The 60948-nt window shown below is 41.1% G+C and overlaps 1 protein-coding gene across 1 annotated transcript; it reads right to left on the reverse strand.

Moving 5' to 3' along the window:
- Positions 1 to 3004: 3004 nt before the first annotated feature.
- Positions 3005 to 48947, reverse strand: P2RX1 (purinergic receptor P2X 1). The gene is made up of 13 exons (XM_087717258.1): positions 48667 to 48947; positions 32840 to 32987; positions 29038 to 29109; positions 25810 to 25879; positions 18557 to 18653; positions 18343 to 18423; positions 17304 to 17445; positions 13211 to 13341; positions 10506 to 10596; positions 9646 to 9711; positions 6291 to 6392; positions 4989 to 5049; positions 3005 to 3868 (listed from the first exon to the last, which is right to left on the reverse strand). Exons 1-12 carry the CDS (start codon positions 48801 to 48803, stop codon positions 4993 to 4995), a joined length of 1194 nt encoding a protein of 397 aa, XP_087573384.1. The 5' UTR covers positions 48804 to 48947; the 3' UTR covers positions 3005 to 3868; positions 4989 to 4992.
- Positions 48948 to 60948: the final 12001 nt, after the last annotated feature.

Here is a 60948-nt window from a genome sequence, read left to right on the forward strand (position 1 = left end):
GTTCAGGTGAACCGGTAGTTCCAATGAGCAGTAGGCCCGTCCATCTGCCCCTACTCTTCTCTATCCTATATTTGCCTGTTTTTTTTAGCTCAGCTGATTTGTGCAGCACAGCGGATTGACATTGGCCAGCTGTTTTACTCACCGGCGCTGACATAGAAAGTAGGTTTTTAAGTTTAAAATGGGCATTTTTTTTAACGCAGCGCGTGCACACCAAACCAGTTGTTAAACAGATTGCATCCCATCATGGCTTGTATACTATTATACAAGTCCCATACATCTTTGGGACTGTATGGGAAAAATTGTTATAAATGCATGTATGCGATTGAGTTAGCCCTTAGTGGGTTTTGATATTTTATATCTACTGAGAGATTTGGAAGCAGGAGGCTTGGAGGCATGGGAATTGGTATCTGGTGTCTTCAGAGCTCTGTTGTGTTTCCATAGCTTTTCAATATTTCCATGAAACTTCTAGAAAACTTTATGAGAAGATTTGGAGTTGTGTTCTATCAGTATGATGACACTCACATCTGAAACTTTTCCAGGTTGAAACGTTGTTCCCTCGAGTGTCTTCCTTCTGTTGGGAACGGGCTAGATCAGGTTTAATAAAATATAGCTTAGTTTTGAAAAGATGGAAATCCTTATATGATGATTTATGGGTTTGAAGATTTAAAAAGGTGAACTAAGTATGGGCCTGAAGAAAATGTTGTTCTTGTCCAGATTATTTTTCCGAACACAATATCCCCAGGATATCGTGTTCAGCTTAGCCTCAGGCCTTGAGACGACTGGTTTAGATTGTCCTTAGCTGTACGGCTATTGAAATATTTCCTCCAGTTTTTCTGACTTATCCAAGGGAGCCTGAAGCTGCATCCAACCAACGTTGCTTTGGACGCAAGCCAAGTGGCTGGTGGCAACTTGAAAGAAAGCAGGATAAAGATTGGCAATGGAAACAAAACTTTTCTTATAGTTTTCTGTCAACCAACCCCCCCGCCCCCCCCCCAAAAAACATAAGTATTTTTTATCAGCTTTGGCTGCTATTTTAACTTTTCGCCTTACTAGAAGAAAATGACCTTAAAATTATTTCTGGTTGGAAGTCAAAGTTCTGGTAAAGCTCCACATAGCTGGAGAGCATGAGGTCTTTCCTACTGGATCATCCTACTTACTGATTAAGTTCTCCTACAATTTCCTTGGACTTGTTTTTTGAGGACATTCCCCAATGTCATTCCAGGCACCTTATGAAACCTGGCTTTTAATATTTTATTTTAATTATTTGAAATGCACCAGGTGTTTTGACTTTACATACTATTGCAAACTGTTGAAAGTGATCTTGATTGACATACTAATGTGTAAGAATGAGAAACACGTAAATAATATGTTGTAACTGTTTTGATTCAGCAGCATAGAGACCCAACTACATTGGGTCTTTACCTAACCTGTTGCTATTTATGTCAAAGCTTTGTATCGCTCTGAACATTGGTTAAAATAAGAAGGAAATCTTCACATTGCCATATTGCAGGTTTTTTGAGATCTAGATACAAATCTATCTATATTTTCATTTTTGTCCACATTATTCCCAGATAGATTGCAGGCAGGGAGGGAGAGAGGGAGGGAGAGGGAGAGGGAGAGGGAGAGGGAGAGGGAGAGGGAGAGGGAGAGGGAGGGAGGGAGGGAGGGAGGGAGGGAGAGAGAGAGAGAGAGAGAGAGAGAGAGAGAGAGAGAGAGAGAGAGAGAGAGAGAGAGAGAGAGAGAGAGAGCTTGCAGACGTTTGAGACAATATGTACACAATCATAAAGGGAATCACGGAGCATAACAAGTCAAGGTAGTATCAAAACTAGTTTTATTGCTCTCTTTCTGTCATTTCCTCTATTTTCAACAAAATACAACATTTCTTTCAAAATAAATCTCTGCAGCTCTATTTTCCCAATTCATGGAATATGAACAGGAGTTGATGCCACTGATTGCAAAGAATGGAGGGAGGGGAGGTTGTGTGTGGAGAAACAGAGTGTATACATGTGTGTGTGCATAATACAGGCCTTCAGTGGTGCCATTAAGCTCACAAGCTATCTTTTAAAATTTAGAATAACAGAGTTGGCGGGGACCTTGGAGGTCTTCTAGTCCAACCCCCTGCTTAGACAGGAAACCCTATACCGTTCCAGACAAATGGCTATCCAACATCTTCTTAAAGACTTCCAGTGTTGGGGCATTCACAACTTCTGGAGGGAAGTTGTTCCACTGATTAATTGTTCTAACTGTCAGGAAATTTCTCCTCAGTTGTAAGTTGCTTCTCTCCTTGATTAGTTTCATTAAACTAGACATACCCAGTTTCTGAAACCGTTCTTCATATGTTTTAGTCTCCAGTCCCCTAATCATCTTTGCTGCTCTTCTCTGCACTCTTTCTAGAGTCTCCACATTTTTTCTACATCATGGCGACCAAAACTGAATGCAGTATTTCAAGTGTGGCCTTACCAAGGCATTATAAAATGGTATTAACACTTCACGTGATCTTGATTCTATCCCTCTGTTTATGCAGCCTAGAACTGTGTTGGCTTTTTTGGCAGCTGCTGCACACGGCTGGCTCATATTTAAATGGTTGTCCACTAGGACTCCAAGATCCCTCTCACAGTTACTACTATTGAGAGAGGTACCACCTATGCTGTGTATTTTGTTTTTCTTGCCTAAATGTAGAGCCTTACTTTTTTCACCATTGAACTTCATTTTGTTAAATAGTGCCCAACGTTGAAGTCTGTCAAGATCCTTCTATATCTTGAGCCTATCTTCTGGAGTGTTGGCTATAGCAGTAGACTTATATACCGCTTCATAGGCCTTTCAGGCCTCTCTAAGCGGTTTACAGAGAGTCAGCATATTGCCCCCAACAATCTGGGTCCTCATTTTACCCACCTCGGAAGGATGGAAGGCTGAGTCAACCCTGAGCCGGTGAGATTTGAACCGCTGACCTGCTGATCTAGCAGTAGCCTGCAGTGCTGCATTTTACCACTGCGCCACCTTGGCTATTCCTGCCAGCTTGGCATCATCTGCAAATTTGATGAGTTCCCCATCTATCCCCTTGTCCAGATGATTGATGAAGATGTTGAAGAGTACTTCAACATCTTCATCTTAGTACTGGGTCTTAGTACTGGGTCTAAGACAGAGCCTTGGGGTACCCCACTGCATACTTCCCTCCATGTAGATGCAGTTGCATTGAGGACTACACGTTGAGTGCGGTTGGTCAGTCAGTTATGAATCCATCTGGTGATGATGCTGTCTAACCCACATTTTTCTACTTTATCTAGTAGTTTGATCCTGCCAGCCAAAGTATGTAGAAATGGCCATGTGGCAAGATTCTTCTATTGTAGCTCTCTGGGAAATTCTGGGAATTGTAGTCCTGGTGAATGTGAAGGGAAATTAGCATTTTCATCTGAGAAAACTCCACACAGCCCTTCTAAATGGCTGCCTAGTTTCAAGTAACCACACAGCCTAGTAGCCTCTGGCAGGTGTGAGGCAGCTCACAGATACCTGATAAAAACCTGGCTTTCCTGGTTCCAATTAACATCCCTAACAAAAGAAGACTTCGAGGTTTGCTTCCAGGCCTGACACTGGCATTATAATTTGTTTTGATCTACAAGATAACAAACCATTATATACAGCTTCTGTTTCCTGCACCCTTGGAGTCCTACAAAGTGGCACATATGCAACACCTTCCACCTTGTGGTAAAAACATAACTGAAGTGTAAAGTGTTCCAGACGGAGTGACTTTAAATCCATATTCCTGGTGGGGGTCCAGTGTTTCTGTGCTGAAAGCATTGAACGATTCTTTAAAACAGGATCTCAGGAAGTAAGTCCAGGGTGTAAGGGAACAAGGTTGATCAAATCCCACCTTTGGCACAAATCAGAAAGAAAGGAAGATGACACAAAGTTGGAACTCTTGACAATCAGACAATATAATTTTCGGTTCCACCACAAAACCGTGTTCGACTAAAGCGCGCTCGACGAAACTGCGTACCTGACGTCATCACAGCGCGACGAAAAAAGCACGCTGTGAACGCTAAAGCTAAAATTAACCCCTAAACCTAAACCTAACCCCCCCTAAACCTAACCCTAAACCTAACCCTAAACCTAACCCTTAACCTAACCCTAAACCTAACCCTAACCCTTAACCGAACCCTAAACCTAACCCTAACCCTTAACCTAACCCTAAACCTAACCCTAACCCTTAACCTAACCCTAACCCTAACCCTAACCCTAACCCTAACCCTAACCCTAACCCTAACCCTAACCCTAACCCTAAACCTAAACCTAAACCTAACCCTTACCTTAACTTGAATCGGCTTGCTTTCAAAGCGCTTTTTAAAGCACCCTTTTTTCTCTGCAGTCGCTGTTGTCGCGCTGCTGATGACGTCAGCGACGCGGTTTAATCGGGTGCGCTTTAGTGGAGCACAGTTTTGTCGTGCCACGATAATTTTCAAGTTTTAAAAAAAACCACCATGTAAAAACGTGCTATTTGGATAAAATTGTATGGGAGAATCAATGGGAACATCTTGGCTTTTACTAGGCATGGATAAAGGCAGGGCGTGGAATTTGATGGCAATGATGTTCAATCTTTTATTAGATTCTGCTTTCTGTATCTCGGAGAAACTATGTCCGTGATGACAAACCTATGGGGTGCATGCTGGAGGTAGCATGCAGGCAGAGCCACCTGGTCTTCGTGCGCACATGCATGCCAGAAACTGGAAGAGCAGCCGCCCGGTGCACATGCTGTAAACTGGAAGAGCAGCTACCCAGCACATGTATGTGTGCCGGGCAGTTGCTCTTTGAGTTTCTGGCACATGTACATGCACGCTCCCGTTTCAGCACTTGGTGCCGAAAACGTTTACCAACACTAAGCTACATCTTTCCTGAGATTTGGAAGCAAGAGGGAAGATACATTTAATTATGCAAACAGCATGATGGGGATTAGATTATTTCTCCTATGAACATTATTTTCCATTTTCACTTACAATTTCATAGAGAACTCTTTTCCTTCCCTTGTGAGTTGCTCATGTCGATGTCTTCTTTATCCTAAGAATATTATTGTACAAGATTATAAGATATAAATGTTATTCAATAAAACGAGAGGCATATTTCTTTATCTAACATTACATGATTGATGCAAAAGGCTAAAATGTTTTTGGGGTTTAGATCTGAATGAAAGGTGCATAATACAGGAACTTTGTCATCTGGATGCAAAGATTCCATCCCACAGAACATCCTTTTATCCAAATATCCCAATTTGTTGGAAGCTAAGCCGATCTGGATCTGATTGATGTCTAGATGGGACACTACCTTGTATTCTGCATTGAATCTGAGGCAGGCATGACTTCAATAAAGATTCTTGTTCTAATTAGCCCTTACATTAGCATCATAGTCTTCCTCCACTCTGCTGACTTCTCTATGCTTTGATTGGTCTTTTATTTTGCCTTCTGGTATACAGGTAGTCCTCAACTTACTATCATTCATTTAGTGACCATTCAAAGTTACAACAGCACTGAAAATGATGACCATTTTTCACACTTATGACCATTGCAGCATCTCCATGGTCATGTGATCAAAATCAAGACCCTTGCAACTGACTCATATTAACGACGATTGCAGTGTTCGGAAGTCATATGATTCCCTTTTGCAATCTTCTGACAAGCAAAGTCAAAGGGGAAGCCAGATTCACTTAACAACTGGGTTACTTACGTAATTGCAGTGATTCACTTAGCAACTGTGGCAAGAAAAGTTGTAAAATGGGGCAAAACTCACTTAACTGTCTTGCTTAGCAGCCAAAGGTTTGGGCTCCATTATGGTCATATATTGAGGCATATCTATACTTGATTACTCCAGGATAAATGTCTACCTTGCCATGGACAAAACCTTTTGGGCAGAATTGTTGAAATTGTATGTCTGGAGAGATAAATGGTGTTTACTATTGAGTTTTCTAGAAGGAGTCAAAGGCCCAGGATTTGTGTATTGATAGGGAATCAAATCTAAAAGTTCAAACCAGAAAGGCAGGGCAGAAGAAGAATGTATGGAAATATACCAGAATCATAAAAATTACTGGCACTCAGTAAACATGTTATCCCACAAAAGACAGTTTCTACAACAGTTCCTTCCCCTGAGGATTCAATGGTCAATCTGATTAGGCAGAAGAAATCCAGAACATGAGAAAGGATGTCACTGGAGTTCTGATTTCCATTTAAAAATGTGCTTAGCATCCTTTTCAAAAAGAAAAGGACAATATTTCAGTGCATAGCTGAATAAGATGGATCTCTACTCACAGAATTGATAGAATGCCGCTCCACATACTTGAACTTCTTCTGCTTATAGTAGTCCCGATTAGATAGGAAATTTAACAGAAGCAGATCACAAAGTACAGAGGCCTACCAGAAACAAAACATATTGGAAACCTGCAAACCAATATAGTTAACATATATTGAAATAGCCTAAAAGATATGGTGAGGTAGAACTGGACAACCACCACCAACATTTTCATAGAGATCTCTAATGGTTGGTTGGCTGACAGGTATTATCCTTGCATTTAATACAATTGAGTATTGTATCATGGATCATGCATACCATGGATCATGGGCATCCATAATAATTTACAGAAGGAATAATCTTGTAAACTACTGCCCTGACTTTACTCATTTTTTTTTCTCTCTCTCTTGGAAATGTTATGTGACTACATTTTTATTTATCACATTTTGACTTCGATACCATTGGATCTAAATTGTAGAAACACCGACTCTTGGTCCCTTTAGACCACTGACCACTAGGAAATTAGGAACACAAAAAACAGTGAAGAGACGCCTGCTTTTTTCCTTTTTGGTCTGTTCCCCTCAATTACAAACATGATATTCTTAAAGTCTACTTCTCAATTTTAACAGATTTAACAGATTAACAGAGTTGGAAGGAACCTTGTAGATCATCTAGTCCAACTCCTCAAACCACCACCACCCCGCCCAAGCAGAAGACCCTATCTACACCATTTCTGACAAATGGCAGTCCAATCTCTTTTTGAAAGTCTCAAGTGACGAAGCCCCCACAACTTCCGAAGGCAACTTCTGTTCCATCGGTTGATTGTTCTCATTGTCAGAAAATTCCTCCTTATTTCTAGGTTGAATCTCTCCTTGATCACTTTCCATCCATTATTCCTTGTCTGGCCTTCAGGTCCCTTGGAAAATAGCTTGACCCCTTCCTCTCTGTGACAGCCCCTCAAATATTGGAAAACTGCTATCATGTCTCCCCTGGTCCTTCCCTTCACTAGACGAGGCATGCCCAGTTCCTGTAACTGTTCTTCATATGTTTTAGTCCCCTAATCATTCTGGTTGCTCTTCTCTGCACTCTTTATAGAATCTCAACATTTTTTTATAGCGTGGTGAGCAAACCTGGATGCAGTATTCTAGGTGTGGTCTTATTAAGGCTGTATAGAGTGATATTAGTACATCAACTTGATCTTGATTATATCCCTCTGTCAATGCAATTTAGGATTGCCTTGGCTTTTTTGGCTGCCTAACCTGATCCCTTTCTTTCTCTTTCTTCCACCATAAAGACAAAAAGCTCACAAATACATGATTTCTATTGGAGAATATAACTTCCCTAATAAACGCTGCTTGTCCTCACTTGCACGTCCACAATCAGTCGGTATCTAGGCAGCAGACTGAATACTGTAGTTAAAATCCTTTCAGCCAGTTTTCTCCATGATGCTTCCTCCTTTTTAAATTACAGTAATGTTTCTTAAATTTGTATTTCAATATTTCAGTTAATCAAGCACATTTCATGCTGTGTCTCCTTCTGCCAATGTAATGCATTATTTTGGCAATGTGTAGGTGACCACTGTGCGTGTTTGTACAAAAAAAAATCAGTGTGGGTTTCTCTCCTATTTCTCCTTTTGTGTTTTTAGAATTTGACGTTTTTAGAATGTTGTGCCAACTCTAAAGCACCAAATACAACTGTGCTACAAGTTCTCTGATATTAAAAGCCCCTGAAAACCATGTCTACAGGGATGTGGTGGCCCAGTGGCTAAGACGCTGAGCTTGTTGATCAGAAAGATCAGCAGTTGGCGGTTCGAATCCCTAGTGCCACTTAACGGAGTGAGCTCCCGTTACTTGTTCCAGCTTCTGCCAACCTAGCAGTTCAAAAGTACGTAAAAATACAAGTAGAAAAGTAGGAACCACCTTTGGTGGGAACTGGGAAGGTAACAGCATTCCACGTGCCTTTGACACTTAGTCAAGCCGGCTACATTACCACACTGACGATTTCGGACAACGCTGGCTCTTCAGCTTTGAAACGGAGATGAGCATTGCTCCCTAGAGTCGGGAATGCCTAGCACATATGTGCGAAAGGAACCTTTACCTTTTTAACCATGTCAATATTTGAAGGATAAAGATAATGAAGGGGGAGTGATGGTGAAATGATCGTGTGATTTTACAGAAATATCCCAAAGGTGTTTTTTCAGGAGGCAACTGGACTTTCTTGGTTTTTTTTTTTCTTTTGAAGATGTTTCACTTCTCCTCCAAGAAGCTTCTTCAGCTCTGACAGGATAGTGGAGAAATGGAAGGATTTGTACTCCTTGCAGACAGCTGGTCATTTGCATCCTATTAGAGGGTTGATGAATCCCTTGGAGGTTTATTTGTATCCTCAGGGTCACCTGAGTAGTGCTCCTGGTCCCTGTAGTCTGCAATTTTCCCTCTGGAAATCCATTCCTACTCCAACACCATTTGAAGGGTGTTCATCCCAAATTGTATAACTAAAAGACTGCAGAGATTCTCAGTCATCCAGGTCATGGTTGTCCCAAAGGTGCTTCTTTTTTCTTCGAAGGCGTTTCTTGGATGAGAAATGAAATGTCTTCAAAAAAAACAACAACAAGGAAGTCCAGTTGCCTCCTAAAAAAGCACCTTTGGGACAACCATGACCTGGATGACTGAGAATTTCTACAGACTTACAGAAACAGATCTTAGGATCCACCAGTAGAAGCCGGAACAGAATTCATATTAGACAGGAGCAGCCAAAGTACAGGTAGTTCTCGACTTACAAACTTTCATTTAGGGACACTCTGAAGTTACAACGGCGCTGAAAAAAGTGGCTTGTGACCTGTTGCAGGTCCAATGTTTTCCAAGGCACCTGAAGGCCAGATAAGGAATAATGGATAGAAAGTGATCAAGGAGAGATTCAATCTAGAAATAAGGAGGAATTTTCTGACAATGAGAACAATCAACCGATGGAACAGAAGTTGCCTTCGGAAGTTGTGGGGGCTTCATCACTTGAGGCTTTCAAGAAGAGATTGGACTGCCATCTGTCAGAAATGGTGTAGATAGGGTCTCCTGCTTGGGCGGGGTGGTGGCATTTTACCAAATGGGCAGATTCTACTCAGAGCAGGCCATATTGGAGATACCTAGGTTTTAAAGCTGTGCTTGTCTCTTTAAAACTCCATAGGGTTAATTAGCAGGCAATGCAGTTTCCATAGTAGCAATGTTACATGGGCATGCTAAGAATATCAGGAATCCTGCATGCTAAAGTTTCGAAGAGGACTTCTATGAGATTTGCAAAGGTTTTAGGGATCTTATGAACTGTAAGTAAAATCTTAAGATCTCAGAAAAATATAGAAACAGAAAAAAAAACCTAGGCACTTACCACTCCAAAGATACCAATCCCAGAACCTATAGTAGTCATTGTTGGAATAATATCAAATTTTCCTGCCTGGATAAAGAGAGGAAAAAGAAAGTTCAAAGATGCTGGGAAAAGATGTGAATACAGTAGCTATTATTGGGGCTGTCACCAATTAAAGACCTCAATTGAGCTTTCCTTGACTAATTAAGCACAGTCAGTAGCAATTAGTCTAGCTATTCCTCTAGTAATAAAGTAAACAGTGACTGAGAGTCAATCACTGTGTTGTCTTAGTTATCTTAGCTTGTGGTCATGTTAAAACAGGACAGAGAGAGAGACTATTTATGCCACCTTGAACTTTGAGGAAAGGTAGCCTACTTAACGTGATAGATTGGATGAAGACCTGTCACAGTTCATGGCATATAAAGTAATCTGAGATTACAAGACAACATAATGCCTGTTTCAGAGGTGGTATTCAGCCAGTTCTGGTGAACCGGTACCAGAAATTTTGAGTAGTTCAGAGAACCAGCAAATACCACCTCTCGCTGACTCCACCCAATCTATTCACTGCTTCCCGAGTCCCAGCTGATCAGCTGAGACTTCTTCTGTTGCCCTGCACAGGAGAACGGAGCTGGAAAGCAGCTGAGTGGGGTAGGGAGGGAATGGGGATTTTACAATATCCTTGCCCTGGAGTGGGATGGAAATGTAGATTATACAGTATCCTTCCCTTGCCACGCCCACCAAGCCAGGGCATGCCCACAGAACCGGTAGTAAAAAAAAAAATTGAATCCCACCACTGGCCTGTTTGTGAGAAGGACAGTTTTATTAGACATAAGCCAGGGGACTAAGACAATGGAAGGAATAATTTTTACAAAAACAAGCACTACCTTCCCATTCACCAAAATATCAAATCGGATGCCAAACACCTTGTACAGAATCCTCATGTCTCTCCCATTTTCTCTGTAATATCTGCCATACCTTCCAAAAACAAAGGAGAGAAAGCAAGAGATGGGCTGGAACAAAGGATTGTTATTATCAATGAGGTACTGATTAATTTAAAATATTTGTAAGCTATATTTCTAGACAGCATTTACTCAAAGCAGGTACTAAAAGGTTCGATAAACGCTTTTTAAAAAAAGCTAGACCTGTCTTACAATCCTTGGGCGAGTGTTCTATGCAAATAAAGTCTCTACAAAAAAGTAAATGCTTGTATTGCTAAGCTATAAAGATCAGCTAAGGATCAGAAAAGGATCCTAAGGATCAGAAAAGGATTAGAAAAGGTGGCTCAATGGCTAAGACGCTGAGCTTGTCAATCAGAACGGTCGGCATTTGGCGGTTCAAATCCCTAGCGCCGCGTAACGGAGTGAGCTCCTGTTACTTGTCCCAACTTCTGCCAACTTAGCAATTTGAAAGTATGTAAAAATGCAAGTAGAAAAATAGGGACCACCTTTGGTGGGAAGGTAACAGCATTCTGTGCTCCTTTGGCATTAAGTCTTGCCGGCCACATGACCATGGATACGTCTTCAGACAACACTGGCTCTTCGGCTTTTAAATGGAGATGAGCACTGTTCCCTAGAGTTGGGAATGACTAGCACATATGTGCGAGGAGAACCTTTACCTTTACTTTAAGGATCAGGCTGTGCTGCTGATCTTCAAAAGAATGGCCAGGCTCATTTGGCTATTCTTATAAACTGGTCCTAAACATCTTAGGCCAGGGGTCTCCAACCTTGGCAACTTTAAGCCTGGAGGACTTCAACTCCCAGAATTCCCCAGCCAGCAAAGCTTAAATACTGTCACCTGGCCTTGAATTATTGGACATGTATGCAACAGATGATTACACTTAGCAATAGAGCTTTATAGACTATATATCACAAGGGTAAGTATGAAGACATGGAACCAAGTAATAAAATCACACCAAAAAAAACCCCAGATAGTTTTGGAATCCTTTGATTCTCACATTAAGAGCTGCCTGAATATTAGAGTTAGGGTTATGGTCCCTTCTTTCAGCCACTGGAGATTAGATAGAACAATAGCAATAGCACTTAGAATTATATACCGTTTCATAGTGCTTTTACAGCCCTCTCTAGGCAGTTTACAGAGTCAGCCTATTGCCCTCAACAACCTGGGTCCTCATTTTACCCACCTCAGAAGGATGGAAGGCTGAGTCAACCTTGAGCCTGGTGAGATTTGAACTGCCAAACTGCAGCTAGCAGTCAGCTGATGTAACCTGCAGTACTGGACTCTAACCACTGCACCACTTTGGCTCATGTTTGATCCATAGATTGATCCTGCCATAACCTTCTGGAGGCTGGATAGACCAGTCCCACCATTGACTGGCAGAGAGTGGTCAACCATAGTCAAGCAGATAGGAAGTTGGGAAATTATTCTGCTCCCACTGCTTTTTTTGACTTGGCCATTCTGTTGCTTTATTTAGGTGAATAAAACATCATCCAACCAATCGTGGGTTGTCTAGCTGTCAATATTATTGTGGCGGGAGGTTTGCCCTTTAACCATCCCATTTATATTTTGGGGTGAGGGGAGATGGAAACTAGAGCAATCTTTTTATAATCAAAATCAAAATTTTGACAACAACAAAGCGAAAAGATATACTATCTTAGTGATTCTCAAACATTTCAGTCTCAGAACTTCTTTACATTTTTAAAAATGATTAGGAATAGGGGTGAAATTCAGCAGCTTCTGACAGGTTCTGGAGAACCAGCAGCAAAAATGTTGAGTAGTTTGGAGAACTGGCAAATACCACCTCTGGCTGGCGCAAGAAGGGGGATTTTGCAATATCCTTTCTCTGAAATTGGGGAGGGGATGGAGAGTTTGTAGTATCCTTCCTCTGCCATGCCCACCAAGCCACACCCACAGAACGGGTAGTAAAAAAAATTGAATTTCACCACTGATTAGGGACCTTAAAAAGCTGTGGTTATCTGGGTTTTTCCATTCATATTTATTATATTACTAAGTAAAACTGAGTAATTTTGAAACTATTTAATTCTGCAAGGTCCTGAAAGGGTCTTAAGGATCCCCAACACATTGAGAATCACTGGATTTTTTTGACATGTGTAGCAAATGCAATGTAACCAAATGTGCATGCAGTGTTCTCAGCAAGCCACAGGATGGTGCAGGTCTACTGTAATTGAGCTGGAGCAGAATTTCCACTTCCAAACCTAACTAGCAAGTATCATTCTAAAGTATGGAGAATATAGGCTGACATATATTACAATTACTTATTTTTTAAAGCAAATGTCCAGAGACTGCAAATAGAGATTATGTTGAGGGAGGCCTTATGCAAATAATCCATTCCTTTGTGTGCTGTTTTCTTCATGCTTACTAGTTTGGGTTTTCTACACAATGGCATATCCTTATGCTCTCAAAAAGTCACTCAATTCACCTAGGATGAAATAGCAAAGCGTCCAGGTTAAATCCTAAATTTCCATTGGACTTCCTGGCTTCTGGCTTTTGACTTTAATTCCCTGATATTTATTTCCTCGTTCATTTTCCCCTGATATCTCTTTCCTTGTTCATTTCATACTAGCTGAAATGTGGTATGCTAAATGAAACAACCACAAAAATCAATACATACCTGAAATTATAGCCTGGCGAGACGTTACTGTCTTCATCGTAAAGCCTATGGAACTTGTAAACAGGTACACAGTATTTCAGAGACCAGTCAAGGTCACAGTCCCAATTTATGGTGATTCCAACAACGCCACCCTGTCCAAACAGAAGCAGCACTTTTTGTAAGGACCACAATAGCTTTTGTTCATGAGTTGCTTAGAATATTTGAGGCTACTTAGAGAAAAAGGCATCTAATAGAAGGTGAAGTTGAAATTTCATTTAGGGTGAACTCATCTCCTTAACGCCTAAATTCCTGGTGATTTTCTGGATTTGTCCATGAAGTTTTCTTGGCAATTTTCAGAACATTTCTTTCAACTTCTCAATCCAACTTTAAGGCCTGTTATTTTCTGGCAGTCTATTCCAAATACTAATCAAGTATAATCCCACTTAGTTTTAAACTGTGATTTATTTGTGTACTCCATCTGAGCACAAAACGGGAAAGAGGTTCATTCATTCATTTATGGCATATCATGCATAGACTAGCAACATATAATTGACATTTCACCTAGATTAATAAACCACAACAAAATGTAAATGCTAAAAATATCTATGTTCAAATACCAATGTCTAGGCCATTTTCTAGACCTTTTCGGGCCCAAATGACAAGAGAGATTGGGAATATTATTTGAATCTGCCAAATCAATGTCAAGGATCTCAACACACTCAAGAGCCAATCCCAAAGGTGCTTTTTCAGGAGGCAACTGGACTTTCTTGTTTTTTCTTTGAAGACGTTTCACTTCTCATCCAAGAAGCTTCTTTAACTCTGGCAGGATGGTGTGGAATGGAAGGATTTATATTCCTTGCAGACAGCTGGTCATTTGCATCCTTTTAGAGGATAAACTTTAGATAAACTTGGAGGTTTAGCTGTGTCCTCAGGGTCACCTGAGTAGTGCTTCTGGTTCCTGTAGTCTGCAATTGTATAGATTTTTAGCTGTACAATTTGGGATGAACAACCTTTGAATGGTGTGGGAGTAGGAATGGATTTCCAGAGGGGAAAAATTGCAGAGTACAGGAGCTAAGAGCACTACTCAGGGGACCCTGAGGACACAGATAAATCTCCAAGTGCTTCAATGACCCCCTAAAAAGATGCAAATGACCAACTGCCTGCAAGGAATATAAATCCTTCTATTCCCCACTATCCTGTCAGAGTTGAAGAAACCTCTTGGATGAAAAGCAAAGTGTCTTCAAAAGAAAAAACAAGAAAGTCCAGTTGCCTCCTGAAAAAGCACCTTTGGGACAACCATGACCTGGATGACTGAGAATCTCTATAGACTCTAGAGCCAATATGTCTATGGACAATAACATAGACATGGCCATCCTTCAAGAAATGTATATAGAAAACAAAGAACACCAACACAGAAGAAGCAAGATTCATGGCTACGACCTGTTGGGAGCCACCTACCACTGCAGCTAAGGTGTGGCTATGTTAAAAAGAATATAAAAGGAAAATGTATGCAAGAATCATACACTAAAATGGACATCCTTTAAGTCTACAAATAAATTCTGTACAGCGCAGCATGATACTGCAAAAGTGCACAGCTGTTTTCTCCTCTCATAATATGAGGTCATACAATAAAAGCTAGATAGCGGGAAATTCAGCCAGCAGCAGAGTGGTGGTGAGATATTTTTCACTTGACACTGTGTTAACCTGTGGAATTTATCAGTATAGGATATAGAGATGGCCTCTGACTTTCTGGAATGAGGTGCTGAGAAAATACTGTTTGACACCTCAGCTGGGTGCTTCAAACATGTAGGAAGATTTATAGGGATAGGAGGAGAGCTTAGAGCTATTCCCCAGACCTGAGTTAAAGTGTTGTTTGCACTTTACTCTGGCGTAAAATTTGATGACCCTTCTGGTGATCCCTGACTTGCCATGGGGCATGATACTAACAAGTAGCATTTGTCTTATTTTCATTGCACAGAGAACATTAAGACGGAGATTAGTGGATTCCTCAGATATGTTGGCCCATGAAGCAACTAATCAGTGTAAAAATATCCAATCATTCTCCAGGAATGGGCTACAGCAATGTTGGCTAACCTTTTCTGGACTGACTGCCCAAAGCGCGTGCACACGTGAGCAAATGCGTTTGCACCCGAACCCCAGTGGTGAGTTTCAAAATTTTTTGGAACCTCTTCTGTAGGTGTGGCCTGCTTTCCGGGTCCACTGGTGGAACCTCTTCTAACCGTTTCAGTAGATTTGAGGAACCGGTTCTACCGAATAGGTGCAAAATGATAGGAACCCACCTCTGCCGAAGCCCCTAAATGCAATGTGTGTGCAGTCCCGCACATTCAGCCCATGTCCCACACATGCATAGCAGAGATCTGAAGACCGGCTGGCTGGTAGGAGGCGAGCGCACATGCGCAGCAGAGCTAAACTGGGGTGACGGCTCGTGTGCCATCAGAGAGGGTGCTGTGCAGTGGTGGGATTCAGCCAGTTCGCACCTATTTGGGAGAACCGGTTGTTAACTTTTTAAGCAGTTCGGAGAACCGGTTGTTGGAAAAAAATCTCCTTTTGTTTCTTTCCACTTTACAGGGCTAATCCTGTAAGAAAGGCAGGAAGGAAACATTCTGGTGTTGTTTCTAGCCTAATCTTTATTGCCCTGCTTACAGAAACTGCCTCTCCCGTTAACCCTTATTACATTGTAACTGCTAAGGTGAAGCGCCCATTGACGTGAGTGATGTTGAAATGGCCACGCCGACCCAGTCACATGACCACTGAGCCACGCCCACCATTAGGGCAGAGAACTGGTTGTTAAATCATTTGAATCCCACCACTGGTGCTGCGTATTACCTCTGGCACATGCGCCATCGGTTCGCCATCACGGCACTAAGGCCTTTTGCTTTTGTTTTAAGTAAACACAGAACCTCAATTACACTCTTTTGTTCCTGAAATTCATCTTCATTTATGGGTGACAATTGTCTCATGAATCATATGATGGAGAAAAGTTATGCAGCAGGATTCAATTTGAGTCGGTCACCAAGACCAAATGTTTAGTCTTCCAAGCTTTCAGATTTACGCTGGAGCCCATCCTCAGGGAAGTTCTCTCTCACCAGAATGTGAGAGGCAGACACATTCTGGTGAGAGAGAAGGTCCCTCAGGATGGGCTCCAGCACGAGCTCAAAAGCTCTGGTCCCAGTGACCGACCCAGATGGGATCCTACGACATTATCCTGGGACATGTATATTTGCCTTCATTTGCGAAAGTTATGCAAATCAGATGGCCTCTGCAGCAGGAGGTTGCAAAGAAAAAAGTGACGTCATTATGTACATTATGTCATTGTGTTGTAGGAAGTTATCACCCAGCCCTCTCCCAGAAAAAGGAAATATCCTAGGAAATATTGAAAAGGCAGAATATTTCTCTGGATGTGAAAAGAAAGAAACGTGTTTTAAAAGACAGAATAGCTGCCTGTAGCTTCCTGCCCATCCCCACTTTGTTAATGGGCCATTAAGAATAAGGTGACCAGATTTTAACATGGGTAAAGAGGGACACCATTGACCGGGGAGGGGGGGGCAAGCTAGTCCCTTTACATAATAAAGACCTCCACTTCAGCTCTGGGGGGATGGGATTAAAGCATGATAATATTGGCCTTTTACCCAACTCACCACATGGCATCTGAGAACTCAACCAAACCTGGATTCGAAACACAGCCTAGAGAGTTGCCCCTGCATAGCCCCATGGGAGTCTGCCAACCAATCAGAATACAAGCTCAAGATCAAAGGCCAGAGAGGGCATAAAAAAAGGACTCAGCATCTCAGTCTTTCCTTCTCTTTTCTCCACCAACATTGAAGCATGTGATCACCTTTTCTGTTCAGGGCTCAAGCCATATGGTCCTGTCCAATAATAAACCATCTTTCCAAGCAGCCTCCATGTCTCCAGTGTCTTTTTCCCTACTTGGAGCTGAACCCAGAAGGACATTTCTTTCATCAGTGTAAATAACATAATCTATGCCATTTGCTCTCTGATGTGTGTGGTATTGTTGTGGCTTCTGTTGGATGCCCGTGGCTCGGCTTATGGACTGTCAACTTTTTGTGCCTCTGATCATTCAGAATATTCTCACCTTAAAAGCAACTTGAGAAAAATTCTGTCCAGAGTCTTCCACCATATGTCCAAGTTTAAACACAGGGCACAGAGGGTCCTTGTCTTTGTGATAAACACATTTTTTCAGGTAGCGTTCACTAACTTGCTCAACAAGATTGCGTCTGTGTTAGAAGAAAGCAAAGCATCATCTCAGTTTGTTTCATTGTTCTTAGATCACAGAATAACTGCTTTCAAATTATGTTAAATTCTCTTAAGCATCGCAATACAAACCAGACAGGAAAAAAATATAAAGATCTGAATATTGATTGTAATAATACCGGTAGGTGTATTAAAATATGATAAGCAGGGAGGTAAGCCATCTCAACTCTTCAGGAAGACAAACTTTTAAAGATATACAACACTCTAAAAGTCTGTTTAACCAACCTTGGAGGTGAATGGTGGGTTGACAATACTCTGCCTTTTTAACTTTCTCATTTGTTCTTTTTAAATTTTGTTTTAATTCCATTTTTTACTTTTTTTATCTATGGCTTTTATATGATTTTATGGTTCTATTTGTAAACCATCCAGAGTCATGCAGGTGTGATGAACAGTACAGAAATTTAATCTATCTATATATAAATGGTTGTATGTATGTGTATGTATGTTCCAGCATAACTCTGGAAATTGTTGTGGTAAGACACCCCTAAAACCCCTCAGGGTGTGTGTTCGGTTAAGATACAGCCTGTTGAGCCTTAAAATGGCTTCTACTGTACTGCCGTAAAATTACTTCTACTGTACAGCGCAATGGAGTTGCCATGTAACAGTTTCATAGTACTCCACAAGTGGGCTCCCTCTGGTAAGGGGGAAAATTTGAAATTACGTTTGGCCCGGACATTCCCCCCTCTATAAATAAATACCCGGGCAATGCCAGGTTATTAGCCAGTAAATAAATAAAGGACACCTGCAAATGTCTTGGATGGATGGATGGATGGATGGATGGATGGATGGATTACCAAATATTATAAAATCCACCCCCACAAAACGGCTATAATTTATAGTCACAAGAATCTTTGGCTTACCTGGAAACTCCAAACCTGGGGAAAGTAATGCTGTTTTTTATAAACAAGGTAAATTTTGCAGCGTCCAGAAGCAATGGTGGACTGTAAGACATAAATATTGATGCGTAGGTGTGAAAATACATGGAAATACTGGTATCCATAGAAGGTTGATTATTCTTTCCTGAGATTTAGCATCATTGTGAACAGATACCCTCTCCCCACCCCCATTTCTTACTTGGGAATGTTGTCATCAATTTCAACCGGGCACCAGCCAAATATCTCACAGGTCTTCTGTGTACGGCTAAAATTCACGCACTTCCCAGTCATGATTCCTATGGAAAGTATAGTCAAAAAGTGAATGAAGATCACATTAGACCCCAGTGTGAACCAAGCAGAGCCTATGTTACTCCTCTCTCTGTGTTATTGCTTCTCAAATTCAGGATGCAATCAAATGGATAAGCCAAAGCTAACAATTGTGTAGTTTGTGGTTCAGGGCATAATTGTTCTTTTCTACTTTGCCCTGATTGGACACTATCTGGGAAGATGTGTCCAGTTCTCAAGACCGTGTTCAAAAATAAAATTACAGCAAGAAACTGGAGTGAGTTCAGAGGATGGCTGAAAATCCAAATCCCATAAGGAATCGATAAAGGATTTGGCTATACTTAATTTCAGATTACTGAGGGAAGATAAACAGCAATCTCTTCAAATATCTAAAGGGCTATCATGGAGAAGAGGGAAGCAGAGGGCCAGATCAGAAGCAAGGAATTAAAACTACAAGGAAAGAAGTTCAGGCTGGAGATGACAGGAAGAACTTCATAACCATATTACTGAAGATCTTCAGAGGCTGGATGAAAATTCAGTGAAAAGACGCTGCAGTAGAACCTCCACTAAGCAGGACACTCAATAGCTAACATCCAAGGTCCCATCGAACTCCCTGATTCTGTGTTATGGAAATCATTTTTTTTCTTTTTTTGGTTCGGTTACTGCATTTTATGGGAACACATAACGGTTTAGAGTTTAGGGTTTAGAATGTTTTTTTTTTAATAATTAAATGTTTTATTCATTTTCATTTTCAATTTTGTACATTCACTTATATACTGGATATTTGCAATAATAATAATATAATCGTAAGAAAAAAAAAAAAAAACCCAACCTAAACACAACTCATAAACCCAACCTATCACTTTCACACACCCCTTCTTCTCCCCCTCCAACTTTCCTTTCTCCCTCCAACGATCACCCCTCCTACTTCCCTTTCCCCTCCTATCTTCCTTTCTCGCCTTCCTCACCCTCCTTCCCCTCTCATCCTCCTTACATTCCCCTCTTCCTCCCGCCTTACTTCTCCCTCTTCTTTTCCTCTACTTCTCACTATGGTGCATTTCTCTATTCCTTACACCCAAAAAAAAAAAGGAAAGAAAAAAGCAATAAGAAAAAAAAAGAGAAAAATAAAAAGAAAAGATAAGGAACAACAGTATACAAGTGTATTCTTCTTGTTCTATATATTGAAACTATATCTCCACCCACCCACCCACCCCCAATGAACCCCCTTCCCTAACCCCCTCCGACTTCCCAGGTCACACACCCGGCACAGTTCAGTACCATTCACCTTCAAAATATCTTATTAACAATAATAATGAAAATAAAAATAAAAAGAACACTCCGAAAAAGAAAACAAAAACAAAAAAGTAAATAAAAAAAATTGAAAACTCTTTTGCATTATGCTCAGCCTCCCATCATTCTTAAAATTTAAACAGTGTAAATCATTCCATTTATATTTTGTCCTCGTCCCTTACTTCTTTGATATTTACCCCCATCTTCCTGTAGAATCTCCAGATAGCCTTTCTTAACCTTATATTCAAATATTAGTTTATACAAAAATCAATTTATCTTCATACTTTCGCTACTCATCTTCCTATCCTTCGTTTCACGTCTCCATTCCTCCCAAGCCCAAATTGCATAAGATTAGGATCTCGCTCTTCACTTTAAAATCCTGAGCTTTTTATATTATACTTCAAACATGTAAATTCGTAAAATATATGCCCAAAATTCATACCAGTTCGTTCAATCCCAAGATCCCTTCATCAATATCCCGCTCCACCTTCCTTTCTGCCCCACACTCCATTCATCCCAAACCGCAATTCAAATAAATCTTAGTCCCCGCTTTCCTCACAGAAAACACTTCATGCGCAGTTTGGATTGAAATTCAAATAAGTCTTGTAAAAGTCCCGTATCAGTACACAACTTTACCATTTCATACCAAACAGAAATCCTAAAGTTTTAATCAGTCCAAAAGCTTAGAAAGTATTTTAAAGACGTCGCTGGGTCTATATTCTTTACTCTTCTGTCCTTCCGGAAAGAAAAGGCAACCCTCTGCCTTATAACCACGTGTCCCGCTGCTTTGAAAATATAACTGAATCCTCAGTTTCCACTCTTCTGCCTCTCCAGTAGGGGGAGAACAACTCCCTCCTTCTTGTAGCCAAGTGACTTGCTGCTTGTCTTTCCTTCACCTTGTCCTTCCGCGTTTCCGAGTGAGTCAAGAAGCCCCGCCTTCAGAGTTTTATAATAAAAGTCCCGAGCTTCCGAAACAGAATTAATACGAAATCTTTGATTTTCAAATGTAACTGTGATTCCAACTGGAGCTTCCCATTTATACTTTATTTGACGATTTCTAAGTTCTTGGGTTAAAAAAGTATAACTTCTCCTTGCTTGCAGCATCTGAAGCGGGATATCTTTAAAGACGAACAAATCGTGGCCATCGATTCGAAGCCTGCTATTATAAAGCTTTTGTGAGATCGCATTTCTGGATTCTCTTGTGAAAAAATATATAATTATGTCTCTTGGAAGCTGTCGTTGCTCTGCTACATGCGAATTTTGGCGATAGATTTTTCGAATATTCCAATCAAAATTAAGTCCTGGGCCTCCCACCACTTGGCTGAAAGCTTCTACAAAAGTCTGTTTCAAATTTTCTCCTTTCTTTTCAGGCAGTCCTCTGACTCTTATTGCAAACACCTTTGTATTATAATTTATCATTGTAAGTTGTGTTTGATTATTAATAATCTCTTGTTGTAAAGCTTGAATATTAGAAGTCAAATTAAAATTAGCCCTCTCCAAAGTTTCCAATTTCGTCTCCATTTCTTCAACATAATCTGTTAAAGTAGACGTGACTTCAAACATATTCACATTTATCTGGGCAATTTTGGTATGTATTTTATCGCATAAATCCAACACAAATTCTTGAATTTCTTTTCTAAAGTCATTAATTATTTGAAAGAGAAGCTCCTGTGTCAAGAAATCTCCAGTAGATGGCGTAGGAGACAAAGGCAGCGATTTGGTAGCAAGTTCTTTAAGCACGAGGGGGGAGGATTTTTTTGCCTGTTTAGACCTGGGAGACATTATAGATAAAATCTGAGAATAGACAGATAAACAGTGTCTTCAGCTGGCCAGTTCTCAATAAATTATTTGTAGATTTTGCTCATTAATGAGTAGCGGTCTCCGGGGAAATAAAGCCAGTTAATTACGTCATCAATCACCAACACAGTAAAAACGCCATTTTGTATCCCAATTGCGCAGAGAAGTTCAAAGGAAAAACAAGGCTGGTGTTTAGATAATTAAAAAAAAAAAAACACATCACAGAAGTGCGACCCGCTCGTATTATCTTAAAAACAATTTATCATTGTCCTGAGTGCGGGAGTCGGCTGTCTAGGGCTGCAAAAAGGCAGCTGCGAAGAACTGGCTGGAGATAAGAGCTCAGTTACGTTGGATCCATTCTCTGTTCGCAGCCCAAAAAAAAAGAAGAGGGCTGTGAACTACGAATAAATCCTAACACCTGAGCTTTAGAATGTTGTATGAGCCTAGCTGATTTGCAGTTGATGATTAATACCAGATTATAAACAGTTTCTAATTTATGTCATTTTGGCCCTTTTACATTTTTTTTTAAAAAAAATCACATTTAATAAAACTTTTTCCTAGGGAGATTAATATTCATATTTTCATTTTTGGCAATAAGTTGGTGCCCTAATCAGTTTAAAAATGAAAACTTAATTCTTTTGGAATGTTAACATTATTGCTTGTCCTCATGCAGAATTTGGGAACTTATTAATTTAATTTATCATCATCCAATGCTTTCTCTATGTGTCCTCATAATTATATTCTTATATAGGTAGTCCTCAAGTTACAACCCTAGCTGAGCTCCGCAATTCATAAATTGTGGTGGTTGTAAGTGAGTTATGATGTAAAATGGGACTCAGTTTTATGACCATTTTGGAGAGCAGTGGTAAAGGAAATGCCTGAGTCGTTTAGAAAAAGCCATGGTTATTGCAAACTCATGATTTGCTCTCCGGTGGTTTTGTTGCAAACAGGAAGTAAATACCAGTTTCTAGCAGAATGTTGTAAATTGTGGTCATGTGACCAGGGGCACTGCAAATAGCTATAAGTGGAGACTGGTTGCCGAGTAACCAAAATCCACTCATGTGACTGTAGTGCAGGTGAGAGTCTGTAGGAAATTAGCACCCACCATCTCCTAGAAAAATGAAATATTTTAGGAAATATTCAAAGGACAGAATATTTCCCCTAAAAGGGAGACAGAAACGCAGCCCCCCACCCACCCACTTTTCTCAATGGGCCTTTAAGGCCTGTGTAAAGGATAGAAGGATAGAAGAGGCCTGAGGCAGCTGAGGTGAGTTGAACAGCAATTTATTGTAAACGCAACGAATAACTATGTACAGACAGGATTCAGCACCTCGCCCTGCTTGACAGCTATTTATACAGGAGCTGTCAAGCAGGGCGGCCAATGGGAGTGCTTCTGGCAGCCCGCGCTCAGCCAGCCGCGCCTTAGCCAATCAGGCGCGGCTAGGCTGTTGCTGGCTGCCAGTCGTAAGTCAAGGACTTGTAGCCGGTCGTAAGTCAAGGACTTGAGGACCGATCGCAAGTCGAGGACTTAGTAGCCTGGGCCAGTCTGTTCTACATAACAAAGATCTACCTCCTTCAGGCAGAGCCACAATAGGAATCCCAAAGCCTTTCATTACATCATCACCCAGCAAGGCTCAACCAAGCTAGGGACTCAAGACAGCCTACAGAGTTGCCCCTGCATGGCCCCATGGAAGTCTGACAACCAATCAGAATACAAGCTCAAATTCAAAAGCCAGAGAGGATATAAATCTCAGGCACTCTCAGCATCTCTTCCCTTTTTTTTCTCTTCGCCCAACGTCTTCAAGGCATGTGGTCCTGTCCACCATTAAAACCTTCTTTCCAAGCAACTTCCATGAATCCAGTGTCTTTTTCCCCACTTGGAACTGAACCCAGATGGACATTTCTTCCAACAGGCCGATGTTTGAACTTTAAATTTATACCACAAGTCTCTTTTTTGGAGACTTAAGTGACTGGTTGTAAACCTGTATTGCTAATTTTTCTTACCCCTCTATGTCAGTTTTTTTTTTCAAATTTTTCAATCTTAAACTGTTGTGGACATGCTGGCTGGGGAATTCTGGGAGTTGAAGTCCACACACCTTAAAATGGCCAAGATTGAGAAACACTGCTCTATTGCATTTATATCAACTGTAACAAGCAATGCCTATGGAGAGTCTTAGTCCTCCAGGTCATGGTTGCCCCAAAGGTGTTTTTCAAGAGGCAACTGGACATTGTTGTTTTTCTTTGAATATGTTTTGCTTCTTGGATGAGAAGCGAAAGATCTTTGAAGAAAAACAAGACTTTTGAGAGTAACACACAATGAAACAATAATGGAGCAAAAGCCTCAAAATGCTGCAATATAAATGCTTCTGTTCAAAACCTTAGCCCCTATTTCCTTCCTCTCCCCAACTCCTGGAAAACAATTAGTCAACATCTCAAGGCCATTGATTATTATCTGTCCTCATTTCCCCCTCTCTTAGTCTCTCTTTTTGTACACCTCTTAAATGTCAAATGCTCTGTAATTTAGGATTTTTGAATCAATATACAAATGGAAATCTTAGTATATTCAAAATTCACTGGCAATGCAGCGTGTCAACATTTTAAAAAATGGAATTAGGGAATATGTATGTATGTATGTATGTATGTATGTATGTATGTATGTATGTATATATAAGAGCCAAGGTGGCGCAGTGGTTAAATGCAGCACTGCAGGCTACTGCTAGATCAGCAGGTCAGCGGTTCAAATCTCACCGGCTCAGGGTTGACTCAGCCTTCCATCCTTCCGAGGTGGGTAAAATGAGGACCCAGATTGTTGGGGGCAATATGCTGACTCTCTGTAAACCGCTTAGAGAGGCCTGAAGGCCTATGAAGCGGTATATAAGTCTACTGCTATTGCTATTGCTATATGTATGTATGTATGTATGTAAGCATATCCTCATGAAAAATATGTTGCATTAAAGAAATTGCAAAACTTTGTCTATAAAACTAATCTTAAAGCTTTCTTCACAAAATGAAACAGGGAAAGAGCCAAAACAGGCATGTTTTCAGAAATGAGAACTGAAAGAAAAAAAGCTCATGGCATTTCATCCTCAATTTATAGTTGCGTGTGGGCTTCCCATTAAATCTAGTCGGTCATTATGGAAAACAGGATATTGGACTATAAACATTCTGGGAAAATTCTTTTAAACTTTTTTTTAAAGCATGTCTAATAAATCACATGACAAGTAATATAAACAAGGCAGTAACTTTCTTTATCGAACATATACAGTGTAATAGCATTGTTTGTGTTCACAATAATACATTGATTTATAAACTAGTACTATCATATGAGTTCATTTGACACATTAAGTCAGGGGTCACCAAACTTTCAGACCTCAGGGACCACTAAACTCGTAATTTTAAATCCTGCAGACCATTAATATGAATTTCTAAAAAAGATACATGGTATTTAGTGCAAAAGAAAAAAATGCAAATAATTTTTTTGTTGAACCATCAAAATTATCTTAGCGACCACCAGTGGTCCATAGACCATTGGTTGATGACCACTGCATTGTCATAAAAACAATCAAACCAAGGTTAACACTAACCAGGCTTTTATCATGTGATGCAAAAGATAGCCCTCAACTTATAACCACAAATGGAGCCCAAAATTTCGGTTGCTAAATGAGACATTTGTTAAATGGGTTTTGCCTCATTTTACAACCTTTCTTGCCACAATTGTTAAGTGTATTACTGTAGATATTAAGTTAGTAACACGGTTGTTAAGTTAATTTGGCTTCCCTATTGACTCTGCTTGTCAGAAGATTGCAAAAGATGATCACATGACCTCGGGACACTGCAGTAAATATGAGACAGTTGCCAAGTGTCTTACTTTTCATCATGATGTGACCATGGGGATGCTGTAATCATTGTAAGTATGAAAAACAGTCATACGTCACTTTTTTTAGTGCTGTTGTAATTGAATGGTCACTAAATAGACTGTTGTAAATCGAGAACTACCTGTACTCAGATAGGAGACCATGAGAAAATCGTTGGGCTGTATTAGACCTGATTAAGCTTGCTGTGTACCAAGCTATTTCTCACCTTGACCTCGGCGAAGAAACTCTCCTTTATTACAAGTACTGTCATTGTTACACTTCTCAGACTCTGGATGCTAGGAAGAGGAGAAAAATTGAAGTAATTCAATAAGCAGTGCAGAGATATATTGCAAGTCTCCTGACCCTCTTGCTGGACGTCATGGCCCAGTAACATGACACTATTTTAAAATGTTCTCTTTTAAAAATATGTGACTATAGGAACTCAGTTGTGCAAATGGTAGAAAGCTGAACTTTTAAAATATGGCTGTTTGGGAGACGGTTGCCCATTCACAAAATGGCTGTCACGCAGAGGAGATATTCAGCAAGTTCTGACCAGTAGCGGAAATTTTGAGTAGTTTGGAGAACTGGTAAATACCACCTCTGACTGGCCCCACCCCCATCTATTCTCTGCCTCCCGAGTCCCAGCTGATGGGGAGGGAATGGGGATTTTGCAGTATCCTTCCCCTGGAGTGGGGAGGGAATGAAGATTTTACAGTATCCTTCCCCTGGAGTGGGGAGGGAATGAAGATTTTACAGTATCCTTCCCCTGGAGTGGGGAGGGAATGAAGATTTTACAGTATCCTTCCCCTGGAGTGGGGAGGGAATGGCGATTTTGCAGTATCCTTTCCCTGGAATGGGGAGGGAATGAAGATTTTACAGTATCCTTCCCCTGGAATGGGGAGGGAATGGGGATTTTGCAGTATCCTTCCCCTGGAGTGGGGAGGGAATAAAGATTTTACAGTATCCTTTCCCTGGATTGGGGAGGGAATGGCGATTTTGCAGTATCCTTTCCCTGGAGTGGGGAGGGAATGGCGATTTTGCAGTATCCTTTCCCTGGAATGGGGAGGGAATGAAGATTTTACAGTATCCTTCCCCTGGAATGGGGAGGGAATGGGGATTTTGCAGTATCCTTCCCCTGGAGTGGGGAGGGAATAAAGATTTTACAGTATCCTTTCCCTGGATTGGGGAGGGAATGGCGATTTTGCAGTATCCTTTCCCTGGAGTGGGGAGGGAATGGCGATTTTGCAGTATCCTTTCCCTGGAATGGGGAGGGAATGAAGATTTTACAGTATCCTTCCCCTGGAGTGGGGAGGGAATGGGGATTTTGCAGTATCCTTCCCCTGGAGTGGGGAGGGAATAAAGATTTTATAGTATCCTTCCCCTGGAGTGGGGAGGGAATGAAGATTTTACAGTATCCTTCCCCTGGATTGGGGAGGGAATGGAGATTTTACAGTATCCTTTCCCTGGAGTGGGGAGGGAATGGCAATTTTGCAGTATCCTTTCCCTGGAGTGGGGAGGGAATGGCGATTTTGCAGGATGCTATGGCATTCCGCTATTGTTGGCTTTGCGGGGTAAGCCAGATAAGATTAATAAGCAGTTGAACAAATGCTACTTTATTGTAAAGCTACATTGATAGAACCTTGCAAGTCTGAAAGTACAATTCTCCCTCCACTTTTATAGTCTGATAAACTAGGGAAGGTCTCTTCTGAGCTTCTTGCCTTGCCCACTATCCAGCTACAGGCTACGGTTCCCTTGGCAATGTCTCTGCCCTGTCTCCCACATACCATTACATTCATCCTTGTCCTTTTTCTGGATGGTCTTTGAAACAAACTGCTGGACAGTAGCTGTCATTGTTATTACTAAGCAAGTTTATGGAATTCATTGAGAGTTGGTGGGGGTGAAGGTCAGATGCATTTAGATACGATTTTGGAAATACAATGATATCGAAGGGAATATGTTTTGCTGCCTTCTGTTTTCAGAAAAAGAGTGAGATGATGGTGAATGAGGGATATCAAGAGGTTTTTATGAGCACATTGGCATTTTTCTTCCAGATGTCATGGTAGAGCCTTCAAGTTAAGGGTCTTTCTTTAGAAAAGTGGAAGGAATTCCCACAATATGATTACTTCGGCCATTCAGGGCAGCTAATATTTAACTAGATATCAACCAGAAATGTCAAAACATAGTAATATGTGAGAGACTATCCAAATAGATATAGAAAAAAGTAGGTTAGAACATGTGAAACTCTTCCATTCAATATTCATATCAACCAATCCCGTTTTTCAACAAATTACATTTTTCCTTCTATCCTTTTTCTTCTTCTTTTTCTTTCCAAGTATTTTGGGTGCACAAAACATGTGCAGTTCTCATTAAGCTTTGGGGGATATTATCCCAGTGGTGGGATTCAACATTTTATACTATCGGTTCTGTTGGCATGGCTTGGTGGGCTTGGGTTGCTGGGTGTGGCAGGGGAAGGATACGGCAAAATCTCCATTTCCTCCCCACTCCAGGGTAAAGTTACTGCAAAATCCCCATTTCCTCCCAATCAGCTGGGACTCAGGAGGCAGAGAATAGATGGGGCGGGGCCAGTCAGAGATGATTTTTACAAGTTCTCCAAACTACTCCAAATTTACGCTACTGGTTCTCCAGAACTGATCAGAACCTGCTCAATACCACCTGTGTATTATCCCCCACCTCCTATTTAAGTGTGTGTGTGTGTGTGTGTGTGTGTGTGTGTGTGTGTGTGTGTGTGTAGGTGTGGTATGAACAACAGACACAGAGAGAGACTCCTGAAAATCTTGGAGACTCTACAACTTGTATGAGAATAAATCTGAGGTTCTTGTCACTTCCATACTAGGATGGAGTTGGTTTAATTGCTGAAGGACTGTTCATCAGACAATTTCAATTGTTTATCAGCTTTCCCCATCCTGGTATCTCCTCAGATATTCTGCATCTGCAATTCTCAGATGTGTTTTTGGAGTGTTGCTACCATTTCCCCAGGGAGAACGTGCAGTAGAAAACTGCAGAGATGACGGAGAAATAATGCGAATATCATTGGCAAGTTATGAATTAAATCTGGGGAGACCGGATAGTGCAAGAACAAACTTAATGTGCTTGACTTTCATCGATGCAAGGGGGGGGGGGGAGGAGAAATGTCAAGATTGATGTCAACTCTTTAAGGTAGATGAGAAAACAGACTCTGCAAGGCATACTGAAACTCTACCATAAAGATATAGGCTACAGTAATAGAATCTTAAAAGCCTGATAACGTTTCCTTTCCATCTTTTTTATACTAACAAGAGTCAAGGCAGGGCAACCTTCGGTTTCTTCCTCACATTGTCTTCTCTGGCTTCATACATATTTGGCTAACTTTACATTCTTTTTCTGAGGTTATCTCTGTGATATTCTACTAATAAATAAACTAAACGATATACAGTGACAATACCAAACTACATACCCCTGGACATGTTTCCTGTTTCTGCCCACGGGTGATAATAAAGTTAGTCATCACCACAAAGGAACTGTCTCCCTGCAGAAGAAAACAAGATGAATATGAAACTACACATTTAATAGTTTAGCAGATTATCCTCTTTATTCCTGGCTAAACAGAAAAAGTTAAAAAAAAATCACATCAGGACTTGTACCTTTGGCTGTAGTGATTGCAGTTAGGTAAATCCAAGATCTGGAGTTCATACTTTTATACCCCCTCTCTTGCGGTAGAACCCAGCTGACATTGACTTATCTTGAAAAACATAAGCAACGCCTGACCTGGTTAATATTTGCATGGAAAACCATCAGAAAAATATCTGGGGTGTAGGCAAAAATGGAAAGATTTTTTTTAAAAATCGAAGAGGAAAGCAATAGATGATGCATCTCAATGTTCTTCTGTTCATAAGCTAAGGAATTAAGAAAAAGCTGGGGCTGCTATTATTATTATTATTATTATTATACAATTGTATCACAGCGGCCAGTTGTTTTGCCGGATTTGGCATTGGTTACTAGTTGGGCCCCACTCAGGGGCCTAGGATGTTGTAACGTATTTTCGTAATATGCGTGCAGATCCAAGCAGTGCAGCTTTTTGCATTTGACTGATGGTGATTTTGTCAATTTTTAACTGTTTTAAATGTAATTCCAGTGCTTTTGGAATAGCACCCAGTGTGCCAATTACCAGTGGAATTACCACTGCTGGTTTGTGCCATAATTGTTGAATTTCGATTTTTAAGTCCTATTATTTCACGATTTTTTCACATTCTTTCTCATCGACCCTGCTATCCCCTGGTATTGCAATGTCTATGATTGTAACCTCATTTTTCTCAACCAGTGTAATGTCTGGTGTATTATGCGTCAGTGTTTTGTCCGTTTGTATGCGAAAATCCCACAAGAGCTTGACCATCTGATTTTCGGTGACTTTTTCAGGCTGATGTTCCCACCAGTTTGTTGCTGTTTTAATATTATAATTTTTGCACAAATTCCAATGGATCAATTGTGCTACTGAATTGTGCCGCAATTTATAATCAGTCTGCACAATTTTTTACAGCAGTTGAGTATGTGATCAACAGTTTCATCAGCTTCTTTGCAAAGTCTGCATTTGGCATCATCAGAGGATTTTTCGATTTTGGCCTTAATGGCATTTGTGCGGATAGCTTGTTCTTGCGCAGGCAGGATTAGTGACTCTGTTTCTTTCTTTAATGTAACTGCTGTTAACCATAACCAAGCTTTTTCACTGTCGTCGTCATCATCATCATCATCATCATCATCATCATCATCATCATCATCATCATCATCATTATTATGTTAATCTTTGGTGAGATTCACAGCCTTTGGGGCTGGTTGGTAGCTCAACAGCTCGAGTCCTAACCAAGGACCTAGGAACTGTTAAGGTAACATCGGAGAATATAAGCTGTTCCAAGTAGGGTGGTTTTTTGTAGAATCAGAATGTTCAAGTCTGATAAATTTAAAATGTCCAAATAGTGAGGTAGCCCTTTAGGTATTGCTCCAAGGGCTCCAATTACAATCGGGACAACACACGATTTCTTTTTCCACAGTTGCTCAACTTCAATTTGCAAGTCCCGGTACTTTGGGATTTTTTCTAGCTGTTTATCATCAATTCGTGCATCTCCAGGTATTGCAATGTCAATGAACTATAGTTTTTTTCTTTTCAACTATTGTTATGACAGGTGTGTTGTGGGCCAAGTGCCTATGAGTCTGAATTCTGAAGTCCCAGTGGTTTTTGCTGTACTCAAATCCAAACTTTTGGCACAATTTCCAGTGAATGATCTTAGCAACACGGTCATGGTGTTGTAGGTAGTCAGTTTGTGAAATTTTGCTGCACCCACTGATCAAGTGGTTGACTGTCTCATCTTTCGCATTACAGAGGCAATATTTGCTGTTGGTGATAACATGTTGAATTTTTGCCTTCATGCAGTTTGTGGCTAAGGCTTGTTCTTGATAAAACCTTCTGTTTCTTTTTTCAGTGCTCCTGATCTTAACCAGTTCCAAGTCAGCTTTTGGTCAGCTTTGCCTTCAATACTTTTCAAGTATTGGCTATGCACAGCTTTGTTTTTTCAATTTTCACCTTGCTTCTCAATTACTTCTTTCTTGTATTCAGCTTTCAACTTAATTGTCTTCAAAAGGCCTCCTTTATTTACTTCCTTAATCATTCGTTCTTCACTTTTCTGAATGTAGTCATTCAAGCTGTGCCTTTCTTCTTCCACAGTCTGCTTTATTTGTAGGAGTCCTCGACCACCGTCTGCTTTTGGTAGACATAATCCATCAACATCACTTTTAGAGTGCAAGGCATGATTCATTGTCATAAGCTTCCTTGTTTTTCTGTCCAAATTGTCCAACTCCATCTGGGTCCAGTCAATTATTCCTGCAGACTGTCAAATCATAGATATAGCCCAGATATTTATTGCTTTTATAATGTTTCCTCCACTCAATTTGGACTTTAATATCTTGTGAATTCGTCGAATGTACTTGGCTGAAGTTGATTCCTTGACTTTATTATGCATTAAGTCAGAGGCCTCTAAAATCCCCAAGTACTTATAACCTTCTACTAGTTTTACTGCCTTTATCATTTCTTCATTCATTCTCTATTCCATCATCTTCTATGACCTTGCCTGCTTTGATTGCCATTGTTGCACATTTGTCAATTCCAAACTGCATGCCAATATCTTAGCAGTGTATCGTGGTGTTACAGTAGCCAAGAGACCACAATGCTAGTGCAGAGTAGTAGTTTGGCTGCCAAAGTACCACCTCTGTTATAGTACACACTTGTGCACTTCCTAAGGTGTGTCACAGGAGGGTAAGCTGGTTCGCACCAGATAGAAAGACAAGCAGCTCTTCCTACAGCATCACCCAAGGGCTCCTCCTTTCCCAGAGCTGCCTTGAAAACAGGGAGGTTCAGAGCCATCAGGAATCTGACTGCCTGCACAGAGCACCAGCTGTCTCCACACTAAAGTGATACCTATCTGTCTATTTGCATAAAGCATGCTTTCAAACTGTTGATGAATAGAAACTGAGGCGAGTGACAGGCGCTCATCTTGCCACGCAGTGCTAAGGTTCGAACCGTCAGAGCAGAGAACCATCCCCAGCATCACTCAGCCACTGAGTGCCTCTTAGAGTGCTGAATGACCAAGAGGCCTAAAGACAGAATGAGGACAAACCTCTCTTGCTATTCACAGCAGGGGCAGGAATAGGTGAGAAAAAAATGTAGACAATCTATTTGGAGCCTCCCAGGAGCTTCAAAATTAGAACTGAGCAGTTTCTAGTTCAACTGGGAAGATATTAAAATATTGATGTGATATTTAAAGTAACGTTAATCTGATTGATAAATATTCCTGCAAAATAGGAGAAAGTTGATCGCTTCCTTTGAATGTCATGTTTCTTTCAGGAAAATCCTGGAGTTCCATAATGTGTGTGTGCCCCCCCCACGTCCCCCTGCGCATGTGCGCTTGACACCCCCCTGCGCTTCCCCCGCATGTATGCATAACCCCTGCACTCTCCCCTGCCCTCCGTGCATACGCACACAACCCCCCTACATACACCCCTCCCCCTGCATATGTGCGACAGAGACCCAAAAACCAGCTGACTGGTGGGAGGCATGCACGCATGCACGGTGGAGCTGAGCTGGGGCAACGGCTCGCATGCCTGCAGAGGGGACTCTGTGTGCCACCTGTGGCATGCATGCCATACATTCACCATCATAGTTCTATGTTTATTCTCTGGAAATAATTCTTCTGTCATCCCTAAAGTCTTACCTGAGGAGGAAAAACATAGTCTGCCACATCCCATAAGTATGGACCCATGCCACTAATATTTGTAACTGCGATGCCTTTGAGCTTCACTGAGACAGAGTTTATGATGCCATCCTTAGACTGGTAGCCTTTCTCGTACAGGAATACCCACCTAAGAAAGACATTAAAAAAAAAAAGATAAGTAACAAGCTTAGAAATTAATAAGCAAAAAGAAAAATAATCTGACAAAGAAATCAATAGCATTTAGAACAACAAATATTTTTGCGAGATCGAATTTGGACTGGTCACTGGGACCAGAAATTTTCCTCCTCTGAGCTTTCAGACTCATACATACTGGAGCCCATCTTCAGGGAATTTCTCTCTACTGAAATAATCCATGCTTTGGCCTGTTCTGTGAGCTGTGTTTATGCAGTGCCTTCCTGACACTGACCGATTGTGTGTTGATGGCTGGCGATTGGCTATTGTTTCCTTGTGCTGCCAAGCCCAGAATTAAATTGGTGGTAATTCTGGGAATCCATATATTTGCCTTCATTCGGGACACATATTTTTGATTGAAGTGATATCAATCTGAATATTTTACATTTTTACTGCTTATAACCTAAGTTATAAGAAAGAAGCAATGGATAGAAAGTACTCAAGGTCAGAAGCCACCTAGTAGTAAGAAGACATTTTCTGACAGCGAGAAAATTCTCTTGGGCTTTCTTAGGCTTTTTCCTCCAACTTTTTTCAAATCAAAGGCTATTTGGCCATTCTCACAATAGCTGGATGATATATATGGTTTTCTTGAGTCTGGGAACCACTGGTTCTTGGCTTGGCAGGTTTATTCTAACACCACTTCCTTCTCTGTTTTTGTTTTCCCCTCCTCTGATTATGTGGTTGTAAGTAGCTGAAGAATATGGTTACCCATTTTCTGTTTCCATTTATTTCTCATCTGAAACCACAAAAGTCTCTTCATTGTAATACCTTAGACTTTCCCTAACTGGAACCAACAGGAAGTAGCATGAATTATGATGATTAGGGGACTGGACTGGAGGCTAAAACATGTAAAGAACGGTTGCAGGAATTTGGTATGTCTGGTGTAATGAAAAGAAGGGCTAGGCATGATAGCAGTCTTCCAATATCTCAGGGGATGCCACAAAGAAGAGGGGGTCAAACTATTCTCCAAAGCACCTGAGGGCAGGACAAGAAGCAATGGGGGGAAACTAATCAAGGAGAAAAGCAACCTAGAACTAAGGAGAAAATTCCTGAAAGTTAGAACAATTAATCAATGGAGCAACTTGCCTCCAGAAGTTGTGAATGCTCCAACACTGGACGTTTTTAAGAAGATGTTGGATAACAATTTGTCTGAAATAGTGTAGGGTTTCCTGCCTAAACAGGGGGTTGGACTAGAAGACCTCCAAGGTCCCTTCCAACTCTGTTATTCTATTCTATTCTATTCTATTCTATTTAGCTCAAGCTGTTGAGATTTTCTTATTTTCACACCTCTCTACTCCTCTCAACACCTGAAAGCATAAAATAGCACCAAACATTTCACCCCCCCCCACCAATTTCTTGTGAGAAGCTCTCCTTATTTCAGAAATTTCTCTTTTACATTGTATGGTGCAGATTTTGGCTTTCTCTTTTTTTAAAAAATATTTTTTTATTATACATTTTCCTTTGTTACACATCATGTTTCCATTTTGGCAATGACAGTGTACTGTCTGTATCAAATCTCTTTTGAATATACATAATATTATACATCAAAATTATAGCCATTATTCTCACAATATATATAATATAATCTTCACTTCTAGTCGCTCTATACAATGTAATCTGTAATCAAATATAGTCCAATGATAATATTGCTTATAATGTTATGCATATATATACACACACACACACCGCACGCACCGAACCGGTTGGAACGGGGCGAGAAACCCACCCCTGATACATACATACATACATACATACATACATACATACATACATACATATCAGTGGTGGGTTTCTGCTGGTTCACACCGGTTCAGGCAAACCGATTCGTGAAATCCAGCGAGCCGGTGAGAGGAGGTTCGACCAGTGGACCCTGAAGTAACTTCCCTAGCGAAAGCCGTGGGCTGGTGTACGCCACACGACCGAAAGCGGGTGGGCCGTGGTGACAGCCTAGCTTTCGCCAAAGCTGCGGGCTGGCGGCGGTGGTGGTGGCGGCCTAGCTTTCGTAAGGGAAGGACTTCAGGCCTTCCTTAGTGAAAGCCGCGGGCTGGCGTATGCCATGCGGCAGAAAGCGGGTGGGCGGTGATGGCGGTGGCCTAGCTTTCGCCAAAGCCACAGGCTGGCAGCTGCAGTGGCGGCGATGGCGGCGGCCTAGCTTTTGCAAGGGAAGGCCTTCAGGCCTTCCCTAATGAAAGCTGTGGGCTGGCGTACGCCTTCCCTAGTGAAAGCCATGGGCTGGCATACGCCACATGGCTGAAAGCTGGTGGGCGGCGGTGGCCTAAATTTCGCCAAAGCTGTGACCTTTGTGCAGCCCATTCATTGGAGTCAGTGATACTGAAGACTGGCAAGAACAGTCATCTTCCTTCTGTAAGTAGCTGTTTTATTGCTTTTGTACTTATTTTAATCTTATTGTAGTTCATCCATTGGGGCAAAGAATTCAGTGACATCATCTTGACCACTCCCACCCGGTCACATGGACGGCAAGCCACTCCCACAAAGGAGGCTACACCCACAGAGTAGGTTCCAAAAATTTTTGAAACCCACCACTGACATATATAGATAGATAGATAGATAGATAGATAGATAGATAGATAGATAGAGAGAGAGAGAGAGATAGATACACACACACACACACACAGACATACAGCAAACATAATTTCTAATGTTGGATTTTACCCCTTATCAGAGGGAGCCCCCTTGTGGAGTACTGTGAAGCTATTACCATGGCAACTCCACTGCGCTATACAGTAAAGGCCATTTAAAGGCACAACAGGCTGTATTTTAACAAAACACCCCACCCCTAGGGGTGTTAGGGATGTCTTACCCCCACAGTATTTGTTTCCAGAGAGTAAATCATATGTGAAATGCTTGTGAGAAGATTGCAGAATGACTCCAAGACATAGCAACCCTCCTAAATACATGTGTGATACCAAATGTGATCATTCGACCATGTGGATGCTGCAATCATCATTAAGTGTGAAAAATGGTAATAAGTAACTTTTTAAAGTACTGTTGTAATTTTGAATGGTCACTAAACAAACTGTTATAAGTCAAGGACTATGCGTAAAGAGGAATTTAAACATTTTTAAATTTTTATTTAAATAAAATTTATTTATTTCTACCATTGATTTTCAAGTTTTCCACATTTCAGAAATATAACTAAGACTGAGTGGTTGATTATATACTGTATTTTTCAGAGTATAAGATGCTCTGAAATATAAGACACACATATCTTTTGGGGAAGAAAACAAGGGAAAAAAACTGCCTCCCAGCAATTTGCCTCCTTGCAGCAAATAGCAAACAGCCTGTTTCAGTTTCAGTACAGCCTGATTAGCCTTCCAACGATCAACTGTTTCAGGCTGCAGGGATTGCCATAGCCTATTGCTGCCCTTCCACATCCTATTTTTGGCTTCTGAGTGCCCCATTTTCTGCCTGTTCTGGACGGTAGGGATCATAATGGGCAGAAAATGGGGCATGTGGAGGCTGAAAATAGGTGCGCAGAAGCCAAAAATAGGATGCGGGGGTCAAAAATGGGACACGCGGAGGCAGCAATAGGCAATGGCAAACCCTGCAGTCTGAAACAGCTGATGGTTGGGAGGCCGATCCAACAATCAGCTACTTGTGTAAATCAGACTGTGCTGAAGCTCAAACAGGCTGTTCACTGTTTGCTGCAAGGAGGCAAATTGCTGGGAGGCAGAGACCAAAGGGTAGGGGCTGGCAGGGGGGGATACATTTGATGTATAAGACACACCCAAATTTTCACCTCTTTTAGGAGGGAAAAAAGTGTGTCTTATACTCTGAAATTTATTATATAACAACCTTGATTATACAGTTAAACAATAATGTCAGAAACATTTGCCAATTTACTGTGTTTATGCAAAGATCTATCAGTAGTTATCAATCTATCTTCTGGCTGTCCGTCATAAAATAATGCAAACTAAGGGAATGCCTCTTGTTTGGAGAATATGGAAGAATAAAAACATAATCCTTAAGAACATTTTCTCAGAATACATCCCGCTGTATTCAGAAGTGGCTACTTCCTGATGCGTGTACATAAAATTGACTTTAGATGATGAGTCAGCCACTACACAGCTGGCCAAATGTTTGTTTTAGAACAATATTTATTTATGGACATGCTTGCTAATTTTGCTGAACTGTGATCTATGAAAGTTGCTGTCCTTAGCCATTACATCACCAAATCATTTTCTCATTTGTGTCTTTTATCTGAAGAGTAATAATACTTTGCAGGAATATTGTATGAGTTACTGCACAATGTTTGTAGAATACCATATTATAATTTAACGATGAATATTTCTCTGTCTGGGCATGTTGTGAGACTGGCTGATGGTCGGATTCTGAAAGATCTTCTGTATGGAGAATTAGTGCAGGGGAAGTTCCCCAGAGGGAGACCACAGCTGCAATATAAGGATATCTGTAAGGGAAGAGAGCTGACATCGCGACGGCACGACGTACAGTCTTGGTGCTCCAATATCGCAGTCAATTTTCTGCCGCTGGATGGTCCATTTGGACCTAAACAGTCCCGTAGAGACTGTTATTGAGAAGGGCACCTCTGCTGATCTCAGGGACACCGCAAAGTCCCTGAAAGATCCAGGAATAGCCTTTTTTTCCAGCGACAGACACGCAGCTAATGAAGCTGTTGAAGTTGGGACAGCTCCCGAATGGGAAGAAAGCGGAAAGAGAACGTGTGTCAAATTGGTGAGGAAATTTTATTATTAGAGGAAGAGACTACCCAAGAAAAGAAAATTAAATTAAGTTAAGATTGAAGACAGAAGACTGTAGGCGGAGAGATTGATCTGCATTGAACTTAGTGTGTTACCCAGTTTCTAATATATTTTTTCACGGATGGAACTTTTGCAGGGGGTTCCTATTTTTTAAATTGAATGGATTAATTCTTTCTTCTTCTTTTTTCACTTTTGCTTATACCTATGGATTAAAATTATCCTTTTTTATAATGCTTGATTTGATTGATTGGATTGTTTTTGATCTCCATTTAAGGGTTTTTTTTCTTTCTTAAGCTTGGAATATAAAGAAGATAATAAGAAGGATTATAAAGAGGGTTGTAACAACAGGAGGAAAAGCAGTTACACTGCCACTTAGAGGCTGGAGGCTGGACACATTGTTTTTTTCTCCTTTCTCTTTGATCACTTGAAATTCAAGGTTCTTTCAGTTTGTTTACTGATAGTGATAGTAGGAAGAGCACAAGTTGTTTACACAGGTGCTTTTTGGAAGTTCTACCACTAGCTATTGGAGAGAAGTTAACATTTTGACTTGAAAGATAATAAATGAACTTGTTTGAAGTTTATTAAAATACCCTTGAACCCTATAGTGGCAGTGTCTGTAAAATTGAAAGAATGGCTCAGCAGGAAAAAGAAACTGTAACATTGCAAATGATTATGTTTGAAATTCAAAATCTATTAGTTGTGACAGAAAGAATTGAAAAGAGATTGGAGAATATGGAATACAAAAGAGAAAAATCTGATGGAGAGACTGAGGATGTTTACCAAATGAAGAAAGTGGAGTTCAAAAGATGGAAGAAAAAAATGAGCAAAGAGATAAGAAAACTGTGGATACTGACAACAAAGTGAGCGTGGTTGGTAATGACAAGAACGGAATATGGAAAGGGGAGATAGATGGATTGGAACTCTACCCCAGAATTCAAAGCACAGAAGAAGAAAAGAGAGAGAAATTGACAGAGATAAGGAGAGAAATCTTGACAGAAGCACTAGTGATAACCAAATATAAGCTGATGGAAAGAACAAGTGTTGGGTTTCAAGCTTTTATGAGATACAAAAGGAACAACATGTTGCCAAGGGAAATTTATACAAGATTTATTAAGAAAGTAATTAGAACATTAATGCTACAAATGGCAAGAGATATAAGATCGTACTATTACTGGAAAGATACAGGTTGATGCAATGAAAATGTATAATAAAAATTAAGCTAAATTTGGTTTACTAAGTAGTATGTATAAAACGAAGCGACAATAGCTATAGTTAATTAATGATTAATAATTATAACAATACATATAGATATATTCATTTGATAATATGAAATTTTATATAAACAACACATGAAATTATGAGAGGAGGTTTAAAAGCTTTATCTAGAATATGTTATAAAGGTATTGTGATTGGATGATCTTAGGATGATTTAATGGAATGTTATTATACAATCCGATTTTAGATTTTGAATATTATATATAAAAGGATGTAAAAACAATTATAGTCAAACTAAGGTTGAGGTATAATAATCGTGATATACATGAATATAGGTGAATTTAAAATATGCAATTTGATATGAAAAGCAGGTGGTGACTATGGAAGAGATGCATGTAAATACTGTTACCAACTGACATACTTTCTACAATTTGTAATGGAAGATGGGGTTTTTATTTTTATTTTTATGTTTGTTTGTCCTTGTTTAAAAAACAAATAAAATTGTTTTTTTTAAAAAGGATATCTGCAAGAGGGATCTAAAGGCCTTGGGAATGGATATTAACGGCTGGAGAAACTTGACTTCTGATTGTTCAGCTTGTGGGCTAAAGACACAATTCGAAGAGACACTTGTTCAGCAGCCTGAGGGAAAGAGGCAGTCCCGGAACCAGCGAAATCTGGGGGTTGAGCAGGGGAAAGAATGTATCTGTCCCCAGTGTGGAAGAGATTTCCACTCCCGAATTGGCCTTTTTAGCTACACCAGATGCTGCTTTAGGACCTCTTTCCAGATACCATCGTCTTTTGAGACTGAAGGATGCCAATGATTTCTCTGTTGACAGAGTAATCTCTTTTAGGCCTCTGTAGGCCTTATATCATAAAGCAGCATTCTTCAACCTGTGTTCTACATATTATAGTCTTCAACTTATGACCACAAGTGAGCCCAAAATTTCTGTTGCTAACAAGACATTTGTTCAGTGAGTTTTGCCACATTTTACAACACTTCTTGCCACAGTTGTTAAGTGAGTCACTGCAGTTGATTTAGTGACACTGTTGTAAAGTGAATCTGGCTTCCCCACGGAAGGCATGCACATCACACACACACACACAGACACATCGCGCTTGCTGCAATGCAAGGCACATGTGTAAGGGGGACTGGATCAGCTGGGAGGCTGGCAAAAACGAAGCCTCTGTTTCTCCGCTGCTGCGGCTTACCAAGGAAGGAGGCAGGGATGATGGCTGGCGCATGCCCCCTTGCCACTTTTCTGGCCAGCCACCCAGCTAAGCAGGGCAGGAAGGGCTGCAGCTGGCGGGCTGCAGAGATGGGGTGGCGAGTGGTAAGTGAAGAGAGCACCGGCCAGCATCGCTTCCTCCTTCCTCCGCAAGCGTGGCCAGGGAGAAATCAGGGGGAGAGAGGGAGGAGAAAGCTGATCTCTCCTCTCTCTCTTCCCCTGATTTCTCCCTGGCCGCACTCACAAACCAGTATGCACGTATCGGTGCATACCAGCTGAAGCCCACCCCTGCAATGATCATAAGTCACTTATTCCGGTGCTGTTGTAACTTTGAACAGTCACTAAACAAACTGTTGTAAGTTGAGGGCTAACTGTATTAGATTACAGTTCCTATTATTCTCAGACAAGGTATTCCAAGCATCAGGCTGGAATTCTTTACCTCTTTGTCAGCTATTCTCAAAAATTAAATCTGGAATGGCAGAAGTGTATTGCTTCAAATCACAGATCAGGTCTTCAATTAAATACATATGGCTGTGCTCAACCCAAAATATGTTCCAGCTGTTCCCTTTCTTAAAAATTGTAGCAGCAGTTTTTTTGTTCCCTGGTTAAATCGGTGCCACCATTTTCCTCCTATTTTTGCATCTTCATGTAAAGTTTCAAGTTTTAATTTTTCAAACTATAGCTCATCTCTCCCCTAGAGAACTTCAGATCATCCACTCAGTACAAATGGCTGGGGAATCTTATTTAGTATTTATGGTGTCTTACTGTATGACTCTTCCAAAAAAGGCAATATTCATATCCCAAAAAAATAATCAGTGCTAATTTGTGTTTATTGATGCAAATGTAGAAATAATTATAAAAGTACAATTTGAAGAGTAATATTGCATTTAATCCTAGTAGGAGAGGCATCGGATACCTGTGTCTACTATCCAGATGTTGATAGGCAAGTTCAAAGTAGCCCTACATTCCCTTTGTACGATGTTTAATTCTTAAACTAGATTCAGTTCTTACCTGCGTTCCCATTAACCATGGCATGAAGATGCCTGACTGGGTACAAGTAGAATGGTGGTCTTATTTACAGATACAGTCAAGGTTTGCACAGGATAGGAAGAAGGAAGGTATTGCCAAAGACTACACAACATTAGATAAACTTTTGATACAGACAGAAAACAGGCTGATTAAAATGTTGTATAGATTTTTGTTGGAATACAAGTTAGAGGAGGAGCATGTCAAAGAAACTATGGTCGCCTGGGCAAAAATTTTTGGTTACAATGTGGAATTGGCTAAGTGGGAAAAACTTTGGATATTTAATCAGAAACTAACAATGGCTACGGCGTATAAAGAAAACCTCTATAAGATGTTCTACAGATGGCATCTCCCTCCAGCATGGCTCTCCAAAATGTTTAAAAATCTGGCCCCAAATTGTTGGAAGTGTAAAAAAAACACCAGGCACTTTTTATCATATGTGGTGGATGTGTAATGAGACAAAAAATTATTGGAAAATGATTCAATCATGATTAGAACAAATGGTGGGAGACCAAATCTTGTTTAAACTGGAAAATTTTCTCCTAGGTATAATACCAGAGGGGTTTAAGAAAGATACACTTTATTTAATTATTCATGTACTAACTGTGGCATGCATAACTTATGCACAATATTGGAAAAAAGAAAATACACCATCAGAGCTAGATATAATCAGAAAAGTGTTGGCCTGTGCGGAAGCAGATAGGCTCACTCTTGAACTTAAAAACAAAGGGGAATCAGAATATTTTGAAGTCTGGAATAGATTTTATGACTGGTATAAGACAAGGTGACAATACTGAAACAAACTGTATATATTGTGATTGGACGGAAGGATTGATAATGTATTAAGTAGGATAATTGTCAATAGTTGTGACTAGCTGTATATAATGTGAATGTATAGTCACTTCAACTTCACAGTACTGCATTGTTTTAAATGTAAAAATAATAAAAATATATTGAAAAAAAAGATGCTCGACTGTAGAGGAATGCAGAGGTAATCTTGACAATCACTATTGGCATTAGAAAAAAGCTAAGACTGGTTCGGTCCTCATTCACCAGGAAAAACACAGGTTTTCAAGATGTTGTTAACTCTAGTACAGTGATGGTATACGAAGTGCTGAAAAGGGAGTGTGTGTGCTGGTCTGGGATGCAACCCAGAAGAGGAGCTGCCTAGAGGGCATGCATGCACTGGAAAATGAACGTCCGGTTTCCAGTGCTCACATGTGCGCCACCTAGCTAGTCTTCCGGATACTGGCATACATGTGTGTGCGATGATCAGCTGGGCAGTGTGCATGCTCACTCTGGAAAATGGAAGACCAGCACTTCCAGTTTCTGGCACTGCCACATGCATGAAGGCTGGCTGATTGTCACATGTGCTTGCGTGCCAGAAACCTGGAAGAGGAACAAGCGACACTGAGCAGGCCAGGCGACATGGCTCTGCGTGGCACGTTAGCCATCACCACTCTAGCCTATCTTAATAAAATATAGTTCCAATCACTCTTGCAGAATCAACGGAGAAGATATGAGAAAGAAAGTCAAAATAGCCCTATCTTGGCAAACTTTCAAGATTCAAAAGCCATAGTGGTGCAATGTTTAGAATGCAGTATTTCAGGCTGATTCTGCTGACTGCCAGCAGTTCGATCCTCATTGGATCAAGGGAGACTCAGCCTTCCATCCTTCCAAAGTCGGTAAAATGCGGGCCCCAGATTGTTGGGAGGAATATGGTGGCTCTGTAAACTGCTTAGAGAGGGCTGTAAAGGACCATGAAGTGGTATATAAATCTAAGTGCTATTGCTATTCAATCAGGTGCTAATACATTAAATAGCATTCCTGTATTCCTTTGCATGGTTTCCTGACTTGGTCTACTTCAAAGGGCTGACAACTACTTCTGTTCTTTTTTTTATTTTATTTTTATTTTCAAAACAAACACAACACATAAAATCTTCCTTCTTTACATACTGTAGAAAGTGTATCAGTTGGTTACAAAAGGCTTTTGTGCATCTCTTCCACAGTCATCAAACATAATTCAAATTAAGTATTTTAACTCAGATATTTATACATGTTACCATCATCATATCTCCATTTTTATTTAACTATAATTTTTTAAATGTCCTTCATCATAAAATATGCCAAGATTTAACTACTTCTGTTCTTAAAGAAGACATCCGCATAACATAGGATTTGTTTCATCCCTAATCTATTGCAGAAGCAGCCTGAATTCCTCTTATCTATCCCAGCTTTACAGTAATGTTTTTCCATCTTCTCCCAGCACAAATCCTGGCATGCAAATAATCTACCATTCATAATAATTACGATTGGTATCTACTGTGCTCCTCTTAGATCTAAGAACTTTAATTCCCAGAATTCTGGGAAATGAAGTTCACTGATTGTTGAAGAGCCATAGTTTCCCAGCCCTGCGCCAGAAGAAACATGGAACTTTCATGTGGCAAATAAGGACAGATTACATAACAGGTTCCATGTCTTGGGGGGTGCCACTAAGGCTGGCCATAGCATGAAACCCTTTGTTCTTTTCTTGGTGTCTAGTAGTGTTGTCATCTGTGTTTCTCATTTACTGAAAGGCCTTTTCATCCCAGCCTGGCAATGTGCTTTTTAACAAGGTTTTCCAGAAGAAACATAAGTCTTTAAGACGTCAAAACCTACTTTAGATACAGGACTAAAATGAATCCGTCCTTATCGCTCAGCATGCCAAATTCTTATTCCCAGGCTTTCAAGAGAAGGGTAAAGGCCAGGTCAGCTACAAGCAAGAAATGTCTGGAAAGTTTTCTGTCTGCTGAAAATGCCCATATTATGAGACATTTGACTTATTCTGGCAGCCGAAACCCAAACAAAAATGTTTAAAGGCCAAGATTTCCGTAGATAAGATATCCATCAAAACTTGAGCTATGCACAGCAGACGGAATTGTATTATATATGTTACCCAAAATGTATGAAAAGCTGGCATTGTATAGAATGCTTAGGAAATTTAAAGAGTGTGTGACATTTTTAGGCAACGTATGAATGTCTGTGTTATTTTAATTTGTTATCTAGGCACTATATACAATACCTGGGCATTATGCAGAATAACAATAACTATTATGAAAAGAGTTAGGGTTAGGGTTGGGACAAGGGTGGGTTGCTGCCGGCATTGTTGCTGGTTTGGTGCGCTTCGCTTGCGCTTACCCCAGATGCACACTCTGCGCACATGCACGTTTGCACATAAATAGGTCTGTGCATGCGCAAAATATTAAAAATGGGGGGGAAAAATCCTTCAATGAAAATTGTTTTGCACATGCACAGAACCAAAAATCAAGATGGCGGCACCATAGGAAAACCGGTTGGAGTGTGTGGCAAGCCTACATCGTTACCAGTTCCAGCGACCCAGGCCACCAAACCACTACCGGTTTGGCCGAACTGGTAGGAACCCACCACTGGGTTGGGGTTAACTCTAACTTTAACCCTAACCCTTTATTGAAAAGACATATATGAAAATGAAAGAAAAAAATGCTAAGTAAAGTACAGGACTTTCTTACTGAAAAAAACCCAATATTATACCTACTTGTTGCAACAAGGAAGGCTAAAATGGCATTTTAGTGGGAGAGTTTTATACCTTGCTGGTTTGCCTTTTCGCACAGCATAGAATGCTTATGATATATGTGAAATATTAAGCATTTCATACTTTGACGTCCCATTTCTGGCATTCTATAGATTTCCTAGGCATTCTGTAAAATGCCTAATTTCACACATTGACAGTAACATATAACAGCTTTGGAATTCAAATCCTAAGATTGAAAATCTTCAATCAACCATCCAGCCAGTCAACCTCTTAGCCAGTAAAACAATCAGGTTACTGATAGGCCCACATACACACTGATTTATTTTTCAATTAAGGCAAGCTGTTAGCTAATGCTCGCGAATCCAATATTCCCACTTCTTTGGGACATATGTCATAAGGATACCACATATAAACAAGCAATAGAACTTGGATCATATAGCTGCCATCTTGACATTTTTGACCACCCTGGATGCTCCTCCTGGATCCTCTCCAATTAGCATAGGGAATGCTAAACTACATGGACAGATGTCTCACGTGATTTTAGATTCAGATGCCTTTTTAGTGTTGAAACAAATTGCTTTGGGAGACAATCAGTGTGCAAAACAGAATTCAAGAAATAGTCAATAAAATGGTAGCTGCGACAATTTTTAGGTTTCCTTTCTTTAATGGGGGGAAGGAATGATTGCTCAATGGTGAAACAGAAATTCTGCTTCAGTCAGGCCTGGCTGGTGGTGTTGGAAAAAAATCCCACCCAGCATCCTAAAGATTCTCAGCTTCCCACAAAAATGACTTTTAACAGTATTTCTCAACCTTGGCAACTTTAAGACTTCAACTCCCAGAATTCCTGACTTAGAACACTGACTTAGAACAATGGGGTGTCAATTCCCGAAGCAACAATACGCATAGTATCATAGCAAGCTGTGTCTAACAGCATTCTTTTTGTATCAAATTGAATTCAGTGTACAGTGTACCCATAGAGTTGGCCATTTTTTTCTCTCTTCTTCTGGGATATTTTCTCACCTTTCCAGTCTAGTCTCCATCTAGTCTCCCATCCAATTATTACTAACATCTGATTGGCATATAACAGTGATGGCTAACCTTTTACGGATCGAGTGCCCCAAGCACACATGCATGTGAATGTGTGTGTGTGTGCCCGAACCCCCAAAATGTAATGTGTGTGCAGCCCCCGCACATGTGCCCTGCCCCTGTGCATGCACGCAGCCCCGCAGCATGTGCCCCATGCGTGTACATGCTGTCCCCTGCATGTGTCCCCCTGCACACGCTCTGCCCCCCCAAGCATGCGCACTCAGGCACCTTTCCCCCACGCATGCACGACAGAGACCCAAAGACCAGCTGGTGGGTGGGAGGCTCATGCGCATCCGCGGCGGAACTGCACTGGGGCAATGGCTCCCGTGCCCACAGAGAGAGCACTGCATGCCACATCTGGCATGCGTGCCATAGGTTCACCATCACGGGCATATAAGATCTGTGCCAATCTACTTCAGTGACTTCAGTATTCTTAACTTTGGATTGCCCACCCACCTCACAAAAATTGGGAAAAAAAAGTTGTCTTTCTAGTGAAAGTTTGTGGCTCCTGCTTTGTATAAGACAGGAGTATTTGAGTCTCTAAGGCCAGGATAGTATAGGTAGTCCTTGAATTGGGACTAGTGGTTTTACAACCATTTGAAGTTATGACGGGTGTTTTTTGATGCATAGAGCAGAATTGAGTCCTTCGACAGGCATCTCTTTCAACCAGTCCCTAGAGATGAGAGTGTATTTAAAGCAGGATCAAAAGTAAAGCAAAGGTGCTTTTTCAAGAGGCAACTGAACTTTCTTTGTTTTTCCTTAAAGATGTTTCGCTTGTCATCCAAGAAGCTTCTTCCGTTCTTTTGAAATAGCACCTTTGGGACACTCATGACCTGGATGACTGAGAATCTCCATAGACATCAGGAGTAAAGGTTTGTGATGCAATTCCTGCCCCATAATCCTGACCTTGCCAAGATGAGTGACAACTGGGCAGGTTTTGAAAGAAGGCTTAAAATGAAAGGGAGTAGAAACCTTAGCACAGCTGGAAGTCTTGCTAAGCAACAACTCCTTCTTGGGAAGAGCTGATTCCTATTCCAGATGTGGGTAGAAGTCCCACATTTCAAATATATCTGCTTCACATGGAAACCAAAGATTCGGCGAAGTAGGGGATACATATGGAGACAATCAGGAGAAGGCTGCAACGTGCAACTCCCTAATTTTAAATGGGTTTTCATAGCCTATATAGGACTTTTGCCCTCAATTGCATTTTTAAGTCCTTCAGACCATCAAAAACTAAAAATGCTCATTGTTTCCTTACCTAACCCAGAAGTGGATGATCTTTTTTAAAAAAAATTTTTAATTTTATTTTATCAATTTCATATATACATTCACAATTATATGATCTCATAACTGTTATTAATAATATGTATTTATAACAATTTTCCCTACTGTTGACAATATACTTGAAGATTGCTTTTTTATCATCCCATAGATCCATCTTATCTTACAACGGTCCTACTTCTTCTTCCCTCCCTCCCTCTTTCCTTCCCTCGTTTCTTCTCTCCTATTCCCCTTCTTTCCCTCCCTCCTTCCCCTTCCCTCCTTCTCTCCTTCCTTCCTTCCTTCCCACCTTCCTTCCTTCCCTCCTTTCTTTTCTCCTTCTCTCCTTCCTTTCCCCCTTCCTTTCTTCCTTCCTTCCCCCCTTCCTTCTCTCCTACATTCCCTCCTTCCTTCCCTCCTTTCTTCTCTCCTTCCTTCCCTCCTTCCTTCCCTCCTTGCTTCCCTCCCTCCCTCCTTCCTACCCCCTTTCTTCTCTTTCTTTTCTCCTTCCTTCCTTCCTCCTCTCCTTTCCCTTCTCTCCTTCCCCTTCCTCCCCTTTACCCTTCCCCTCTTCTTCCCATTCCTCCCCTCTTTCCTACTCTTACATTCCCTCCCATTCTTCCTCTGCCTTTCCCTTTCTCCTATTCCTCTCCTTTCTCCGGATGATCTTGATTAACCAAATGTCTGCTGGTTAATCAATAGCATTAATAGCAATAGCACTTATATACGGCTCCATAATACTTTACAACACTCTCTGGGTGGTTACAACATCAGTGTATTGCCCCCAATAATCTGGGTCCTTATTTTACCAACCTCACAAGGATGGAAGAATGGAAAGCTGAGTCAATTATTAAACAGATGGGATTCATGGATTGGGCACCAATCACAGTAGAAACAAATGAGAGAATTGAATGGCTCCCTTGCCCTATTCTAAACTGTGTAAAGACTGCAAAAACAGAGGGATAGAATCAAGATCCCGTGAAGTGTTAATACCACTTTATAATGCCTTGGTAAGGCCACACTTGGAATACTGCATTCAGTTTTGGTCGCCATGATGTAAAAAAGATTTTGAGACTCTAGAAAGAGTGCAGAGAAGAGCAACAAAGATGATTAGGGGACTAGAGGCTAAAATACATGAAGAATGGTTGCTGGAACTGCGTATGTCTAGTCTGACGAAAAGAAGGACTAGGGGAGACATGATAGCAGTGTTCCAATATCTCAGGGGCTGCCACAAAGAAGAGGGAGTCAAGCTATTCTCCAAAGCACCTGAGTGCAGGACAAGAAGCAATGGATGGAAACTAATCAAGGAGAGAAGCAACCTAGAACTGAGGAGAAAATTCCTGACAGTTAGAACAATTGAAGTGGAACAACTTGCCTCCAGAAGTTGTGAATGCTCCAACACTGGAAGTTTTTAAGAAGATATTGGCTATCCATTTGTCTGAAGTGGTATAGGTTTTCCTGCCTAAGCAGAGGGTTGGACTAGAAGACCTCCAAGGTCCCTTCCCACTCTGTTATTCTATTCTAAACACTTACCCAATGACATAGGAAAGGACCACCAGCTGGATCAGTCGGAAGGTTACGCCCACCTTCTTGTTGTGCACCAAAACCATCCTTGGGGTGTCATATTCAAATAGAAATGAGGAGATTTTTTCTGTGAATTTATGGCCCATAAGGAATAATGATGTGGTTTCTTTTGATGGTTGCAGCAGGCCAGAGTCTTCTGCTGACCGATTCTCCCAAAGTTTGCCTTTCTCACTTCTGCTAATTTTCTTTGACTTCTCAGCAGGCTCTGTCTTCTCACCCTGTAAGCAGTAGCAAAAAGGTTCTCTCCCTCTTACTGGGTGTAGTAGTTTACTTTACATATCCTTAGATGGTCTGTGGGGTGGGACAGGGTGTGTTTACTGAGTGGAGGCAGTCGCAAACAACCACCCGAGTACAGCTGAACAGGAAAGATTCATTTTTGCATCCTGCTCTGGCCAATTATAGAATGGAGTGATGATTCCAAAGGTTAGAATGTGTTTTTTTTTAAAATAATTGACAACCTCAGTGTGTTTCACAAATTAAAATAGGAAAAGCTTCCGTTATCCCAAGTCTATTACACCAAACTTTAGTTTGCAGGATTAAAAGGTCAGAAGGAGTTTGGGTTTTGAGGTTAAAATGCAGTTCAAATCTCTAGGCTTGCCAGAAAAATCCAGATCCACAAAGCTTTAGATAATAATCTTCAGATGGCAAGCGAAGTCTACCTTCCAAGTGGCTGTGTTGATTAAATGCAAAAAGGTATCAGGAAGGTTACCTCAAGGTCTTTTCAGGAAAGGCCAAGTAAAAATGAAAAAAAAGTAAACATAAATATTATGAAATGTTTATTTTATTATGGGAAATCTACGTGGAACAAGATCTGGACTCTGTCTTCACAGGGCAAAATGTAGTTTAACAGTAAAATACTGTCTATGTGTTTTATATTTGTTTGCCATATATGATATGTAATACGCTAAACTGTCTATGTGGAATTTAATTCCATATAGAATTTAATTCTCTCCATCAGATTTAATTCCCAGCAAGTACAGATAGAATTTAATGACAATCAAGGCAGATAAAATGGACCAGAGGAAGTACATAACATTTCAAACTTTCAAACTTTAATGGAATTTGTATGCCGCCCACTCTCTAGGGACTCTGGGCAGCTCACAACAAGTAAAAGCATTTAAAACATTTAAAATTACAGAATTAAAATCAACACAACATCCATTTCATCAAATGGGGCTGGAATAATCAACAGCCCCAGGCCTGCTGGAACAGCCAGGTCTTGGTCGCTTTACGGAAGGCCGTCTCTTTTGGCGCTTCACCTCCCAGAGTTCCTCGGTGAACCAAGGAGCCCTCCTGGATCCACTGCTGCGGAGAGTAAAGGCGCAATCCAGTTTAGAGCCTCCGCCGCCATTATATTCCAAGCAGCGACCAAGGACTCCGCCGGACTGCGGGCCAGAGATTCAGGTATTTCCCCAAGTGCCGTCTGAAATCCCATAGGGTCCATCAGGCGCCTGGGACGGAACCACCTAATCGGTTCCACCTCCCTACAGTGGGGGATTGGTTTCCGGAAGTCGAGCCTCACCAGGAAGTGATCTGACCATGACTGGGGCAAGATCTTAATGCCCCTCAACCCAAGATCACATTTCCACTGCCCCGAAAGAAACATGAGGTTGAGCGTGTGACCCGCTGTATAAGTCGGATCCTGAATTACTTGGGTCAAGTCCATGGCTGTCATGGAAGCCATGAACTCCCATGCTCCATCAGAGCGTTCGCCGAGCGACGGCAGGTTGAAATTCCCCAGCACTATAAGCCTGGGGAACTCAACCGCCAGCTCGGCTACTGATGACAAGCACAGGTAGGGCTGTTGTAACGCAGTTGGGAGGTAAGTAAGTTAGTAACAACCCCACTTGACCCCCAAGGTCCAACTTCACCAGAAGGGACTCACACCCGACAATTTCCAGAGCGGGGATCCTACGAGGAACTAATGACTCTCGGATGATGACTGCCACTCCCCCACCCCTTCTCTGATGTTGCGACTGGTGGAGCACCCGAAAACCTTCTGGGCACATTTCAGTGAGGGGGACTCCTCCCTCATGGCCCAGCCAGGTTTTAGTAATACATGCCAGGTCTTCCCCCTTGTCTAATATTAGGTCCCGGATGAGGGGAGCTTTATGAATCACAGACCTGGCATTTAGCAACAGCAGCCTGAGACCAGGGCCCTGAGAACTCTCACCATCTGGTCCTGGAGAGGAGCTGGTAGGGCCGGAAGGGGGGATCGCTGTAACATAGCGAACCCTCCTTCCCCGGTAATGACTAGCCCTATAGCTCCTGTCGAACCTGCCTCTCCCAACAATGACCAGGATGCACCGGCCTAACCCCGCACCCGTCGGCCCACTCCCCCACCCCATAGCCTCCGTTCTCCCCGGCAGGCCATTTAAACCACACATTCTGGGACGAGAGGCAAGTCCAGGCCCCCATCCACTTCTGCTTCTGCACTCAGTGGAGCGGGCATCAGATCGCACTCTCAATCCCCTCATACACACCGGCCAACCATTCTCCACATATCCCACTGAAAGTAAAATGCTAAAATATACAATAAAAACAGATAAAAATTTAAAACTTACGTCTAAAACACGTGGGAACATTCTCTCAGCCATCCATACCAACATGCACTCCTACACTCAACAAACAAAGATGGGCGCCGTTCTTGAGCCAACAGGCAGTTGGCGCAGCTTGGAGATAAATAAGTCAGTAATAGGACAAGAGAGAAATAATAAGAAATAATTTCTTATTTAAAGCAACCACTTATTCAAAAACATAAGGACTAGAGACTTGCTTTCAAAATAAACTGAGCGCACATTTGTCTGTAAGTGTCTAGCTTTAGACCATGATGCTGCCAGATTAAAGAAGAAGAAGAATATTAGTTGACAGCAGTGGTGAAATTCATTTTTTTTTACTATGGGTTCTATGGGCGTGGCTTGGTGGACATGGTGTGACTTGGTGGGAGTGGCTTATTGGGCGTGGCAGGGGAAGGATACTGCAAAATCTCTATTCCCACCCCACTCTGGGGCTAGCCAGAGGTGGCATTTGCTGCTTCTCCAAACTACTCAAACTTTCTGCTACTGGTTCTCCGAACTACTCAAAATTTCCATTACCAGGTCTCCAGAACCTGTCAAAACCTGCTGGATTTCACCCCTTGTTGACAGGTGATTGGGCAGAGTCTCTATTGATACAGGGCAGGTCTTTTGAATTCTTTTGTTATCTTGCAGTGTATGTTTGTGGGAAAAGATTTAACTGAAAGACCACATTGTAGAATATTCTTCACACACACAAACACACACAAAGAGAGAGAGAGAGAGAGAGGGAGGGAGGGAGGGAGGGAGGGAGAGAGGGAAGATAAGTTTTACATTTTGGCAAATTTTAGACATATGTACTTCAACTCCCAGATTTCTCCAACCAGCATGGCTGACTGGACCATTTAGACATGGTCCACCTGTCTAAAGATTTCCAAGGTTGATAAACAGTGCACTAGAGCAGTGTTTTTCAACCACTGTGCCATGGCACACTAGTGTGCCGTGACATAGTGTAAGGTGTGCCGTGGGAAAAACACTTTATATATAGTCAATATAGGCACAGAGTTAAAAAAATTTAACATTTTCTAATGGTGGTGTGCCTCATGATTTTTTTCATTAAAAAAATGGGCCTTTGCACAAAAAAGGTTGAAAAACACTGCACTAGAGTAACAGCAAGTCTGGCATTGGTGGAGAATTGAATTTTCATTCATAGTAGTACCAAAAATCCACACAGACACACAAAACAGAAATAAATGGAAAAGAAAGGAATCTGTGTCACTGTTAACTGTGGGCAACAAAGGAACTGTTTTCATTTGTGTTACATACTGACAATCAGTATGGTAGTTTCCACCAAGGTCCTCTATTCCGGCGGGAACAATATTCAAATCTGATTGGTCGAATGGTTTGACAGCTCCCTATAAAGAGGCTGCTGCCAGATAGAGTCTTTGCTAGATTGTACACAGTTGTCACTTAATAAAGAGCTGTGATTGCTGAAGCCTGAGTCTGCCTCATCCGTTCACCCTATCTAACACTGGCGATGAGGGTGGGATTGGAAGGCAACTAGGCACCAAAAGAGCAAATAAAATCCAGCGAGTCAATCCAGCCCGGAGCGAAGCGCAGCATCGAGCAGCCATCTCAAAGTGGCAAATTCAAGTCCACTTGCCAAGACGACTACGCATGCCCCACCAGCTCCGTACCATCCAGCCACCGAGCACTGGGACTCATATATGATGAGGTTCGAATGCTTCCTCAAAGCCAATGACTTTTTAGGCCTGTCCGAAGGGCGGAAGAAAGCAATGTTCCTGAGGTACTGTGGACCAGGGCTGGGTTTCGACCGGTTCGCACCGGTCCCTGCGATCCGGTTGGTCGCCGAACCCAGAAGTAAGTAACTTCCGAGAACGGCGAAGCCCCCCCCGTGCCCGCGCGCGCCCGCACACCCGTGCCCGCTCCTTATCCAGTTTTTTCAAATTTCACGCTTTCCACGCATGCGCAGAACGCCTGCGCAATTTTCCAGGAGCAGCTGGAGCATCGCGCAGACGCTAGTACGCATGCGCGCGCCGTGTGCGTGCATGAGGACACCGTGTGCGTGCACGAGGACACCGCGTGCGTGCGTGAGGACGCCGCCGGCCTCGTTCCAACCGATCCGGTTGGAACGGGGCGAGAAACCCACCCCTGCTGTGGACCATACATGTTCAAAACTGCTAAAGACTTGTCTGAGCCAATGCTGATCCATTCAGTCACTTGGTCAGTCCTACAACAGACGCTGCGGACACACTACACTCCCAGACCATCTAAATACGTGCGGAGGCACAAATTCAACCTCCGCAAACAGAAGGAAGACGAAACGATCAACCAATACGTTGCCGCACTTTGAAAGGCTGCGGCCTATCGCGAGTTCAGGGACTTAGATGAACTCTTGCTGGACAGAATCATTTGTGGTGTTCAGGACATTAGTTTACAGAGGAGGTTGCTCACCAAGACAAACCTCACTCTACAAATTGCCCTGGACGAAGCTCAAGGTCAAAGGCCAGAGAGGACCTAAAACCAGGGACTTTCAGCATCTCAGCCATTTTTCTTCTTCACCCAACATCTGGAAGCATGTGATCACCTTCCCCCCCCAGGACCTCAAACCCTGTGGTCCTGTCCACCATTGAAACCATCTTTCCAAGCAGCCTCCATGTTTCCAGTGTCTTTCCCCCCACTTGGAACTGAGCCCAGAAGGACATTTCTTCCAACACAACTATGCTGTGGCCACAGGGTTCATCAGTGACGAGACTATGATGCGTTTCCCAATAAGAAGAAGCTGGATAAGGTCATGGATTGTGTTACATAAGAGCCTGCATTTTTACCATAAGCCTTGCAGTTAAATTTAGATGCCCTCTTTTCCTGATTGTCACCACTTTGGCATGGTGGTCTATTCAACCTTCCTTAGAAGGCTGCATTTGTACAATTCATGTTTTCACTTGGCTAGAGTTTTCTTTAGAAAGCCTGCCTCGATCCCTAGATTATAAATGATGGTTATCAGGTTCTGCAGAGTCTATATTTGGTAGGCGATCTGACGGTTATCAGACATTCTTTCAAGTTTAGGGGCCTGGCCAGGGTCTTGAGGAACTGATTGATCTCTTGATCTTTCCTTCTGCATCACTTTTCCTTCAGGCCCCAATCAATAAAATCCAATCATTTGGAAATGCATTTTCAATATCTATTCTTTCTCATACTATCCTGCATCTTCTGAATGTATTCCGTGGGGTAGGAGGCCCCGAGGGGGTGGGGAGCAGTGGTGGAATCTAAAGTCTAAATGGATTTGTTCAGCTCCTTTACGGATTTAGAAGGATATGCTTAAATGCAGAACCGTTGCTATGCAAAGAGCCAAATAAGTAACAAAGCTCTGGGGCCTCAATAGTCCCTTAATCAATGTGCTCTTCTTGGGTTTAAAGATATTAATAAAGACATTGTCTTTCTAATCCTATCTTTTGTTTACAGCTTTCCTAGGCAGATGCTTTCAATTAAGTAAGGGAATTTGAGGTAAAAGGATCCTTGGGGTTTCAATGCTGTTTTGTTCATCCTGCCTTCTCATTGTAGTATATTCTTTGACATATAGGGTTTATAAAGAAGACAAGGCAATTAGGAGTCTTATTGGTTATAATAGCAGTATCAGAAAGCTGTGTAATCAAATATTTGGGGTTTAAGATAATTTTTTTAACAAAGTCCTAACAAACGCAGAAAACAAACTCTCAGCCTCCTACTATACCTGAGCTACAGCTATTCGCAACTATTATAAAGTTCCATTTCAAAAGTAGTTTTATCTTGTTCAAAAATCAAACAGTTTCTTATCAGCGACATGAGTTGCAAATACGCAAACCAGTCCATATATACATCTGCATATCTTAAACATTGTTGTCCCCACTCATTTCCTTTCTATAATATGGTTGGTGGCAGAAGGCGTAAAGACGTTTTTGGGTATAACCTCATTTTATATTTGTTCCAAATTCTTAGAATAATAACATGACTAATAAAATGGTTTCTAAAGTCAATAGAATAGAATAGAATTCTTTATTGACCAAGTGTGACCAAGACACACAAGGAATTTGTCTTTGGTGCATCTGCTCTCAGCGTACAAAAAAGGACAAGATATATTCATCACGAATCATAAGGTACAACACTTCATGATAGTCATAGGTACAAATAAGCAACCAAATCATACTAGCAAACAATCAATATAAATTGTAAGGATACCAGCAACGAAGTTACAGTTATGCAGTCATAAGTGGGTGATAGGAATGATGAGAAGACTAATAGCAATAGTAATACAGACTTAGTAAATAGTTTGACAGTGTTGAGGGAATTATTTGTTTAGCAGAGTGATTCATTTTGAGGGTAGGAACTGAAACAATTGATGTCCAGGATGTGGGTGATAGGAATGACGAGAAGACTAATAGCAATAGTAATACAGACTTAGTAAATAGTTTGACAGTGTTGAGGGAATTATTTGTTTAGCAGAGTGATTCATTTTGAGGGTAGGAGTTAAAACAATTAATGTCCAGGATGTGAGGGGTCTGTAGATATTTTCACAGCCCTCTTTTTTGACTGGTGTCCTATACAGGTTGTGCGTTATACAGGTATATTTGGAGAACATACTCCCTCTTCTTTGTGGCAGCCCCTGAGATATTGGAAGACTGCAATCATATCACCTCTGGTCCTTTTTTTTATTTATTAAAATAGACATACCGAATTCCAGCAAATGTTCTTTATATGTTTTAGCCTCCAATCCCCTAATCATCTTTGTTGCTCTTCTCTAGTCTCAAAATCTTTTTTACATCGTGGCAACCAAAACTGGATGCGGTATTCCAAGTGTGGCTTTACCAAGGCAACCAAATCCACTGCTTATTTGTTCTCTCTGTCAGGGAATGCCTCCTTAGTTCTAGATTGCTTCTCTCCTTGATTAGTTTCCACCCATTGCTTCTTGTCCTGCCTTCTGGTTCTATTGGAAAATAGATTGAGGCAGCCTCTCAAATATTGGAACACTGCTGTCATGTCTCCAATGGTCCTTCTTGTCACTAGACTATACATACCCAATTCCTGCAACTGTTTTTCATGTATTTTAGCTTCCAGCCCCCTAATCATCTTGGTTGTTCTTCTCTGCATTCTTTCCAGAGTCTCAACATTTAAAAAAAAAAAATTGGCAATCAAAACTGAATGCACTATTCAACCAGTATTCCAAGTGTGGTTTTACCAAGGCATTATAAAGCAGTGCTAACACTTCATGTGATCTTGATTCTATCCATCTGTTAGTGCAGCCTAAGACCACATGGGCTAATCAGAAGTTGTGGGTGCTCCACCAGTGAAGGTTGTAAAGAAGGGATCGGACATCCATTTGCCCAGAATGGTTTAGAGAGTCCCTTGCTTGGGCAGGAGGTTGGACTAGAACCCCTCCAGGGTCCCTTCCAACTCTGTTATTCTGATTCCCAACCAATGAAGGAGCATATAATAAATTGGATGGTGAATAGATGTTTATCTACATTGCGTCACTGCTCATGATATGATGACATTACCAATGACAATAAATGCCGGTGAGAACATGATCAATATCTCTTCAGTAATTACGAGGCTGATGTTTTCCAAAACAAGGAAGCCACAGAGAGGTCTCTGGCATTACTAGAGAGCTATCTAGACACATGGAATTGATTGGAAGTGAGATCAAGTCAGAACGGTATGAACCAACAGGGCAATAGTTTCATAAATAATGCCAAAATATTGTCAAGAAAAGAGAGATTGTTCAATGCAGCCAAATTCAATTTTGGAAAAGGGAAATAAAAATACTTAAGAATGTGACTGTATCCTAATAAAAATAGCAGAACCATGCCGTCTACAGAACTGGGTTTTAAATGTTACCTATTCTGAAAGCAAATATGATATCTTTGAAATGAATGCACCAAACATGGACAATTTTGGTTTGCTTTGGGCAAAGAAATGTAGGTCTTTTTAGCCTCACATTCATCTTACATATCTTACATATATACATACATACATACATACATACATACATACATACATACATACATTACATATATGAACGTCTTTTCAGTCTCACATTTATCTTACATATCTTACATATATATTACATATATATACATCTTTTCAGCCTCATATTTATCTTACATATATTATAACCATAGTTTTTTGTTTCAAACTTATTATTTTTAGTATTTCAGAGAAAATAATCTGTAAGAATGGTGTAACAGAAAGCCTTGTTTGTCTTAGGTGGGAAGAAATATGTTTTCCCTACACCTGTCAAAGTCTGGATGTTAGTTATACATAATTTATATCATTGCAGTTAAGGCTTTTATTATTCTGATGATAAAATCCCACAAAGTTAGGTCAAATAAAGAAAAATATAATGAGATGCTGAAGAGTAGCTAACTTTCAAGAGCTGGTAATCAAAACGAACTTATGAAAAAATTAACTACCAACGAGAAAATGTTAGTATTTTTTAAATAGGTACTTTGTGAAATACTTGAATGATCAAGGCGATGATTTCTGCTTGTCTCATAGTGCCATCCTAGAGAACCTGAATATTTCATACTCTTCACCATAACTCTACATATTGTCACATTTTCCTCCATTCAAAGCATTACTTACAATCTAGAATAGCAGAGTTGGAAGGGTCCTTGTAGGTCATTTAGTCCAAACCCTTTTTTGACCAGGAGACCTATACCATTTCAGACAAATGTCCATTCTCTTTTTAAAAGCCTCTAGTGAGGGAGCACCCACCACTTCTGAAGGCAAGCTGTTTTACTGGTTAATTGTTCTTACTATTAGGATGTTTCTCCTTAATTCCACATTCCTTCTCTCCTTGATTAGTTTCCATCCATTGCTTCTTGTCTTGCTTTCTAGTACTTTGGAAAATAGTTTGCCTCCCTCATATTTGTGGCAGCCCCTCAAATAATGGAACATTGCTATCGTGTTACCCATTCTTTTCATTATACTAGACATACCCAATTCCTGCAACCCTTCTTCATATGTTTTAGCCTCCATACCCCTAATCATCTGAGTTGCTCTTCTCTGCACTTTTTCCGGAGTCTCAACATCTTTTTTACATCATGGTCACCAAAACTGGATGACGTATTCCAAGTGGCTGCACTAAGTCTTTGTAAAGCGATACTTCATGTGATCTTGATTCTATCCCTCTATTAATGCAGCCTAAGATTGCCATGGCTTTTTTTTTTGCAGTGGCTGCATCACTTTCCTTCAGAGTCATTGTAAGTCCTGTATCCTATATGTGGTCTTAGTTGAACTATATTCCTTTTATGCTAGGATTCAGCAAATTTCACCTTCTTTCTGACATTTATTGTTCTGAGTGAAGGATTCTTGATGCTCTCTGAGCTGTTTCATTATCCAAACTAGGTAACATCATCACTGCAAATATTCTCCTTTATTCAGAGGTGGGTTCCTGCCAGTTCTAACCTCTTCTATAGAAGAGGTTCCACAAATCTACAGTGCCGTTTAGAACCGGTTCCAGCTCCCTCCCGCTCGCCCGTCCATACATCATCAAGATGAAGAGCGAGAGGAGGAATTCTGGGAGTTGAAATCCACAAGTCTTAAAGTTGTAAAGTTCGAACACCCCTGGAGTTTTGGCTGCTAAGCAACATTTTGGTTGCTAAGCAAGAGTGTTGTTACAAGTTGCCCGTGCCCACCCAGTCACATGACTGCCAAGCCACTCCCACTCAGTCACATGACTGCCAAGCCACTCCCACTCAGCCACATGGCCGGCAAGCTACTTCCACAAAGCAGGCCACACCTATGGAAGAGGTTCTAAAAAATTTTGAAACCCACTACTGCCTTTATTGCTCTGAGTAGTTTTCATTCTAGCCTTTTCTGAACAAGAATAGAAACTGGGAGAGTTAATGAAATTAGCTCCAGAATGAGAGTATTCTTCCTTTATTGCAGTTTTTAGTTCATTTGCTTTTCCACACTTTCCATTTCCATTTGTAACCTATATATATATTTATGTTACTAAGGAACAACAGTGTAAATGCTACACCAAACCTCTGATCAAAATTTACAAAATTAAAATTTCCATCAGACTTTGTATGTCTGCCCAAGTAGACTGGTGAGTTCAGAAAAATGGATGAAAAAGGATATGCATCTCACTATATTTTCTCTATAATTAGGAATTTATACAATACAATTGTATAAATAAATGTATTGAAGAGAAGCATCTACGAGTAATTGTGAATGTTGGTTTTGTTTTTAATATGTTGTCTTTGTCTTGTTTCCCCCCTTTCCCTTGTCTTTTGTGAGCCGCCCGGAGTCCTCCGGGAGTGGGCGGCATACAAGACAAACAAACAAACAAACAAACAAATAAACAAATAAATAAATAAATAAATAAATAAATAAATACAATAGCAGAGTTGGAAGGGACCTTGGAGGTCTTCTAGTCCAACCCCCATTAAGAAGTATGTCTTTTGGGATGGGCAGGTGAAGACCTGGGGTTGGAAGATCATTTGGGAAAGTAGAACAACCATTTAGATGAGGGCTAATCATACTTAAAAGGGATGCGATGGCTCAGTGGCTAAGACACTGAGCCGGTCGATTAGAAAGGTCAGCAGTTTGGCTATTCGAATTCCTAGCGCCATGTAATGGAGTGAGCTCCTGTTACTTGTCCCAGCTTCTGCCAACCTAGCAGTTCAAAAGCACATAAAAATGCAAGTAGAAAAAATAGGAACCACCTTTGGTGGGAAGGTAACAGCGTTCCTTTGGGGTTTAGTCATGCCGGCCACATGACCACGGAGATGTCTTCGGACAGTGCTGGCTCTTTGGCTTTGAAACGGAGATGATCACCACTCCCTAGAATCAGGAACAACTAGCACACACGTGTGAGGGGGACCTTTACCTTTAATCATACCTTAAAAAGTATATGATCTGAAGATTTCAGTGGACGAAGATGAACATATGAAATGTATGCTTGCAATCTTGAGATAGGCAAGTTATGATTAATGGGAGTTCAAATAATGCGATATTTTATTTTGTGGACATTTTTAAATTAATATCCATTTCATGTGTCCCATAACTCAGTTAATGCGAGGCTAGCCCATGTGATGCGAAGGCTGGCACATACGCAGTTTTCATGTGTGCCAAAGGGAGAAAAGGAAGATTCCATCAGAGGGGGGAAAAGGTAAAGGAGTCCCTGTGGATTTTATTCTGCTAGTTGTTGAGGTAGTCCTTGACTTACAACATTTCATTTAGTGACCATTCAAAGTTTCAACAGCACTGAAAAATGTGACTTATGACCATTTTTCACAGTTACGCCCTTTGCAGCACATGATCATGTGATCAACATTCAGATGCTTGTCAACTGACTCATACTTACGACCATTGTTGTGTCCCAAGGTCACATGATCCCCTTTTGCAACCTTCTCACAAGCAAAGTCAATGGGGAAGCCAGATTAATTTAACAACTGGGTTACTAATATAGCACTATAGCAATAGCATTTACTTATATACTGCTTCACAGTGCTCTACAGCCCTCTCTAAGCAGTTTGCAGAGTCAGCCTCTTGCTCCCAACAATCTGGGTCCTCATTTTACCCACCTTGGAAGGATGGAAGACTGAGTCAACCTTGAGCCTGGTGAGATTTGACCTGCCAAACTGCTGGAAGCCGGTGACATAGTCTGCAGTACTGCACTCTAACAACTGTGCCACCGGGGCTCAGTGATGCT

Source organism: Thamnophis sirtalis, unplaced genomic scaffold (genome assembly GCF_051295495.1).
Source record: "Thamnophis sirtalis isolate CommonGarterSnake01/CBP01778 unplaced genomic scaffold, rThaSir2_p1.2 scaffold_6, whole genome shotgun sequence".
Classification (NCBI taxonomy): Eukaryota; Metazoa; Chordata; class Lepidosauria; order Squamata; family Natricidae; genus Thamnophis; species Thamnophis sirtalis.

Excerpts from the sequence above, each read along its gene's own strand:
- P2RX1 (XM_087717258.1), bottom strand. The coding sequence starts at position 48,803 with ATGGGCCATAAATTCACAGAAAAAATCTCCTCATTTCTATTTGAATAT. Across the intron at positions 18,654-25,809 it reads GTTTCTTCGCCGAGGTCAAG|GAATCATGACTGGGAAGTGC; the intron begins GTGAGAAATAGC and ends TACTTTCCATAG. Across the intron at positions 13,342-17,303 it reads TTTCTCAAGTTGCTTTTAAG|GGTGGCGTTGTTGGAATCAC; the intron begins GTGAGAATATTC and ends CTGTTTGGACAG.